This window comes from Mesoplodon mirus (genome assembly GCF_964341445.2).
Source record: "Mesoplodon mirus genome assembly, chromosome: X".
NCBI lineage: Eukaryota > Metazoa > Chordata > Mammalia > Artiodactyla > Ziphiidae > Mesoplodon > Mesoplodon mirus.
In genome coordinates, this window is record NC_138981.1 from 65296941 (window position 1) to 65369029 (window position 72089).

A 72089-nucleotide genomic window follows, 5' to 3' on the forward strand; every position below is an offset into this window, starting at 1 on the left:
ATTTGCATTTCTCTAATGATTAATGGTGTTGAGAATTCTTTCATGTGTTTGTTGGCAGTCTGTATATCTTCTCTGGAGAAATGTCTATTTAGGTCTGCTGCCCATATTGGATTGGGTTGTTTGTTTTTTTGTTATTGAGCTGCATGAGCTGCTTGTAAATTTTGGAGATTAATCCTTTGTCAGTTGCTTCATTTGCAAATATTTTCTCCCATTCTGAGGGTTGTCTTTTGGTCTTTTTTTTTCTGTTTTTTTTTTATTAGTTTCTGCTTTATAACAAAGTGAATCAATCATACATATACATCTGTTCCCACATCCCTTCCCTCATGCATCTCCCTCCCTCCCACCCCCCCCATCCCACCCCTCCAGGCGGTCACAAAGCACCGAGCTGATCTCCCTGTGCTCTGCGGCTGCTTCCCACTATCTATCTACCTTACTTTTGGTAGTGTATGTATGTACATGCCTCTCTTTCGCTTTGTCACAGCTTACCCTTCCCCCTCCCCATATCCTCAAGTCCATTCTCAAGTAGGTCTGTGTCTTTATTCCCATTTTACCCCTAGGTTCTTCATGATATTTTTTTTTAAATTCCGTATATATGTGTTAGCGTACGGTATTTGTCTTTCTCTTTCTGACTTACTTCGCTCTGTATGACAGACTCTAGGTCTATCCACCTCATTACAAATAGCTCAGTTTCGTTTCTTTTTATGGCTGAGTAATATTCCATTGTATATATGTGCCACATCTTCTTTATCCATTCATCCGATGATGGACACTTAGGTTGTTTCCAGCTCCGGGCTATTGTGAATAGAGCTGCAATGAACATTTTGGTACATGTCTCTTTTTGAATTATGGTTTTCTCAGGGTATATGCCTAGTAGTGGGATTGCTGGGTCATATGGTAGTTCTATTTGTAGTTTCTTAAGGAACCTCCATACTGTTCTCCATAGTGGCTGTACCAATTCACATTCCCACCAGCACTGCAAGAGTGTTCCCTTTTCTCCACACCCTCTCCAGCATTTATTGTTTCTAGATTTCTTGATGATAGCCATTCTGACTGGTGTGAGAGGATATCTCATTGTAGTTTTGATTTGCATTTCTCTAATGATTAATGATGTTGAGCATTCTTTCATGTGTTTGTTGGCAGTCTGTATATCTTCTTTGGAGAAATGCCTATTTAAGTCTTCTGCCCATTTTTGGATTGGGTTGTTTGTTTTTTTGCTATTGAGCTGCATGAGCTGTTTATAAATTTTGGAGATTAATCCTTTGTCAGTTGCTTCATTTGCAAATATTTTCTCCCATTCTGAGGGTTGTCTTTTGGTCTTGTTTATGGTTTCCTTGGCTGTGCAAAAGCTTTGAAGTTTCATTGGGTCCCATTTGTTTATCTTTGTTTTTATTTCTATTTCTCTAGGAGGTGGGTCAAAAAGGATCTTGCTGTGATTTATGTCATAGAGTGTTCTACCTATGTTTTCCTCTAAGAGTTTGATAGTTTCTGGCCTTACATTTAAGTCTTTAATCCATTTTGAGCTTATTTTTGTGTATGGTGTTAGGGAGAGATATAATCTCATACTTTTACATGTCCCTGTCCAGTTTTCCCAGCACCACTTATTGAAGAGGCTGTCCTTTCTCCACTGTACATTCCTGCCTTCCTTATCAAAGATAAGGTGACCATATGTGCATGGGTTTATCTCTGGCCTTTCTATCCTGTTCCATTGATCTATATTTCTGTTTTTGTACCAGTAGCATACTGTCTTGATTACTGTAGCTTTGTAGTATAGTCTGAAGTCAGGGAGCCTGATTCCTCCAGCTCCATTTTTCGTTCTCAAGATTGCTTTGGCTATTCGGGGTCTTTTGTGTTTCCATACAAATTGTGAAATTTTTTGTTCTAGTTCTGTGAAAAATGCCAGTGGTAGCTTGATAGGGATTGCATTGAATCTGTAGATTGCGTTAAGTAGTAGAGTCATTTTTACAATGTCGATTCTTCCAATCCAAGAACATGGTATATCTCTCCATCTGTTTGTATCATCTTTAATTTCTTTCATCAGTGTCTTATAATTTTTTGCATACAGGTCTTTTGTCTCCTTAGGTAGGTTTATTCCTAGATATTTTATTCTTTTTGTTGCAATGGTAAATGGGAGTGTTTTCTTGATTTCACTTTCAGATTTTTCATCATTAGTGTATTGGAATGTCAGAGATTTCTGTGCATTAATTTTGTATCCTGCTACTTTACCAAATTCATTGTTTAGCCCTAGTAGTTTTTTGGTAACATTTTTAGGATTCTCTATGCATAGTATCATGTCATCTGCAAACAGTGACAGCTTTACTTCTTCTTTTCCAATTTGGATTCCTTTTATTTCCTTTACTTCTCTGATAGCTATATCTAAAACTTCCAAATCTATGTTGAATAATAATGCTGAGTGGGCACCCTTGTCTTGTTCCTGATCTTAGTGGAAATACTTTCAGTTTTTCACCATTAAGAACGATGTTGGCTGTGCATTTGTCATATATGGACATTATTATGTTGAGGAAGGTTCCCTGTATGCCTACTTTCTGCAGGGTTTTTATCATAAATTGGTGTTGATTTTTGTCGAAAGCTATCTCTGCATCAATTGAGATGATCATATGGTTTTTCTCCTTCAATTTGTTAATATGGTGCATCACGTTGATTGATTTGCATATATTGAAGAATCCTTGCATTCCTGGAATAAATCTCACGTGATCATTGTGTATGATCCTTTTAATGTGTTGTTGGATTCTGTTTGCTAGTAGTTTGCTGAGGATTTTTGCATATATGTTCATCAGTGATATTGGCCTGTAGTTTTCTTTGTTTGTGACATCCTTGTGTTGTTTTGGTATCAGTGTGATGGTGGCCTCGTAGAATGAGTTTGGGAGTGTTCCTTCCTCTGCTATATTATGGAAGATTTTGAGAAGGATGGGTGTTAGCTCTTCTCTAAATGTTTGATAGAATTCACCTGTGAAGCCATCTGGTCCTGGGCTTTTGTTTGTTGGAAGATTTTTAATCAGAGTTTCAAGTTCAGTGCTTGTGATTGGTCTGTTCATATTTTCTATATCTTCCTGATTCAGTCTTGGCAGGTTGTGCATTTCTAAGAATTTGTCCATTTCTTCCAGGTTGTCCATTTTATTGGCATAGAGTTGCTTGTAGTAATCTCTCATGATCTATTGTATTTCTTCAGTGTCTGTTGTTACTTCTCCTTTTCCATTTCTAATTCTATTGATTTGAGTCTTGTCCCTTTTTTTCTTGATGAGTCTGGCTAATGGTTTATCAATTCTGTTTATCTTCTCAATGAATCAGCTTACAGTTTTATTGATCTTTGCTATCGTTTCCTTCATTTCTTTGTGATCTGATCTTTATGATTTCTTTCCTTCTGCTAACTTTGGGGATTTTTTTTTCTTCTTTCTCTAATTGCTTTAGGTGCAAGGTTAGGTTGTTTATTGGAAATGTTTCCTGTTTCTTAAGGTAGGATTGTATTGCTATAAACTTCCCTCTTAGAACTGCTTTTGCTGCATTCCATAGGTTTTGGTTTGGCGTGTCTCCATTGTCATTTGTTTCTAGGTATTTGTTGATTTCCTCTTTGAATTCTTCAGTGATCACTTCGTTATTAACTAGTGTATTGTTTAGCCTCCATGTGTTTGTATTTTTTACAGATCTTTTCCTGTAATTGATATCTAGTCTCATCACATTGTGGTCAGAAAGGATACTTGATACAATTTCAGTTTTCTAAGTTTACCAAGGCTTCATTTGTAACCCAAAATATGATCTATCCTGGAGAATGTTCCATGAGCACTTGAGAAAAATGTGTATTCTGTTGTTTTTATGGAATATCTTATAAATATAAATTAAGTTCAACTTGTTTAATGTATCAGTTAAAGCTTGTGTTTCCTTAGTTATTTTCATTTTGGATGATGTGTCCATTGGTGAAAGTGGGGTGTTAAAGTCCCCTACTATGAATGTGTTACTGTCGATTTCCCTTTTTATGGCTGTTAGTATTTGCCTTATGTATTGAGGTGCTCCTATGTTGGGTGCATAAATATTTACAATTGTTATATCTTCTTCTTGGATCGATCCCTTGATTCTTATGTAGTGTCCTTCTTTGTCTCTTCTAATAGTCTTTATTTTAAAGTCTATTTTGTCTGATATGAGAATTGCTACTCCAGCTTTCTTTTGGTTTCCATTTGCATTGAATATATTTTACTATCCCCTTACTTTCAGTCTGTATGTGTCTCTAGGTTTGAATTGGTCTCTTGTAGACAGCATATATATGGGTTCTGTTTTTTTATGCATTCATCCAGTCTGTGTCATTTGGTGGGAGCATTTAATCCATTTACATTTAAGGTAATTATCGATATGTTTGTTCCTCTTACCATTTTCTTAATTGTTTTGGGTTTGTTATTGTAGGTCTTTTCCTTCTGTTGTGTTTCTTGCCTAGAGAACTTCCTTTAGCATTTGTTGTAAAGCTGGTTTGGTCGAGCTGAACTCTCCCAGCTTTTGCTTGTCTGTAAAGATTTTAATTTCTCCATCCAATCTGAATGAGATCCGTGCTGGTAGAGTAATCTTGGTTGCAGGTTTTTCTCCTTCATCACTTTAAATATGTCCTGCCAGTCCCTTCTGGCTTGCAGAATTTCTGCTGAAAGGTCAGCTGTCAACCTTATGGGGATTCCCTTTTGTGTTATTTGTTGTTCTTCTCTTGTTGCTTTTAATATGTTTTCTCTGTATTTAATTTTTGACAGTTTGATTAATATATGTCTTGGTGTGTTTCTCCTTGGAGTTACCCTGTATGGGACTCTCTGTGCTTCCTGGACTTGATTAACTATTTCCTTTCCCATATTAGGGAAATTTTCAACTATAATCTCTTCAAATATTTTCTCAGTCTTTTTCTTTTACTCTTCTTTTTCTGGAACCCCTATAATTTGAATGTTGGTGCATTTAATGTTGTTCCACAGACCTCTGAGACTGTCTTCAGTTCTTTTCATTCTTTTTTCTTTATTCTGCTCTGCAGTAGTTATTTCCACTATTTTATCTTCCGGGTCACTTATCCTTTCTTCTGCCTCAGTTATTCTGCTATTGATCCCATCTAGAGTATTTTTAATTTCATTTATTGTGTTGTTCATTGTTGCTTGTTTCATCTTTAGTTCATCTAGGTCCTTGTTGAATGTTTTTGGCATTTTCTCTCTTCTATTTCCACGATAGTGGATCATTTTTACTATCATTATTCTGAATTGTTTTTCAGGTAGACAGCTATTTCATCTTTATTTGTTAGGTCTGGTGGTTTTTTTATCTTGCCCCTTCATCTGCTCTATGTTTTTCTGTCTTCTCATTTTTCTTATCTTACTGTGTTTGGGGTCTCCTTTTTGCAGGCTTCAGGTTCATACTTTCCGTTGTTTTTGGTGTCTGCCCCCAGTGGCTAAAGTTTGTTCAGTGGGTTGTGTAGGCTTCCTGGTGGAAGGGACTAGTGCCTGTGTTCTGGTGGATGAGGCTGGGTATTGTCTTTCTGGTGGGCAGGTCCACATCTGGTGGTGTGTTTTGAGGTGTCTGTGGACTATTATGATTTTTGGCAACCTCTGTGCTAATGGGTGAGTTTGTGTTCCTGTCTTGCTCGTTGTTTGGCATAGGGTGTCCAGCACTGTAGCTTGCTGGTCGTTGAGTGAAGCTGGGTGCTGGTGTTGAGATGGAGATCTCTGGGAGATTTTTGCCGTTTGATATTATGTGGAGCTGGGAGGTCTTTTGTAGACCAGTGTCCTGAAGTTGGCTCTCCCACCTCAGAAGCACAGCACTGACTCCTGGCTGTAGCAACAAGAGCCTTTCCTCCACATGGCTCAGAATAAAAGGGAGAAAATTAGAAAGAAAGAAAGAAAGGAAGGAAGACAGGAAGGAATGAAGGAGGAAAGATGATAAAATATAATAAAATAAAGAAGATAAAATAAAATTATTCAAATAAAAAATAATTATCAAGAAAAAAAATTTTAAAAATGGATGGATAGAACCCTAGGGAAAATAGTGAAAACAAATCTATACAGACAAAATGTGACACAGAAGCATACAGATAGACACTAACAAAAAGAGGAAAAGGGGAAAAAATCATAAATCTTGCTCTCAATGTGCACCTCCTCAATTTGGGATGATTCGTTGTGTATTCATGTATCCTACAGATGCAGGGTACATCAAGATGATTGTGGAGCTTCAATCCGCTGCTTCTGAGGCTGCTGGGAGAGATTTCCCTTTCTCTTCTTTGTTCACACAGCTCCCGGGGCTCAGCTTTGGATTTGGTCCCACCTCTGCGTGTAGTTCACCAGAGGGCGTCTGTTCTTCACTCAGACAGGAAGGGGTTAAAAGAGCAGCTGATTTGGAGGCTCTGGCTCATTCAGGCCAGGTGGAGGGAGGCGTATGGATGTGGGGTGAGCCTCCGGCAGCAGATGTCGGCGGGACGTTGCACCAGCTTGAGGCGTGCTGTGCTTTCTCCCAGGGAAGTTGTCCCTGGATCCTGGGACCCTGGCAGTGGTGGCCTGCAAAGTCTCCCCGGAAGGGAGGTGTGGATAGTGACCTGTGTTCGCACACAGGCTTCTTGGTGGTGGCAGCAACAGCCTTAGCGTCTCATGCCCGTCTCTGGTGTCCACACTGTTAGCTGCGGCTTGTGCCCATCTCTGGAGCTCCTTTAAGCAGTGCCCTTAATCCCCTCTCCTCGTGCACCAGGAAATAAAGAGGGAAGAAAAAGTCCCTTGCCTCTTCGGTGGGTGCAGACTTTTCCCCGACTCCCTCCTGGCTAGCCATGGTGCACTAACCCCCTGCAGGCTGTGTTCACGCCACCAACCCCAGTCCTCTCCCTGCGCTCTGACAGAAGCCTGAGCCTCAGCTCCAACAAGGAATATTTGAGGAATTTGTTAATAGGTTAGCATGATCAAATGAAGGGACTTTGTGGATACATCGCAAAAATTAACACTGGAAATCTAGGCAGGACCAGATCACACTGAGCTTTCAAGTTTCTTCACCTTTTGTGTATGTATGTATCAAACTGTGGATTCCAGAATTGAACACAGAATTCCAGTTATGCAAACTATTCTAAATGCACACTAAGGTCCCACTCATTTTTTGACAGATCCTGTTGAATCATATTGATTTTACAACTACTAAGATAAATATTGCTACTAAGCCAAGCCTTCCTTGATCTTACTCTTGTAGAGTCGGCTCTTTGTACACATGTGTAGGATTTTAAATTTATCCTGATTACATTCTCTCATGTTAGATTTTACTCAGTGTTCCTGTCTGTCAAGATCATTTTTATCCTGTTTCTCTCATAGAATGTATTTATTATTTCTCCCTGCTTCATGTTATTTGCTTTGCTTCCTTTACACTATAATGAATTTAATTTTATTGGTGTCAAAATTTCTTTTTTTTTTCAAATTCCACTAGAAGGTTTCAAATAAATAAGCTGATATTTTCTCAATAATTATACCATTTCTGCCCAAGTATTTGGATGAAGGTGATTTGGGAATATAACCTCTAATTCCCATTCTAATAATAGTCTATGTGCCTTGTTAAAACTAAATCTCATTGACTGTGGCATCATTTCACTTTTAATTAGTATATTTGACAAAGTACACATCACAAACAAATGATAGTTGAATTGTTCTCATTCATCTATGAGTTTTAGTGATTGGGCAAAATGAAGGATTGCTTTGGAAGTGCTGAAATCTGGGGCCTTGTGACCTCTCTCCATGTCAGTAGAGTTAGCCATGAAGACATGATGTACCAATACAAAGCACAAAGGGACATTGTAAAGGATGATGGCCAGTTGTTACTTTCTTAAACTCCACCATATGTCTTAAATAGCTTGGACAGACACTTCATAGGACACAACTATCCATTACCTTAGAATGAAAACTTTTGGAGCTCAAAGAGCCTCTGGAGAGTATCTAATCCAACCCCTCAATGTTTACAGTACAGTCCAGTGCCCCAAATGGGGAAATGACTTGGTTGAAGTTGCAGTTTCTTAGGGCAAGCAGTTCTCTGAAACAAAAATTGTCCTATTTGGTGAACTTTGGATTTAGAACATAGAAAGAGATTTTACAATTCCTACCTGGAAATGACTCTGGTCAGGCAATCCTATATTTAAGAGATATTAAGGATATCTCTGCCATTTGCAACAATGTGGATGAACCAATAGGGTATTATGCATAGTAAAATGTTACAAAGAGAAAGAAAAATACTGTATGCTATTACTTTTTGTGGACTCTAAAAAATAAGACAAAGGATTGAATATAATAAAACAGAAAGAGAATCACTGATGTAGAAAACAAACTAGTGGTCACCAGTGGGGAGAATAAAAGGGGGAGGGACACAATAGGGGTAAGGGATTAAGAGATACAAACTACTATGCATAAAATAGATAAGGAACAAGGATATATTTTACAGCACAGGGGAATATTATTGTGGTAATAACTTTAAATGGAGTGTAGTCTATAAAAATATTGAATAACTATTAAGGAAACAAAACCATTTACCATTGCATCAAAAAGAATAAAATACTGAGGAATAAACCTACCTAAGGGGGCAAAAGACCTGAACTCAGAAAACAATAAGACACTGATGAAAGAAATCAAAGATGACACAAACAGATGGAGAGACATACCATGCTCTTGGATTGGAGGAATCAATATTGTCAAAATGACTATACTACCCAAAGCAAGCTACAAAGTCAATGCAATCTCTATCAAATTACCAACAGCATTTCACAGAATTAGAACAAAATATTTTACAATTTGTATGGAAACACAAAAGACCCCAAATAGCCAAAGCAATCATTTTTTTTTCTTTAACATCTTTATTGGAGTATAATTCCTTTACAGTGGTGTGTTAGTTTCTGCTTTATAGCAAAGTGAATCAGTTATACATATACATATACCCTGATATCTCTTCCCTCTTGCATCTCCCTCCCACCCACCCTCCCTATCCCACCCCTCTAGGGGGTCACAAAGCACCGAACTGATCTCCCTGTGCAGCTGCTTCCCACTAGCTATCTACTTTACATTTGGTAGTGTATATATGTCCATGCCACTTTCTCACTTTGTCCCAGCTTACCCTTCAATCTCCCCATAACCTCAAGTCCATTCTCTAGTAGGTCTGTGTCTTTATTCCCATCTTGCCCCTAGGTTCTTCATGACCAGTTTTTTCCTTAAATTCCATATATATGTGTTTGTATATGGTATTTGTCTTTCTCTTTCTGACATACTTCGCTCTGTATGATAGACTCTAGGTCCATCCACCTCACTACAAATAACTCAGTTTCGTTTCTTTTCATGCTGAGTAATATTCCATTGTATATATGCTCCACATCTTCTTTATCCATTCATCCAATGATGGACACTTAGCTTGCTTCCATGTCCTGGCTATTATAAATAGAGTTGCAATGAACATTGTGGTACCTGACACTTTTTGAATTATGGTTTTCTCAGGGTATATGCCCAGTAGTGGGATTGCTGGGTCATATGGTAGTTCTATTTGTAGTTTTTTAAGGAACCTCCATACTGTTCTCCACAGTGGCTGTATCAGTTTACATTATCGCCAACAGTGCAAGAGGGTTCCCTTTTCTCCAAAACATCTTCAGCATTTATTGTTTGTAGATATTTTGATGTTGGCCATTCTGACTGGTGTGAGGTGATACCTCATTGTAGTTTTGATTTGCATTTCTCTAGTGATTAATGATGATGAGCATCCTTTCATGTGTTTGTTGGCAATCTGTATATCTTCTTTGGAGAAATGTCTATTTAGCTCTTCTGCCCATTTTTGGATTCGGTTGTTTGTTTTTTTGATATTGAGTTGCATAGGCTGCTTGTAAATTTTGGAGATTAATCCTTTGTCAATTGCTTCATTTGCAAATATTTTCTTGCATTCTGAGTGTCGTCTTTTGGTCTTGTTTATGGTTTCCTTTGCTGTGCAAAAGCTTTGAAGTTTCATTAGGTCCCATTTGTTTATTTTTGTTTTTATTTCCATTTCTCTAGGAGGTGGTTCAAAAAGGATCTTGCTGTGATTTATGTCATAGAGTATTCTGCATATGTTTTCCTCTAAGAGTTTAGAGTGTCTCACCTTTCATTTAGGTCTTTAATCCATTTTGAGTTTATTTTTGTGTATAGTGTTAGGGAGTGTTCTAATTTCATTCTTTTTCATGTACCTGTCCAGTTTTCCCAGTACCTCTTATTGAAGAGGCTGTCTTTTTTCCACTGTTTATTCTTGCCTCCTTTATCAAAGATAAGGTGACCATATGTGCGTGGGTTTATCTCTGGGCTTTCTCTCCTTTTATATTGATCTATATTTCTGTTTTTGTGCCAGTAGCATACTGTCTTGATTACTGTAGCTTCGTAGTATAGTCTGAAGTCAGGCAGCATGATTCCTCCAGCTCCATTTTTCTTTCTCTGAAGCAATCTTGAGAAAAGATAATGGAGCTAGAGGAATCAGGCTCACTGACTTCATTATATACTACAAAGCTACAGTAATCATAATAGTATGGTACTGGCACAAAAAGAGAAATATAGATCAATGGAACAGGATAGAAAGTCCAGATTTAAATCCATGCACCTATGGTCACCTAATCTATGGCAAAGGAAGCAACAGTATACAATGGAGAAAAGACAGTCTCTTCAATAAGTGGTGCTGGGAATACTGGAGAGCTACTGTAAAAAAATGAAATAAGAACATTAACACCATACACAAAAATAAACTCAAAATTGATTAAGACCTAAATGGAACACTGGATACTATAAACTCTTAGATAAAAACATATACAGAACACTCTATGACAAAAATCACAGCAAGATCTTTTCTGATCCACCTCTGAGAGTAATGAAAATTTTAAAAAATAAACAAATGGGACCTAATTAAGCTTAAAAACTGGAGACCTTCAAGGTGGTGGAGGAATAAGATGTGGAGATCACCTTCCTCTCCACAGATACATCACAAATACATCTACATGTGGAACAAATGCTACAGAACACCTACTGAACGCTGGCAGAAGACCTCAGACTTCCCAAAAGGTGCTGGACACCCTCTGCCAAACAACTAGCAAGACAGGAAAACAACCCCACTCATTAGCAGAGAGGCTCCCTAAAACCATAATAAGATCACAAACACCCCAAAACACAACACCGGATGCGGCCTTGCCCACCAGAAATGCAAGACCCAGGCTCATTCACCAGAACACAGGCACCAGTCCCATCCAACATGAAGCCTACACAACCCACTGAGCCAACCTTAGCCACTGGGCACACACACGAAATACAATGGGAACTATGAACTTGCACCTGTGAAAAGGAGACCCCAAACACAGTAAGTTAAGCAAAATGTAAATGCAGAGAAACACACAGAAAAAGAAGGAGCAAGGCAAAAACCCACCAGACCAAACAAATGAAGAGGAAATAGGCAGTTTACCTGAAAAATATTTCAGAGTAATGATAATAAACATGATACAAAATCTTGAAAATAGAGTGGAGAAAATACAAGAAACGTTTAACAAGGACCTAGAAGAACTAAAGAGCAAACAAACGATGAGCAACACAATAAATGAAATTAAAAATTCTCTAGAAGGATCAATAGCAGAATAACTGAGGCAGAAGAACGAATAGGTGACCTAGAAGATGAAATAGTGGAAATAACTACCACAGAGCAGAATAAAGAAAAAAGAATGGAAAGAATTGCGGACAGTCTCAAAGACTCTGGTACAACACTGAATGCATGAACATTAGGATTATAGGGGACCCAGAAGAAGAAGAGTAAAAGAAAGGGATTGAGAAGATATTTGAAGAGATTATAGATGAAAACTTCCCTAATATGGGAAAGGAAATGGTCAAGTAGAGGAAGTGTAGAGAGTCCATTACAGTATAAATCAAAGGAGAAAAATGCCAAGTGACATATTAATCAAACTTTCAAAAAGTAAATACAAAGAAACAGCATTAAAACCAGCAAGGGAAAAACAACAAATAACATACAAGGGAATCCCCATAAGGTTAACAGCTGAACTTTCAGCAGAAACTCTGCAAGCCAGAAGGGAGTGGCAGGACATATTTAAAGTGATGAACGGGAAAAGCCTACAACCAAGATTATTCTACCAAGCAAGGATCTCATTCAGATTCGATGGAGAATTTAAAACATTTACAGACAAGTAAAAGCTAAGAGAATTCAACACCTCCAAGCCAGTTTTACAACAAATGCTAAAGGAACTTCTCTAGGCAGGAAACACAAAAGAGGAAAAGACCTACAATAACAAACCCAAAATAATTACAAAAATGGTAATAGAAACATACATATTGAAATCTACCTTAAATATAAATGGATTAAATGCTCCAACCAAAAGAAATAGACTGGCTGAATGGATAAAAAAACAAGACCCCTATATATGCTGTCTACAAGAGACCCACTTCAGACCTAGGGGCACAGACTGAAAGTTAGGAGATAGTAAAAGGTATTCCATGCAAATGGAAATCAAAAGAAAGCTGGAGCAACATTTCTCATATCAGACAAAGTAGGCTTTAAAATAAAGACTATTACAAAAGACAAAGAAGGAAACTACCTAATGATCAAGGGAAGAATCCAAGAAGAAGACACAATTGTAAATATTTATGCACCCAACAGAGGAGCACCTCAATACATAAGGCAAATGCTACCAGCCATAAAAGGAAAATTGACAGTAACACAATCATAGTAGGGGACTTTAACAACCCACTTTCACCAATGGACAGATCATCCAAAATGAAAATAAATAAGGAAACACAAGCTTAAATGGTACATTAAACAGGATGGGCTTAATTGATATTTATAGGACATTCCATCCCAAAACAACAGAATAAACTTTCTTCTCAAGTGCTCATGGAACATTCTCCAGGATAGATCATAACTTGGGTCACAAATAAAGCCTTGGCAAATTTAAGAGAATTGAAATTGTATCCAGTATCTTTTCTGACAATGATGCTATGAGACTAGATATCAATTAGAGGAAAAAATCTGTAAATAATACAAACACGTGGAAGCTAAAAAATACAGTACTGAATAACCAAGAGAGCACTAAACTAATCAAAGAGGAAATCAAAACATACCTAGAAAAAAATGACAATGAAAACACGATGACCCAAAAACTATGGGATGCAGCAAAAGCAGTTCTACAAGGGAAGTTTCTAGCAATACAATCCGACGTTAAGAAAAAAGAAACATTTCAAATAAATAAACTAACCTTACACTTAGAGCAATTAGAGAAAGAAGACCAAAAACCCCCAAAAGTTAGCAGAAGGAAAAAAATCATAAAGATCAGATCAGAAATAAATGAAAAAGAAATGAAGGAAATAATCACAAAGATCAATCACACTAAAAGCTGGTTCTTTGAGAAGATAAACAAAATTGATAAAACAATAGACAGACTCATCAAAAAAAGGGAGAAGACTCAAATCAATAGAATTAGAAATGAAAATGGAGAAGTAAAAACTGACACTGCAGAAATACAATGGATCTTGAGAGATTACTACAAGGAACTATATGCCAATAAAATGGACAACCTGGAAGAAATGGACAAATTCCTAGAAAAGCACAATCTTCGGGGATATATAGAAAGGAAGATATAGAAAATGTGAACAGATCACATCAAAAGCACTGAAATTGAGACTGTGATTAAAAATCTTCCAACAAACAAAAGCCCAGGACCAGATGGCTTCACAAGCGAATTCTGTCAATTAGAGAAGAGTTAACACCTATTCTTCTCAAACTGTTACAAAATATAGCAGAGGCAGGAACTCTCCCAAACTCATTCTATGAGGCCACAATCACTCTGATACCAAAACCACAAAAAGATGTCACGAAGAAAGAAAACCACATGCAATATCACTGATGAACATAGATGCAAAAATCCTCAACAAAATAATAGCAAACAGAATCAAACAGCACATCAAAAGGATAATACACCATGATCAAGTAGGGTTAATCCCAGCAATGCAAGGATTCTTCAATATACAGAAATCAATCAATGTGATAAACCATATTAACAAATTGCAGAAAAACCATATGATCATCTCAATAGATGTAGAAAAATCTTTTGACAAAATTCAACACTCATTTATGATAAAACCCCTCCAGAAACTAGACATAGAGGGAACTTACCTCAACATATTAAAGGCCATATATGACAAAACCACAGCCAACATCATTCTCAATGGTGAAAAATAGAAACCATTTCCTCTAAGATCAGGAACAAGACAAGGTTGTCCACTCTCAGCACTATTATTCAACATAGTTTTGGATGTTTTTGGCGCAGCAATCAGAGAATAAAAAGAAATAAAAGGAATCTAAATCAGAAAAGAAGAAGTAAAACTCACTCTTTGTTGATGACATGATACTATAATTAGAGAATGTTAAAGATATTACCAGAAAACAATTAGAGCTAATCAATGAATTTGGTAACGTAGCAGGATACAAAATTAATGCACAGAAATCACTAGCACTCCTATATACTAATGATGAAAAATCTGAAAGAGAAATCAAGGAAACATTCCCATTTACCATTGCAACAAATTAATAAAATACCTAGGAATAAACTTACCTAAGGAGACAAAAGACATGTATGCAGAAAATTGTAAGACACTGATGAAAGAAATTAAAGATGATACAAATAGATGGAGAGATATACCACGTTCCTGAATTGGAAGAATTGACATTGTGATAATGAATATACTACCCAAAGCAATCTACAGATTCAGTGCAATCCCTATCAAGCTACCAATGGCATTTTTCACAGAACTAGAACAAAAAATTTGACAATTTGTATGAAAAAAAACAAAGACACCGAACAGTCAAAGGAAACTTGAGAACGAAAAACAGAGCTGGAGGAATCAGGCTCCCTGATTACGGACTATACTACAAAGCTACAATAATGAAGACACTATGGGACTGGCACAAAAACAGAAATATAGATCAGTGGAACAGGATACAAATCCCAGAAATAAACCCATGCATATATTGTCACCATATCTTTGATAAAGGAGTCATGAATATACAGTGGAGAAAAGACAGCCTCTTCAGTAATTGGAGCTGGGAAAACTGGACAGCTACATGTAAAGGAATGAAATTAGAACACTCTCCAACACCATACACAAAAATAAACTCAAAATGGATTAAAGACCTAAATCTAAGGCCAGATTAGAGGTAACCATAGGCAGAATGCTCTATGACATAAATCACAGCAAGATCCTTTTTGACCCACCTCCTAGAGAAATGGAAATAAAAACAAAAAGAAACAAATGGGACTTAATGAAACTTAAAACCTTTTGCACAGCAAAGGAAACCATAAGCAAGATGAAAAGGCAACCCACAGAATGGGAGAAAATATTTGCAAGTGAAGCAACTGACAAAGGATAATCTCCAAAATTTACAAGCAGCTCATGCAGTTCAATATCACAAATCAAACAACCCAATCCAAAAATGGGCAGAAGACCTAAGTAGACACTTCTCCAAAGAAGATATACAGATTGCCAGCCAACACATGAAAGGATGCTCAACATCACTAATCATTAGAGAAATGCAAATCAAAAGTACAATGAGGTATCACCTCACACCAGAGAGAATGGCCATCATCAAAAATTTTGCAGATAGTAAATGCTGGAGTGGGTGTGGAGAAAAAGGAATGCTTTTGCACTGTTGGTCAAATGTAAATTGATACAGCCACTGTGGAGAACAGTATGGAGGTTCCTTAAAAAACTACAAATAGAACTACCATACGACCCAGCAATCCCACTACTGGGCATATACCCTGAGAAAACCATAATTCAAAAATAGTCAGGTACCACAATATTCATTGCAGCTTTATTTACAATAGGTAGCACATGGAAGCAGCTTAATTGTCCATCAACAGATAAATGGACACAGAAGATGTGGCACATATATACAATGGAATATTGCTCAGCCATAAAAAGAAACGAAATTGAGTTATTTGTAGTGAGGTGGATGGACCTAGAGTCTGTCATACAGAGTGAAGAAAGTCAGAAAGAGAAAAACAAATACCATATGCTAACAGATATATGTGGAATCTAAAGAAAATGTGGTTCTGAAGAACCTAGGGGCAGGAAAGGAATAAAGATGCAGATGTAGGGAATGGACTTGAAGACATGGGGAGGGGGAAGGGTATGCTGGGATGAAGTAAGAGAGTGGCATGACAGGGAAATCAGCTCAGTGCTTTGTGACCACCTAGAGGGGTGGGATAGGGAGGGTGGGAGGGAGGGTGATGCAAGAGGGAAGAGATATGGGAACATATGTATATGTATAACTGATTCACTTTGTTATAAAGCAGAAACTAACACACCATTGTAAAGCAATTATACTCCAATAAAGATGTAAAAAAAATAAAAAATAAAAATGAAAACGTGAGGAATCCAGCAGGAACCACCTCACACCAGATGGCCCACATCACAAAGGGGATAGGAACCCAGCAAGATCCACCTCAAACCAGAGAGCCCACATCACAAAGGGGATGGGAACCAGGCAGGAGTGACCTCACACCAGAGGGCCCACATAACAAAGGGGATGGGAACAAGGCAACAGTGACCTCACCCCAGAGGGCCCACATCACAAAGGGGATGGGAACCAGGCAGAAGTGACAAAAAAAAAAAAAGGAAAAGAGAGTTGTATGGACACATATACACTACTAAATGTAAAATAGATAGCTAGTGGGAAGAAGCCACAAAGCACAGGGAGATCAGCTCGGTACTCTCTGACCGCCTAGAGGGGTGGGATAGGAAGGGTGGGTGGATACACAAGAGGGAGGAGTAATGGGTATATATGTATATGTATAGTTGATTAACTTTGATATAAAGCAGAAACTTACACACCATATTAAAGCAATTATACTCCAATTAATATGTTAAGAAATTTAAAAATATAAAATCTTTTGCACAGAAAAGGAAACCATAAACAAAATGAAAAGAAAACCCACAGAAAGGGAGAAAATATTTGCAAGCAAAGCAACTGACAAGGGATTAATCTCCAAAATATACAAAAAGCTCATGTAGCTCAATAAAAAAACAAAAAACAAAAAAACCAAAATAAAAATATCCCCAGAGAATCCATTCAAAAATGTGGGTGGAAGATCTAAATAGACATTTCTCCAAAGAAGACATACATATGGCCAAAATGCACATTAAAAGATGCTCAGTGGGCCTCCCTGGTGGCGCAGTGGTTGAGAGTCCGCCTGCCGATGCAGGGGATACGGGTTCGTGCCCCGGTCTGGGAGGATCCCATATGCCGCGGAGCGGCTGGGCCCGTGAGCCATGGCCACTGGGCCTGCGCATCCGGAGCCTGTGCTCCGCAACGGGGGAGGCCACAACAGTGAGAGGCCCGCATACCGCAAAAAAAAAAAAAAAAGAAAAAAAAAAAAAGATGCTCAGTATCACTAATTATTAGAGAAATGCAAATCAAAACTACATTGAGGTATTACCTCACACTGGTCAGAGTGACCATCATCAAAAAATAGACAAACAATAAATTCTGGAGAGGGTGTCGAGAAAAGGGAACCCTCCTACTCTGTCAGTGGGAATGTAGATTCGAACAACCACTCTGAGGAATGGTATGGAGGTTCCTTAAATAACTAAAAATAAAGCTACCATATGATCCAGCAATCACACTCCTGGCTATATTTCTGGAGAAAACCATAATTTGAAAGGATACATGCACCCCAATATTCAATGCAGCACTATTTACAATAGCCAGGACATGGAAGCAAGTTAAATGTTCAACAACAGAGGAATGCATAAAGAAATATGGTACATACATACAATGGAATATTACTCAGCTATAAAAAAGAACAAAATAATGCCATTTGCAGTGACACGGATGCACCTAGAGATTGTCATACTGAGTGAAGTAAGTCAGACAGAGAAAAGCAAAGATCATATGATATCACTCATATTTCAATTTAAAAAAAAAGGGTATAAATGAACCTATTTATAAAACAGAAATAGAGTCACAGATGTAGAAAACAATTTTTTTGTTTCTGAGGGGGAATGAGGTGGGAGGGATAAATTGTGAGATTGGGATTGACACTTACACACTACTATATATAAAAGAGATAACTAATAAGAACCTACTGTATCACACAGGGAATTCTACTCAGTACTCTATAATGACCTATATGGGAAAAGAATCAAAAAAAGGGTGGATATATGTATATGTATAACTGACTCACTTTGCTGTACACTGGATAATAACACAACATTTAAATCAACTATACTCCAATACAAATTAAAAAAATAACCTTTTTAGCACCTTGATGGGAAGAGGTGAACAGTTAGTTCTAGGTGTGGCCTGGGTAAAATAGGTAGAAAGAAAGTCAAGTAAGTTTTGGGCTCCATGTCAGGGTAAGTCTTCTTCTATTTTTTTTGTTAGTTTCTGCTTTATAAAAAAATGAATTAGTTATACATATACATATGTTCCCATATCCCCTCCCTCTTGCGTCTCCCTCCCACCCTCCCTATCCCACCCCTACAGGAGGTCAGAAAGCACCGAGCTGATCTCCCTGTGCTATGTGGCTGCTTCCCACTAGCTATCTACCTTACGTTTGGTAGTGTATATATGTCCATGCCTCTCTTTCGCTTTGTCACAGCTTACCCTTCCCCCTCCCCATATCCTCAAGTCCATTCTCTAGTAGGTCTGTGTCTTTATTCCTGTCTTACCCCTAGGTTCTTCATGACATTTTTTTCTGCTTAAATTCCATATACATGTGTTAACATATGGTATTTGTCTTTCTCTTTCTGACTTACTTCACTCTGTATGACAGACTCTAGGTCTATCCACCTCATTACAAATAGCTCAATTTCATTTCTTTTTATGGCTGAGTAATATTCCATTGTATATATGTGCCACATCTTCTTTATCCATTCATCTGATGATGGACACTTAGGTTGTTTCCATCTCTGGGCTATTGTAAATAGGGCTGCTATGAATATTGTGGTACCTGACTATTTTTGAATTATGGTTTTCTCAGGGTATATGCCCAGTAGTGGGATTGCTGGGTCATATGGTAGTTCTATTTGTAGTTTCTTAAGGAACCTCCATACTGTTTTCCATAGTGGCTGTACGAATTCACATTTCCACCAGCAGTGCAAGAGTGTTCTCTTTTTTCCACACCCTCTCCAGCATTTATTGTTTCTAGACTTTTGGATGATGGCCATTCTGACTGGTGTGAGATGATATCTCATTGTAGTTTTGATTTGCATTTCTCTAATGATTAAAGATGTTGAGCATTCTTTCATGTGTTTGTTGGCAGTCTGTATATCTTCTTTGGAGAAATGTCTATTTAGGTCTTCTGCCCATTTTTGGATTGGGTTGTTTGTTTTTTTGTTATTGAGCTGCATGAGCTGCTTATAAATTTTGGAGATTAATCTTTTGTCAGTTGCTTCATTTGCAAATATTTTCTCCCATTCTGAGGGTTGTCTTTTGGTCTTGTTTATGGTTTCCTTGGCTGTGCAAAAGCTCTTGAGTTTCATTAGGTCCCATTTGTTTATTTTTGTTTTTATTTCCAATTCTCTAGGAGGTGGGTCCAAAAGGATCTTGCTGTGATTTATGTCATAGAGTGTTCTGCCTATGTTTTCCTCTAAGAGTTTGATAGTTCCTGGCCTTACATTTAGGTCTTTAATCCATTTTGAGCTTATTTTTGTGTATGGTGTTAGGGAGTATCTAATCTCATACTTTTACATGTACCTGTCAAGTTTTCCCAGTACCACTTATTGAAGAGGCTGTTCTTTCTCCACTGTACATTCCTGCCTCCTTTATCAAAGATAAGTTGACCAGATGTGCGTGGGTTTATCTCTGGCCTTTCTATCCTGTTCCATTGATCTATATTTCTGTTTTTGTGCCAGTACCATAATGTCTTGATTACTGTAACTTTGTAGTATAGTCTGAAGTTACGGAGCCTGATTCCTCCAGCTCCATTTTTCGTTCTCAAGATTGCTTTGGCTAATCGGGGAATTTTGTGTTTCCATACAAATTGTGAAATTTTTTGTTCTAGTTCTGTGAAAAATGCCAGTGGTAGCTTGATAGGGATTGCATTGAATCTTTAGATTGCTTTGTGTAGTAGAGTCATTTTCACAATGTTGATTCTTCCAATCCAAGAACATGGTATATCTCTCCATCTATTTGTATCATCTTTAATTTCTTTCATCAGTGTCTTATAATTTTCTGCATACAAGTCTTTTGTCTCCTTAGGTAGGTTTATTCCTAGATATTTTATTCTTTTTGTTGCAATGGTAAATGGGAGTGTTTTCTTGATTACAATTTCAGATTTTTCATCATTAGTATATAGGAATGCCAGAGATTTCTGTACATTAATTTTGTATCCTGCTACTTTACCAAATTCATTGATTAGCTCTAGTAGTTTTCTGGTAACACCTTTAGGATTCTCTATGTAGAGTTTAATGTCATCTGCAAACAGTGACAGATTTACTTCTTCTTTTCTTATTTGGACTCCTTTTATTTCCTTTTCTTCTCTGATTGCTGTGGCTAAAACTTCCAAAGCTATGTTGAATAAGAGTGCTGAGAGTGGGCAGCCTTGTCTTGTTCCTGATCTTAGTGGAAATGGTTTCAGTTTTTCACCATTGAGGACGATGTTGGCTGTGGGTTTGTCATTTATGGCCTTTACTATGTTGAGGTAAGTTCCCTCTATGCCTACTTTCTGCAGGGTTTTTATCATAAATGGGTGCTGAATTTTGTCAAAAGCTTTCTCTGCATCTATTGAGAAGATCATATGGTTTTTCTCCTTCAATTTGTTAATATGGTGTATCACGTTGATTGATTTACGTATAGTGAAGAATCCTTGCATGCCTGGAAATAAACCCCACTTGATCATGGTGTATGATCCTTTTAATGTGCTGTTGGATTCTGTTTGCTAGTATTTTGTTGAGGATATTTGCATCTATGTTGATCAGTGATATTCGCCTGTAGTTTTCTTTCTTTGTGACATACTTGTCTGGTTTTGGTATCAAGGTGATGGTTGCCTCGTAGAATGAGTTTGGGAGTGTTCCTCCCTCTGCTATATTTTGGAAGAGTTTGAGAAGGATGGGTGTTAGCTCTTCTCTAAATGTTTGATAGAATTCGCCTGTGAAGCCATCTGGTCCTGGGCTTTTGTTTGTTGGAAGATTTTTAATCACAGTTTCAAGTTCAGTGCTTGTGATTGGTCTATTCATATTTTCTATTTCTTCCTGATTCAGTCTTGGCAGGTTGTGCATTTCTAAGAATTTGTCCATTTCTTCCAGGTTGTCCATTTTATTGGCATAGAGTTGCTTGTAGTAATCTCTCATGATCTATTGTATTTCTCCAGTGTCAGTTGTTACTTCTCCTTTTTCATTTCTAATTCTATTGATTTGAGTCTTCTCCCTTTTTTTCTTGATGAGTCTGGTTAATGGTTTATCAATTTTGTTTATCTTCTCAAAGAACCAGCTTTTAGTTTTATTGATCTTTGCTATCGTTTCCTTCATTTCTTTTTCATTTATTTGTGATCTGATCTTTATGATTTCTTTCCTTCTGCTAACTTTGGGGGATTTTTGTTCTTCTTTCTCTAATTGCTTTAGGTGCATGTTTAGGTTGTTTATTCGAGATGTTTCTTGTTTCTTAAGGTGGGATTGTATTGCTGTAAACTTCCCCCTTAGAACTTCTTTTGCTGCATCCCATAGGATTTGCGTCGTCGTGTCTCCATTGTCATTTGTTTCTATGTATTTTTTATATCCTCTTTGAATTCATAAGTGATCAGTTCGTTATTAAGTAGTGTATTGTTTAGCCTCCATGTGTTTATATTTTTTACAGATCTTTTCCTGTAATTGATATCTAGTCTCAGAGCGTTGTGGTCAGAAAAGATACTTGATAAAATTTCAATTTTCTTAAATATACCAAGGCTTGGTTTGTGACCCAAGATATGATCTATCCTGGAGAATGTTCCATGAGCACTTGAGAAAAGTGTGTATTCTGTTATTTTTGGATGGAATGTGCTATAAACATCAATTAAGTCCATCTTGCTTAATGTATCATTTAAAGCTTGTGTTACCTTATTTATTTTCATTTTGGATGATATGTCCATTGGTGAAAGTAGGGTGTTAATATCCCCTACTATGAATGTGTTACTGTCAATTTCCCCTTTTATGGCTGTTTGTATTTGCCTTATGTATTGAGGTGCTCCTATGTTGGGTGCATAAATATTTACAATTGTTATATCTTCTTCTTGGATCGATCCCTTGATCCTTATGTAGTGTCTTTCTTTGTCTCTTCTAGTAGTCTTTATTTTAAAGTCTATTTTGTCTGATATGAGAATTGCTACTCTAGCTCTCTTTTGGTTTCCATTTGCATGGAGTATCTTTTTCCGTCCCCTTACTTTCAGTCTGTATGTGTCTCTAGGTCTGAAGTTGGTCTCTTGTAGACAGCATATATATGGGTCTTGTTTTTGTATCCATTCATCCAATCTGTGTCTTTTGGTGGGAGCATTTAGTCCATTTATATTTAAGGTAATTATTGATATGTATGTTCCTATTCCCATTTTCTTAATTGTTTTGGGTTCATTAGTGCAGGTATCTTCTTTCTGTTGTGTTTATTGCCTAGAGAAGTTCCTTTAGCATTTGTTGTAAAGCTGCTTTGGTGGTGCTGGACTCTCTCAGGTTTTACTTGTCTGTAAAGATTTTAATTTCTGCATCAAATCTGAATGAGATCCTTGCTGGGTAGAGTAATCTTGGTTGCAGGTTTTTCTCCTTCATCACTTTAAATATGTGCTGCCAGTCCCTTATGGCTTGCAGAGTTTCTCCTGAAAGATCAGCTGTTAACCTTATGGGGATTCCCTTGTTTGTTATTTGTTGTTTTTCCCTTGCTGCTTTTAATATGTTTTCTTTGTATTTAATTTTTGACAGTTTTATTAATATGTGTCTTGGCGTATTTCTCCTTGTATTTATCCTATGTGGAGGTCTCTGTGCCTCCTGGACTTGATTAACTATTCCCTTTCCCATATTAGGGATGTTTTCAACTATAATCTCTTCAAATATTTTCTCAGTCCTTTTGTTTTTCTCTTTTTCTTCTGGAACCCCTATAATTCAAATGTTGGTGCGTTTATTGTTGTCCCAGAGGTCTCTGAGAATGTCCTCAGTTCTTTTTATTGTTTTTTCTTTCTTCTGCTCTGCAGTAATTATTTCCACTCTTTTATCTTCCACATCACTTATCCGTTCTTCTGCCTCAGTTATTCTGCTACTGATCCCATCTAGTGTATTTTTAATTTCATTTGTTGTGCTGCTCATTGTTGCTTGTTTCCTCTTTAGTTCTTCTAGGTCCTTTTTAACTGTTTCTTGCATTTTGTCTATTCTATTTCCAAGATTTTGGATCCCCTTTACTATCATTATTCTGAATTCTTTTTCAGGTAGACTGCCTATTTCCTCTGCATTTGTTATGTCTGTTGGGTTTTTATTTTGCTCCTTCTCCTGCTGTGTGTTTTTCTGGCTTCTCATTTTGCTTATCTTACTGTGTTTGGGGTCTCCTTTTTGCAGGGTGCAGGTTCATTGTTCCCATTGTTTTTGGTGTCTGTCCCCAGTGTTTAAGGTTTGTTCAGTGCATTGTGTAGGCTTCCTGGTGGAGGGGACTAGTGCCTGTGTTCTTTTGGATGAGGCTGGATCTTGTCTTTCTGGTTGACAGGTCCACATCTGGTTTTGTGTTTTGGGGTGTCTGTGCACTTTTTTATGATTTTAGGCAGCCTCTCTCTTAATGGGTGTCATTGTTTTCCTCTCTTGTTAGTTGTTTGTCATAGTGTGTCCAGCACTGTAACTTGCTGGTCGTTGAGTGAAGCTGGGTGCTGGTGTTGAGATGGAGATCTCTGGAAGATTTTTGCCATTTGGTATTAAGTGGAGCTGGGAGGTCTCTTGTGGACCAGTGTCCTGAAGTTGGCTCTCTCACCTCAGAGGCATGGTACTGACTCCTGGAACCTTTCATCCACATGGGTCAGAATAAAAAGGAGAAGAAGTAGAAAGAAAAAATTAGTAGAAGTATAAATAAATAAATAAATAAATAAATAAATAAAGGAGGGCGGGAGGAAGGAAGGAAAAAAGGAAAGAAGGTAAAGTAAAGTAAAATTAAGTATGATAAAATATAATAAAGTTATTAAAATAAAAAATAATTATTAAGAAAAAAATGGACGGATAGAACCCTGGGATAAATGGTGGAAGCAAAGCTATGCAGACAAGATCTCACACAGAAGCATACACATATGCACTCAGAAAAAGAGGAAAAGGGGAAAAAATCATAAGTCTTGCTCTCAAAGTCCACCTCCTCAATTTGGGATGATTTGTTGTCTAAAGGAGGGAAGGAAGGAAAGAAAGAAAGAAAGAAAGAAGATAAAGTAAAACAAAATAAAGTAAGATAGAATAAAATAAAGTTATTAAAGTAAAAAATAATTATTAAGAAAAAAATTAAAAAACAAACAAACAAACAAAAAAAAATGACAGACAGATCTGCAGGACAAGTGGTGGAAGCAAAGCTTTACAGACAAAATCTCACACAGAAGCATACACATACACACAAAAAGAGGAAAAGGGGAAAAAATCATAAATCTTGCTCTCAAAGCCCACCTCCTCCATTTGGGATGATTCTTTGTCTATTCATGTATTCCACAGTTGCAGGGTACATCAAGTTGATTGTGGAGCTTTAATCCCCTGCTTCTGAGGCTGCTGGGAGAGATTTCCCTTTCTCTTCTTTGTTCTCACAGCTCCCGGGTCTCAGCTTTGGATTTGGCCCCGCCTCTGCGTGTAGGTCACCGGAGGGCGTCTGTTCTTCCCTCAGACAGGACAGGGTTAAAGGAGCAGCCACTTCGGGGACTCTGACTCACTCAGGCCAGGGGCGAGGGAGGGGCACGGAGTGCAGGGCGAGCCTGTGGCAGCAGAGGACAACGTGATGTTGCACCAGCCCGAGGTGCACCGTGCGGTCTCCCAGGGAAGCCGTCCCTGGATCCCGGCACCCCGGCAATGACGGGCTGCACAGGCTCCTCGGAAGGGGGGCGTGGAGAGTGGCCTGCGCTCGCATACAGGCCTCTTGGCATCAGCAGCAGCAGCTCCAACGTCCCACGCCCGTCTCTGGGGTCCGCGCTTTCAGCCGCGGCTCACGCCCGTCTCTGGAGCTCCTTTAAGCGGTGCTCTTAATCCCCTCTCCTCACGCACCAGGAAACAAAGAGGGAAGAAAAAGTCTCTTGCCTCTTCAGCAGGTACAGACTTTTTCCCAGACTCGCTCCCGGCTAGCTGTCCAGGGTAACTCTTCTAACAGGTTTTGTGCACTGAACTACCTCGGGAGCTGGTGAGTTCTTTGTCACCTGAACTGTACAAGCAGAAATGTGGACAGTGTAATGGACTCTGGCATTTATGGGAACTTGGAAGTGATGGGAAACCCTACAGATTGGGGGCTAAATAATAATAATTGCTAACACTAAAAAAATATAAATACCGAATCTCTAATAAATAAATATATCTCTTGACTTGGGACTAAGATAGTAGGGACTGATTATAAAGAGTGATCCAAAATTTCTTGTGTGCATCTGTGCTCCAGATAGGTTAAGATTGGTGAACAGAGACTCTTTTGCACCATGCTTCAATTTGTGCTTTTTTCCATCCTCTTTAGTTTTGTAAAGCAACTGGGAATTCACCACACATTATTGAATCCCAAGAGAATAGGCCTTTTATTCCCAGGATTTTCTTTTCTCTTTAGTGGAGAGAAAACTTAATTTGTTTGTGGAGAAGTCTGTCTCAATTTGAAAAAGCAAACCCTCTTCTGTATACTGGAGCTGAGTATAGTCTGGAGTGTGGAGTTAAGGACTGGCAATCCATGACTTGTTTTACCAACTATAATATGGGGGCTGATTTAATAGTGGCCTCTGTTTTCCTTGCCTTCTGGTGAAGCCTTACCTCAACTGTGTTTCCATTTTCCCATTCAGCAGAATTGATTATATTTTCCATTGCACTGGCTTGTAGGAATTGACAGTTACACAACTCTTTCATCTTCTTCCTATCAGAAAAATAGTGACAGGTTATCAACACCTAGTATAATTATGACAAATATGCAATGATATTTTAGGGTAGCAAATATAAGTACGTTTTGCTCAGATTTATTATATCTGAGGCACTATATATGCATTGTCTCATTTTTTTCCCTCACACTAGCCCTATGAGGTACTAGTTTTGCTCCCCTTTAGTATATAAGGAAACTGAGACTCTGAGAAAGTAACTTATCCAAGGATATATAGCTTATTAGTGGTGAAGCTGGTATTCAAACCCAGGTGTGTCTGATTTCAGCATTTGCACTCTTGAGTACAACCATGCTATCTCCAAATTGGAAAAATTTACAAAATTTGGTGCTCTGTCTACATAAACTGTATTTGAGTAGTAGCTTGGGGAACAGAAATAAGAGCCTTATGAGTCTGTCAGGAGACATAGCAGATGTAGTAGAAAGAGCACAGTCTTAAGACTCTAAGAGAACTTGGTTTGAATCCCAGCTCTGCCAGTCGCTAGCTGTATGACCTTAAGTAAGTCACGTAAGCTCTCTGGGACTTAGTTTCTTTATCTGTTAATTGGAAATAAAAATACTTACCTCATAGGGTTGTAATAAGTATTAAACAAGATGATGAATGTTAAGTGCTTGGAAAATAAAAGATATCAAACTTGCGGTATCTGCTAGAATTATATTTGTTGATAGTATCGTTGTTATTTTAAGAATTTTATCAGATTGGGAGAAAGGAATTGTGTCAGGATGAGGAGTCTACTTCCAGATTTTATTGCTTTGGGTTTCTTACCCCTGTGTAATGTTAAATCTGAATGGAAGTGGCCTTCACAGAAGTTTTACAGAATACCAAACATGATTTTCTACTCTGAGCAAAGTGTTCATTTGTATATAGAAATTTAGAGACTTTTCAACAGTTTCAAGAAATATTATATTTCTACTTTGTGTATGGCATTGTGAGTGATACAAAGAGGCATATAATCTAGAAAAAGATAATAGTCTTTGAGCAATTTATCTGTTACCCCATTTCATCCTGTTCATTCACTTAACATATAGCATGCAAGGCACTGTGCTAGTACAGGCTGTGGCTGAGGTAGAAAATAAATAAATCATATATATAAGCTCTTGGCCCCTGTTTCATGGAGCCTTGTATTCTAGGTTGAAAGTGAAAAGTGCCTTAAGAAAGGTTAATATACGGGGTAATAAGAAATCAGAAAAGGAAGTGATGGCTCTTGCAGAGACTGAGGGAATGCAACTGTTATCATTTCAGTTGAATCATCCAGTTGATTTGGAGATAAGAGAGGGAAGGTAGTGGATGATTTTTACCCTATTCTTTTAAACTCTGGTACAATTTATTTTTCTATTTTGAAACACAGTGTAGTGTAACAATTTCAAGTGCAGGCTCTGGAGCCCAATAGTCTAGGTTCAAATCCTGGTTCAGCCACTTACTTATCTGTTCTGTGAGTTGGTTTCTTCATCTGACAAATGGGATAACAAAAGAACAATCTTCATAGAGTTTTTGTATAATTAAATGAGATAAATGCAAATACAACATTTGTTACAGTGCCTGGAACATGTCAAATGCACAATAAATGTGAGCTGCCTCTGTTATTATTACTAAGTCTTTGATACCAATACAGCTGACTTGTTTAATCTTTCAGTCCCCTGTAAGTGAAATATTCATCAATCACTATACTTTAAGGAAGAATAGGGAAAATGTAATAGGTGGGGTACAAAGATATGTGCTCAGACAAGAGAAGTGTTTTGTTGTTCCCTCAATAAAGGTATAGCGAGACATTGGCAAAAGACCCAAGTATGGAACTTGCTTTGCATCCTTGTTTGAAACTCAGTTTAATTCCACACTTGACACCCAGTCTGTGCTCAATAACTTCTTGCTGAATGATTTCATGAACAAATACATTTTACATTCTATTTTACCATTTCCTGTTGAAGGGGGAAGGTGTTTAAAATTCCCCAACCTGCTGTGATCAGAGCTCTGCTTCTCTGAAGTGATTCTTCTGGTCTGCAGAATAAAATTAACAATCATTCCACATTCTTTCAGTAATTATACCTTAGCAAACTTTTGAACAGAGCCTGAAAAATTATAAAATGAAAATGTTTAATTTTACCTCTCTGCCTTTTCATCTTTAATGAGACGTGCAAAGAATAGAACATGTAAATTTGACGTTTTATGGTTCCCTTTTCTACACGGATTCAAGTGAAGCATTGAAATCATACCAGAATACCAGATTTTAGAGACAAATGCAAGGAAATGTGATTATCATTGACTATAAGCTCCTTAAGGTAGAATTCAGGTATGGATTATTTCACTGTCCCCAGCACCTGGCACTGGCTTTTTCTCCTTGAAGGCACTGATGACCAACTGCTGAATGAAAAAAACCACTTTATTTTTCCTTCCTTTTTTTTGCGGTATGCAGGCCTCTCACTGCTGTGGCCTCTCCCATTGCGGAGCACAGGCTCCGGATGCACCAGCTCAGCGGCCATGGCTCACGGGCCCAGCTGCTCCGCGGCATGTGGGATCCTCCCGGACCGGGGCACCAACCCACGTCCCCTGCATCGGCAGGTGGACCCCCAATCACTGCACCACCAGGGAAGCCCGAAAAAAACACTTTTAACATGGAGTGCTTCACAGGAATAAGTCTCAGCCCTGGTTGGTTAAGGGAAGTGAAAATGGGGGACAATGAAAAGGAACCCATAAAGGTAAACTTGAGAGGCTGATATAAAACTTCGCTGACTTCTTCAATCTAGCAGAGGGCTTGTCCTGGATAGAGTAATTACACTGGTGATGTATGTGAGCATCTGAGCAGTAGAGAAGGCAGCAATGAAGTGAAAGATCCAATGACATATATACTATCCAAACAAAACCAAACTTTTAGGCTAATTCAAAACCCAATAGCCTTTTTATCATCCATTTACAGCAAGTTACCTATGGATCTGATGCGGTTTTCTTCTTGGTTCTATTTTCAATGTGGTCCAGCAGTGACTGCCCTTGTTATAACACTTCAACATTTTTTTTCTTTCTCATTTCCTCTTATCATAAGTCACTTTAATTCTAAGCAGTATTTAAGACTCCAATTTTCATGTGTCACAACAAACTGAAAATTCTTTTCTCCGTGGCTTATGGAAAATTTTTGACTTAGACAACACTAATGTCTTCCAGCTGTAGTGACTATTCATGTGTTGAACTGAGGATGTTGATACAAATGAGGCTAAGGTATCCTTTCAGCAAAACTGTAAGCCTGGATTTTGGGGAACACGCAAATGACTACCCAGCCTGGATTTTCCCCCATTTTTCCACATTCATACCTATATTTTCTTTTGCTAGGAAAAAGATAAAGAATAAATTAATGCAGAAAACATTTCCCTATAACGCTTGCAATCTGGTTACACATATTGCCATTACTTCCCTCTCTTTTTATAACTATGGTTTTATTTCCCTTCCTCCTGGGTTTTGGGACAGCTGTAGGTGAGACTTTGTACCTCCTGCTATAAAGACAATTAACCTAACATATGTCTGAATCTCTGTCAACATACCTCATTAGCTTCATATTATTTTATTCTTTGCCAAAACTTTCTGCCTTCACAAAGATTGATGTTCACAGCTGAACTGTAATGCACCAGATTCTCTCTCTTCATTTTTTCCAGGGTATGTCCTTAGTTCAGCCTTCACTTTCAGGTCCACAGTGATCTCTTACTCTTCTCATTCTCTTGTTCCACTATCACATGGATTTTTTGTAAGTAAACTAATATGTGGATGTGCACTGAGATGTACTAACTGGAAAATCTTGCTGGGTTATCTCTTTTAAGATGGATTTACAGTTTATCAAAGGTTCAAGTTTTAACCCAGAAGAAGGACTTACCAATGATACAATTTCTTTGAGAAGGTTTTTCCCCCTATGGGCATTGGCAGTATGTTTAATCTGTGTACACAAAAGACTGTTTCCAACAGCTGAGTTCTCTACTCTTTCTATTTGCGTTCAACCTATTTTCTGATTTTTAGTCCCAACTTGTTAGTCTTTGGCCTTTCTCAGTGTGTCCCTTTCAGCAAGTGTAGGAGAGATGAGCATGGAGGAGAAACTCTGCAGTAAGACTGCCTATGTTGGAATCTTGGTTCCACCATTTACTTACTATGTGGCATTGGACAAATTATTTAGCTTCTCTGTATCTGTGTTTATTCATCTGTAAAATAGAGATAATAATAATCCCTACCTCATAGGGCTGTTCTGAGGATAAAGTGTGAAAATATATAAAAAATACTTACAGTCCATGACAAATAGTATGCATTATATTAGTGATAGCGATTATTTTTATCATGTTACAACCTTCCATTTCACCTGTTTATGAGGCACTAGAGGAAAGTAAGGATAAAGGGGAGCAACGTTGTAGCTCAGAAGTCCCTTAGAAGGAACTGTAAATACTCCTATATCCTGTTCTCTTCTCCCACTACCCAATACCAGTTGCATTCCTATTTCTTCTATCCTTTTTCTCTTCAGAAATTTCAAGGCCCTCACCTATTTTCATGCTTTTCTTTGTCCTGAATTCCAACAACTTTTTACCAGCTAAATTTTCCCCTCTTCATATGCTCCTCTGTTCACTTGACTTATCTAACATTGTTATTGTTCACTACTCTTCAGGATAGTAGAACACCATTGGGACATTTCTGCCTTTTGCATTGGGAGTCCTTGGGTCAGCCTATTAATAATATTTGTGCTTAAAATATGAGAGTAGGGGCTTCCCTGGTGGAGCAGTGGTTGAGAGTCTGCCTGCCGATGCAGGGGACACGGGATCATGCTGCGGTCCGGGAAGATCCCACATGCCATGGAGCGGCTGGGCCCGTGAGCCATGGCCACTGAGCCTGCGAGCCCGGAGCCTGTGCTCCACAGTGGGAGAGGCCACAACAGTGAGAGGCCCGTGTACAGCAAAAAAAACCAAACAAGCATGAGAGTAGTTGTCCTATTTCTGTCATAAATTATTAATTGGCCTAGGCAATTGAATTAGATTTATGTATTACATCATTGTTTTATTAGAAATGATACCAGTCTTCTAATTAATCCTGGGGAGGGATTTTTTAGAAAGGCTGTAATGTAGATGGTGAGTGGAAACTTTTACCCCAATAAACTGGTCTTGAGGCTGATTATAAGACTACTCTGGAGCTGAGGCTCGAGCTTCGGTCAGAACGCAGGGAGAGGACTGGGGTTGGTGGCGAGAACACAGCCTGAAGGGGGTGAGTGCACCACGGCTAGCCAGGAGGGAGTCTGGGAAGCAGTCTGGACCTGCCAAAGAGTCAAGAGACTTTTCCTTCCCTCTTTGTTTCCTGGTGTGCGAGGAGAGGGGATTAAGAGCGCTTCTTAAAGGAGCTCCAGAGATAGGTGCGAACCGCGGCTAACAGTGTGGACCTCAGAGACAGGCCTAAGACGCTAAGGCTGCTGCTGCCACCACCAAGAAGCCTGTGTGCGAACACAGGTCACTATCCACACCTTCCTTCCGGGGACCCTGTGCAGCACACCACTGCCAGGGTCCCAGGATCCAGGGACAACTTCCCTGGGAGAAAGCACAGCACGCCTCAAGCTGGTGCAACGTCCCACCGACATCTGCCGCCGGAGGCTCACCCCACACCCATACCCCTCCCTCCACCTGGCCTGAGTGAGCCAGAGCCTCCAAATCAGCTGCTCTTTTAACCTCTTCCTGTCTGAGCGAAGAACAGACGCCCTCCAGTGAACTACACGCAGAGGCGGGACCAAACCCAAAGCTGAGCCCTGGGAGCTGTGCAAACAAAGAAGAGAAAGGGAAATCTCCCCCAGCAGCCTCAGAAGCAGGGGATTAAAGCTCCACAATCATCTTGATGTACCCTGCATCTGTGGAATACATGAATACACAATTAATCATCCCAAATTAAGGAGGTGGACTTTGAGAGCAAGATTTATGATTTTTTCCCCTTTTCCTCTTTTTGTGAGTGTCTATGTGTATGCTTCTGTGTGAGATTCCTTCTGTATAGCTTTGCTTTCACCATTTGTCCTAGGGTTCTATCCATCCATTTATGTTTTCTTTAAAAAAATTCTTTTTTCTTAATAATTAATTTTTATATTAATAACTTTATTTTATTTTACCTTACTTTATTTTATTTATTATATCCTCTTTCTTCCTTCCTTCCAGCCTGCCTTCAATTCTTTCTTTCTTTCTTTCTACTTTTTCTCCCTTTTATTCTGAGCCGTGTGGATGAAAGGCTCTTGGTTCTGCAGACAGGAGTCACTGCTGTGCCTCTGAGGTGGGAGAGCCAACTTCAGGACACTGGTCTGCAAGAGACCTCCCAGCTCCACATAATATCAAATGGCAAAAATCTCCCAGAGATCTCCATCTCAACACCAGCGCCCAGCTTCACTCAATGACCAGCAAGCTACAATGCTGGACACCCTATGCCAAACAATGAGCAAGACAGGAAGACAAACCTACCCATTAGCAGAGAGGCTGCCGAAAATCATAGTAAGTCCACAGACACCCAAAAACACACCACCAGATGTGGACCTGCCCACCAGAAAGACAAGATCCAGCTCATCCAACAGAACACAGGCACTAGACTCCTCCACCAGGAAGCCTACACAACCCACTGAACCAGCTTTAGCCACTGGGGACAGACACCAAAAACTATGGAAACTACGAACCTGAAGCCTGAAAAAAGGAGACCCCAAACACAGTAAGATAAGCAAAATGAGAAGACAGAAAAACACACAGCAGATGAAGGAGCAAGACAAAAACTGACCAGACCTAACAAATGAAGAGGAAATAGGCAGTCTACCTGAAAAAGAATTCAGAATAATGAGAGTAAAGATGATCCAAAATCTTGGAAATAGAATAGACAAAATGCAAGAAACATTTAACAAGGACCTAGAAGAATTAAGATGAAGCAAACAACGATGGACAACACAATAAATGAAATTAAAAATACTCTAGATGAGATCAATAGCAGAATAACTGAGGCAGAAGAACAGATAAGTGACCTGGAAGACAAAATAGTGGAAATAAGTACTGCAGAGCAGAATAAAGAACAAAAGAATGAAAAGAACTGAGGACACACTCAGAGACTTCTGTGACAACATAAAATGCACCAATATGCGAATTATAGGGGTCTCAGAAAAAGGAGAGAAAAAGAAAGGCACTGAGAAAATATTTGAAGAGATTACAGTGGAAAATTTCCCTAATATGGGAAAGGAAAAGTTAATCAAGTCCAGGAAGCACATAGACTCCCATACAGGATAAATCCAAGGAGAAACACACCAAGACACATATTATCAAACTGTCAAAAATTAAATACAAAGTTAACATATTAAAAGCAGCAAGAGAAAAAGAACAAATAACACAAAAGGGAATCCCCATAAGGTTGACAGCTGACCTTTCAGCAGAAACTCTGCAAGCCAGAAGGGACTGGCAGGACATATTTAAAGTGATGAAGGAGAAAACCTGCAACCGAGATTACTCTACCCAGCAAGGATCTCATTCAGATTTGATGGAGAAATTAAAACCTTTACAGTCAAGCAAAACCTGAGAGAGTTCAGCATGACAAAACCAGCTTTACAACAAATGCTAAAAGAACTTCTCTAGGCAAGAAACACAAGAGAAGGAAAAGACCTACAATAACAAACCCAAAACAATTAAGAAAATGGGAATAGGAACATACATATCGATAATTACCTAAATGTAAATGGACTAAATGCTCCCACCAAAAGACACAGACTGGCTGAATGGATACAAAAACAATAACCATATATATGCTGTCTAAAAGAAACCCACATCAAACCTAGAGTCATATACAGACTGAAAATAAGGGGGTGGAAAAAGATATTCCATGCAAATGGAAACAAAAAGAAAGCTGGAGTAGCAATTCTCATATCAGACAAAATAGACTTTAAGATAAAGACTATTAGAAGAGAAAAAGAAGGACCCTGCATAATGATCAAGGAATTGATCCAAGAAGAAGACATAACAATTGTAAATATTTATGCTCCCAGCATAGGAGCACCTCAATACATAAGGCAAATACTAACAGCCATAAAAAGGGAAATCGACAGTAACACATTCATAGTAGGGGACTTAAACACCCCACTTTCACCAATAGACCAATCATCCAAAATGAAAATAAATAAGGGAACACAAGCTTTAAATGATACATTAAAGAAGATGGACTTAATTGATATTTATAGGACATTCCATCCAAAAATAATAGAATACACACTTTTCTCAAGTGCTCATGGAACATTCTCCAGGATAGATAATATCTTGGGTCACAAATCAAGCCTTGATAAATTTAAGAAAATGGAAATTGTATCAAGTATCCTTTCCGAACATAATGCTATGAGACTACATATCAGTTACAGGAAAAGATCTGTAAAAAATATAAACACATGGAGGCTAAACAATACCCTACTTAATAACGAACTGATCACTGAAGCAATCAAAGAGGAAATCAAAAAATACTCAGAAATAAAAGACAATGGAGACACGAAGAACCAAAACCTATGGGATGCAGCAAAAGCAGTTCTAAGAGGGAAGTTTATAGCAATACAATCCTACCTTAAGAATCAGGAAACATCTTGTATAAAAAACCTAACCTTGCATCTAAAGCAATTAGAGAAAGAAGAACAAAACACCCCAAAGTTTGCAGTAGGAAAGAAATCATAAAGATCAGATCACAAATAAATGAAAAATAAAGGAAAGAAATGATAGCAAAGATCAATAAAACTAAAAGCTGGTTCTTTGAGAAGATAAACAGAATTGATAAACCATTAGCCAGACTCATCAAGAAAAAAAGGGAGATGACTCAAATTAATAGAATTAGAAATGAAAAAGAGAAGTAACAACTGACACTGGAGAAACACAAAATATCATGAGAGATTACTACAAGCAACTCTATGCCAATAAAATGGACAACCTGGAAGAAATGGACAAATTCTTACAAATGCACAACCTGCCAAGACTGAATCAGGAAGAAATAGAAAATATGAACAGACCAATCACAAGCACTGAAATTGAAACTGTGATAAAAAATCTTCCAACAAACAAAAGCCCAGGACCAGATGGCTTCACAGGCGAATTCTATCAAGCATTTACAGAAGAGTTAACACCTATCCTTCTCAAACTCTTCCAAAATGTAGCAGAGGGAGGAACATTCCAAACTCATTCTATGAGGCCACCATCACCCTGATGCAGAAGCCAGACAAGGATATCACAAAGAAAGAAAACTACAGGCCAATATCACTGATGAACGTAGCTGCAAAAATCATCAACAAAATACTAGCAAACAGAATCCAACAGCACATTAAAAGGATCATACACCATGATCAAGTGGGGTTTATTCCAGGAATGCAAGAATTCTTAAATTTACACAAATCAATCAATGTAATACACCATATTAACAAATTGAAAGAGAAAAACCATATGATCATCTCAATAGATGCGGAGAAAGCTTTCGAAAAAAATCAACACCAATTTATGATAAACACCCTGTGGAAAGTAGGCATAGAGGGAACTTTCCTCAACATAAAAATGGCCATATATGACAAACCCACAGCCAACATCGTCCTCAATGGTGAAAAAATGAAACCATTTCCACTAAGATCAGGAACAAGACAAGGGTGCTCAGTCTCACCACTCTTATTCAACATAGTTTTGGAAGTTTTAGCCACAGCTATCAGAGAAGAAAAGGAAATAAAAGGAATCCAAATCAAAAAAGAAGAAGTAAAGCTGTCACTGTTTGCAGATGACATGATACTGTACATAGAGAATCCTAAAGATACTACCAGAAAGCTACTAGAGCTAATCAATGAATTTGGTAAAGTAGCAGGATACAAAATTAATGAAGAGAAATCTCTTGCATTCCTATACACTAATGATGAAAAAACTGAAAGTGAAATCAAGAAAACACTCCCATTTACCATTGCAACAAAAAGAATAAAATATCTAGGAATAAACCTACCTAAGGAGACAAAAGACCTGTATGCAGAAAATTATAAGACACTGATGAAAGAAATTAAAGATGATACAAATAGATGGAGAAATATACCATGTTCTTGGATTGGAAGTATCAACATTGTGAAAATGAATCTACTACCCAAAGTAATATACAGATTCAATGCAATCCCTGTCAAACTACCACTGGCATTTTTCACAGAACTAGAACTAAAAATTTCACAATTTGTATGGAAACACAAAAGACCCCGAATAGCCAAAGCAATGTTGGGAACAAAAAATGGAGCTGGAGGAATCAGGCTCCCTGACTTCAGACTATACTACAAAGCTACAGTAATCAAGACAGTATGGTACTGGCACAAAAACTGACATATTGATCAATGGAACAGGATAGAAAGCCCAGAGATAAACCCATGCACATATGGTCACCTTATCTTTCATAAAGTGAGCGGGAATGTACAATGGAGAAAGGACAGTCTCTTCAATAAGTGGTGCTCGGAAAACTGGACAGGTACATGTAAAAGTATGAGATTAGAACACTCCCTAACACCATACACAAAAATAAGCTCAAAATGGATTAAAGACCTAAATGTAAAGCCAGAAACTATCAAACTCTTAGAGGAAAACATAGGCAGAACACTCTATGACATAAATCACAGCAAGATCCTTTTTGACCCACCTCCTAGACAAATGGAAATAAAAACAAAAATAAACAAATGGGACCTAATGAAACTTCAAAGCTTTTGCACAGCAAAGGAAACCATAAACAAGACCAAAAGACAACCCTCAGAATGGGAGAAAATATTTGCAAATGAAGCAACTAACAAAGCAAACATCTCCAAAAACAAAGCAACATCTCCAAAACTTACAAGCAGCTCATGTAGGTAAATAACAAAAAAACAAACAACCGAATCCAAAAATGGGCAGAAGACCTAAAAAGATATTTCTCCAAAGAAGATATACAGACTGCCAACAAACACATGAAAGAATGCTCAACATCATTAATCATTAGAGAAATGCAAATCAAAACTACAATGAGATATCATCTCACACCAGTCAGAATGGCCATCATCAAAATATCTAGAACCAGTAAATGCTGGAGAGGGTGTGGAGAAAAGGGAACGCTCTTGCACTGCTGGTGGGTATGTGAATTGGTACAGCCACTATGGAGAACAGTATGGAGGTTCCTTAAAAAACTACAAATAGAACTACCATATGACCCAGCAATCCCACTACTGGGCATATACCCTGAGAAAACCATAGTTCAAAAATAGTCATGTACCAAAATGTTACTTGCAGCTCTATTTACAATAGCCCGGAGATGGAAGCAACCTAAGTTTCCATCATTGGATGAATGGGTAAAGAAGATGTGGCACATATATACAATGGAATGTGACTCTGCCATAAATAGAAACGAAATTGAGTTATTTGTAGTGAGGTGGATGGACCTATATTTTGTCATACAGAGTGAAGTAAGTCAGAAAGAGAAAGACAAATACAGCCTGCTCTCACATATATGTGGAATCTAAGAAAAAATGTCATTAAGAACCTAGCGGTAAGATGGGAATAAAGACACAGACCTACTAGAGAATGGAGTTGAGGATATGGGGAAGGGTAAGGGTAAGCTGTGACAATATGTGAGAGTGGCATGTACGTATATACACTACCAGACTTAAAATAGATTGCTACTGGGAAGCAGGTGCATAGCACAGGGAAATCAGATTAGTGCTTTGTGCCCACTTGGATGGGTGGGCTAGGGAGTGTGGGTGGGAAGGAGAATCAAGAGGGAGGAGATATGGGAACATATGTATATGTATAACTGATTCACTTTGTTATAAATCAGAAACTAACACATCATTGTAAAGCAATTATACTCCCATAAAGATGTAAAAAAAATTGTGTTGTTTTAAGACAAGAGAGTTATGATAATTTGTTACAGCAACAATAGAAAACTATTTAAATTGGAGATAAAAAAAGTAAAGACTACTCTATCAGAGCCCCTTTCTTTGTTAAACCTTTTAATGATTCTTATATGAATCACATCATGGTCAAATATTTCTGATATTTTCATGAGGAGCAATTACTTTAGATTTCATTGAAGATATGAGCTATTGGAATGAGGGAATTAGGCACTCACATGGAAACTGGGGTACTGCTAACTAGAAATCTCCCTAGTAAAGAAACTGTGTATGTGTGTGTGTGTGTGTATTTGTGTACTTTCCTTGACATGGTAATTCCCAGCAAATATCCCAAAGTGTTACATGGCAGAATTAACCTGCTTATAGTTCTAGTAGTATATCTATGGGCTGGGGGTACATGTCCCAAGGGCTGCTGGTATGTCATTTGTAACTCTGTAACTGTGATGGAATAATCTATGAGGTGACAGAATTAACTTCTCACCCCATTACTACATCAATGGACAGAATGTCTACTTAAATCAGAGATAATTTCTTCGTTGCCAAAAATGGAACCACCACTAAAAGGTAGAAACCAGCAGCTGGAAAATCTATACATGGAAATACAAATGACTGTGGGAAGCAGAAATTAGTTACTTTGGCAAATACTAGACATGTCCCATACACATTCAAGTTATATTTAACATGAAACTCCAGCTTTTCCTAAGCAAAGCCTTATGTTCATTATAAAAGACAAGGAAAGTTAAACAACATTTTGAGGGTTAGGGCTGTTGCTTGTAATCAAGAATAGACATAAAACTTTTTCTGAATATGAATAACAGTTGAATGAAAAGATATGTGATATATATAGAAAAGATTAATGGGGAAAAGTAAAGAAACTCAGACACTTTGCGTTTTTAACATACTTATCGCATACATTTGTCACAAAGGCATCAAAAAGCGGTCCCTCAAAAGTAGGCTTAGCCTTTCCTTGAACACCCAAAATATGAACCAATGCCTCCTTCCTCCATAACACGTATCTTAACCATAGCTTTATTAAAGAATGTATCTAACTAAAAAAAAGTAGGCTTAGTTTAGTTCACTACAAAATATATCCTGTGAAAACACATTTTATTTTCTCTGAAGCTTGTAATATTCTATTTACATAATTTTTGAAGCAATTAAACTACACGAGATTAAATTGTCAAAGTTGCCATCTATTTATTTATTTATTTATTTAATTACCTATATTGAGTTATAATGATATACAACATTAAATTAGTTTCAGGAACAACATAATGTTTTGATATTTGTATATATTATGAAACGATCAGCATACTAAGTCTAGTTAACATCCAACACCACACATAGTTACAGAATTTTTCTTTTCTTATGATGAGAACTTTTAAGATCTACTGTCTTAGCAACTTTCAAATATACAATACAGCAGCGCTCCCCAACCTTTTTGGCACCAGGGACCGGTTTCATGGAAGACAATTTTTCCGTGGATGGTGGGGGTGGGGGATAGCTCATGTGGTAATGTGAGTGATGGTTCAGGCGGTAATGCAAGTGATGGGGAGCGACAGATGAAGCTTTGCTTGATCACCTGCCACTCACCTCCTGCTGTGCAGCCCAGTTCCTAACGGGCCGCAGACGTGTACCGGTCTGAGGCCCAGGGGTTGGGGACAACTGCAATATAGTATTATTAACTATAGTCAATATATTTTATCTTACATCCCCATGACTTAATTACGTCTGTATGTTTTGACCCCCTTCACCCATTTCACCCAGCCCCAGCCTCTGGCTACCACCAATCTGTTCTCTGTATCTATGAGCTTTCTTTTTTTTAATTCCACATATAATTGAGATCACAAGGCATTGGTTTTTCTCTGACTTATTTCACTTAGCATAATGCCCTCAAGGTCTGTCCATGTTGTATCAAATGGCAAGATTACAAAGGCTAAAAAATATTCCATTATATATATATATATATATATATATATATATATATATATATATATCACATTTTCTTTATCCATTCATCCATGGATGAATATTTAGGTTGTTTCACTCTCCTGGCTATTATAAATAATGCTGAAATGAACATGGGTTTGCATATATCTTTTACAGTTAGTGTTTTCATTATTTTTCAGATAAATACACAGAAGTAGAATTAAAGGATCATATGGTAGCTCTATGTTTAATTTTCTGAGGATCCTCCATCCTGTTTCCATAGTGGCTACACTAATTTACATTCCTACCAACAGTGTACAAGAATTCCATTTGCCAGCATTTGTTATCTCTTGTCTTTTGATGAAAGCCATTTTAACAAGTGTGATATGACATCTCATTGTGGTTTTGATTTTCACCTCCCTGATGACTAGTGATGTTGAACATCTTTTCATGTGCCAGTTGGCTGTCTGTGTGTCTTCTTTGGAAAAATAATCTATTCAGATCCTCTGCTCATTTAAAAAAATATGTTGCTTATTTGTTTTTCTATTGAGTTGTATGAGTTCTTTATATATTTTGGAATTTAACCCTTTATCAGATGTATGATTTGCAGATATATTCTCCCATTCTGCAGATTGCCTTTTCTTTTTGTTGATGGTTTCCTTTGCTGTGCAGAAGCCTTTTAGTTTGATGTATTCTCACTTGTTTATTTTTGCTTTTGTTGCATTTGCTTTTGGTGTCAAGTTCACAAAATCAACATCAAGACGGAGGTCAAGGAGCTAATGCCTATGTTTTCTTGTAGGAGTTTTATGCTTTACATCTTTAGTCCATTTTGAGTTTTTATTTTGTGTATGGTGTAAGATAGTGATCCAGTTTCATTTTTTTGCATGTGGCTGTCCAGGTTTCCCAATGCCATTTATTGGAGAGACTGTCATTTTCCCATTGTTATATTCTTGGCTTTTTTGTCACAAATTATTTGGCCATATATGTGTGCATTTATTTCTGGGCTCTCTATTCAGTTCCATTGATCTGTGTTTCTGTTTTTATACTAATACCATACTGTTTTGATAACTATAGTTTGAAACCAGGAAGTGTGATGCCTCCAGCTTTGCTCTTCTTTCTCAAGATTGCTTTGGATATTCAGAGTCTTTTGTTGTTCTACACAAATTTTAGTATTATTCTGTTTCTGTGAAAAATGCCATTGGAATTTTGATAAGGATTGTACTGAATCTGTAGACTGATCTGTAGATTGAATTGTAGACTTGTGAAATATGGACATTTTGACAATTACTCTCAATCCATGTTCACAGAATATCTTTCCATTTATGTCTTCTTCAGTTTTTTTCAATCAATATTTTATTGTCTTCAATGTACAGGTCTTTAAATTCCTTGTTTAAATTTGTTCCTAGGTATTTTTGATGAAATTGTAAACAGGATTGATTTTTAATTTTTCTTTATGATAGTTCATTTTTAGGGAACTATAAATGTAAAACTTTATTTATATTTAGTATAAAAATGTAACAGATTTCTGTGTATTGATTTTGTATCCTGTAATTTTACTGAATTCATTTATTAGTTCTAACAGCTTTTTTGAGTAGAGTCTTTAGGGTTTCCTACATATAATATCATGTCTTCTGCAAATAGTGACTATTTTACTTCTTCCTTTTCAATATAGATTTCTTTTATTTCTTTTTATTGCCTAATTACTCTTGGTAGGACTTTCAATATTATGTTGAATAGAATTAGCAAGAGTGGAAATCCTTGTTTTGTTCCTTATCTTAGGAAATGCTTTTAGCTTTTCACTGTTGCGTATGATATTAGTTATGGGCTTCTCATATATGGTCTTTATTACTTTGAGCTGTGTTCCCTCGACACTTACTTTCTTCAGTTTTTAGCATAAATAGATATTGTTTTGTCAAATGTTTTTTTATATATCTATTGAGATGATCATTTGATTTTTATCTTTCATTTTGTTAATGTGTATCATTATCAATTTTGTATCACATTGATGGATTTGCAGATGTTGAACCATCTTTGCATGCCTGGAATCAATCCCACTTAATCATGGTGTATGCTCCTTTTAATGTACTCTTAAATTCGGTTATGGTAATATTTTGTTGAGATTTTTGCATCTACGTTCATCAGGGATGTTGGCCTGTAATTTTCTTTTCTTGTGGATCTCTTGTCTGATTTTGGTATCAGGGTAATTCTGGCCTCATAAAATGAGTTTGGAAGTGTTCCTTCCTCTTCTATTGTTTGGAAGAGTTTGAGAACAATTGGTATTAATTCTTCCTTAAATGTTTTGTAGAATTCACCAGTGAAGCTGCCTGATATTGGAATTTTTGGGGTGAGGTTTTGGATTACTGATTAAACCTCCCTACTAGTAATTGATATGCTTAGATTTTCTCTTTCTTCATGATTCAGTCTAAGAAGATTGTATATTTTTAGGAATTTATCCATTTCTTTTAGCTTGAGAGCAGAATGAAGGGGACAAAGAAAACAATCAGTGAACCAGAAGACAGAACCACAGAAATTACCCAAGCTGAACAACAGAGAGAGAAAAAAAACACTGAAAAAAAAGCCCTAAAAGGGCTCACAGGGACTTGTGGTATAATGACAGTAATATCCAAGAATTTAGAATAATGCAACCTTCCAAGACTGACTCATGAAAAAATAGAAAATCTGAGTTCACTGATCACTAGTAAAGAGATTGAAACGGTAATCAATAACCTCCCAAAAAACAAACGTCCAGGACCAGATGGCTTCATAGGTGAATTCTACCAAATATTCAAAGAAGATTTAATACCTATTTTTCTCAAACTCTTCTCAAAAAATTGAAGGAAGGAAACACATCCTAACTCATTTAACAAGCCCAAAATCACTCTCATACTAAAACCAGACAGGGACAACACAGAAAAGAAAATTACAGGCCAATATTTTTGATAAACATAGATAAAAAAATCCTCAATACAATATTAGCAAACCAAATTAAACAATACATCAAATGGATCATAAACCATGATCAAGTGAGGTTTATTTCAGGGATGTAATGATTCAGCATCTTCAAAACAATCAACATGGTACACTACGGTATTAAAGGTAAAAATTATGATAATTTCAACAGATCTAGGAAAAGCATTTGATGGCACTCAACACCCATTTATAAATAAAATGGGTATAGAAAGAAGAATACCTCAACATAATAAAGGCCATATATGTCAAACCCACAGCTAACATCACACTTAACAGTGAAAGGCTGAAAGCTATTCCCCTAAGATCAACAACAAGACAAAGATGTCCACTCTTGCCACTGTTATTCAACATAGTATTGGAATTCCTAGATGGAGCAATTAGGCAAGAAAAAGAAATAAAGGGCATCCAAATTAGAAAGAAAAAAGTAAAACTGTCACTATTTAATTTCTCTTTTGATTTCTTCTTTGACCAATTGGTTGTTCAGTAGCATGTTATTTAATCTCCACATATTTTTGAATTTTTCAGTTTTCTTCTTGTAATTCACTTCCAGCTTCTAAAATTGTGATTTAATTCAGAGTTTGAAACTTATAATAGGCCATGTGTAAAAATATTAAGAAATTTGTAAAATTACCAAACCTTCAAAATACTATCTTCTGTTATAAAAGTATCTCAATAAAACAAACAAAAAAAACAATGGAAAACAAAAATGTCAAATTAGAGATTTTGGTTTAGTACTTTCCCTAAGTCTCTTATGATTAAAATCAAACGTACCTCCCCAAATATGGAGTAATTGTGCTTTTTCTATTCCTCCTATAACTAAAAGTCTTGGACATAATATATAAAATAAGCATAAGGAGACTCTGAAAATTGGAGGGAGATGTCTGACCAGTGTGAGGCTTCAGGACTTGAGGAACAACACGGTGATGAGTTCCAATGTTTTCATTTGGCCTCATATCTCAGATTTGGAGAAACATGTGAACCTGGAATGCCAATAAGTACAGACAAAAAAATGTCCCAACAAAAGCTTTATCTCTCTAGTCAAAAGACCAGTGAAGGGGCAGCTTAATAAGAGGAAAACTTTTAGGCAATAATCTCTCTACTCCTGTCAAACACTACAGAGTAACTATTGCTCCACCCACACCATGCAAGGCTAAGTGGAGATCCTAAATTTATACCATTGTGAGCCTGTAATGAGGTGCTGCAACATGTCCATGAGGATGATGTCAGAGAAAGCCAAGGTGTTAGATGTAGGGAGCCAAGTCTTTTATCTCCACTGGCCAGTAAATCCCACTACAATATAAGTGGAGACTGCTTGAGGAGTCTGGATTTCCACCCTCACCTGACAGAACAAGATCTTCCTCTACCTCCTTGCTGAGATGATGTCAGCTGAGGCCTAGTGGATGGTCAGGACTTTCAACATTGTCACAGTAATAATGTCGCCTCCACTTGGTGTCAGTGGAGACTACATTCAGAACCAGAACTCCCACCCTCACATAACAGTAGAGAGGATCTCTCCCTCCCCACACATCAGTTGCCAAAGGAGATCAAGTGGGAAACTTAGGCTTTTACTTCCACCTGGCAATAATGAGGTGTTCCCCTTCCCCTGCCAGGTGGAGGCAGATAAAGCCACCTAAAACAGAAGATTTTATTAAAAATCCAAAAACTCATAATGAAATTAGAAAATATCTGGTTCTCAATAGAAAATCACTCATTGTACCAAAGGCCAGATGACTTCACACTGAATGAAAAAGTGGAATCAATAGATGTCAACGTTGAGATAACAGAGTTGCTAAAAATGATCTGATAAAGATTTTAAAGTAGCTATGATAAAAATATTTCAATGAGCAAGTACAAACACTTGAAGCAAATAAAATGATCAAATTTCAGTAAAGGAAAGAGGATATAAAGGAGAGCCGAATGGAAGTTTTAGAATTGAAAAGTATAGTAACTGAAAAAAAAAAAGACCTCAGTGAATGAGCTTGAGAGGAGAATGGAGAGGACAGAGGGAAGAATCAGTAAACTAGGAGACAGAATATAGGAATTATCCAACCTGAAAATTAAAGAGAAAATACACTGAAAAAATGGTAACAGCTCACAGGGGACTGTGGAATAATAACAATATCCCACATTGCTATCATTGGAGTAACAGAGGTAGGGGAGGGAGGGGGGTGGAGAGAGAGAGGATGCAAAAGGGAGAAAGACATAAATTCTTCCTGACTATGTACTCAGGAAGTTGAGTGAATCTCAAAACAAGATAAACACAAAGAAATCTATTCCAAGATGCATCATAATTAAGTTTCTTCCTTTAATTAGTTTGTAAGAAGTTAGGTCAAGTTAGGAGATGTGTAGCAAGCAAGAGAGGGGGGTTAAATGTAACATTTCCTGCATATTGGCTGCATGAAAACTCTTCCTATCTACCAGTTTTTATACAACACTTTCACATATGAAAGTACACACTTTCCTAAGTAACCAAGAACCTCAGGCATAGCAAATTCAGGAAGAGTGTTTATCAAATTCTGTTTACACGTGTTTAAATTGCCAGCTGCTGACCACAATATCTTACTGTATGGTCTTCAAATATGCCATCTTGCTTTTCAAAATAAACAATTCAAAAATACAAAGAACGATTTTATTTCCTCAGACCTTAATATAATATCAAGAGTTTGGGCATAATATCTGGATACTTTCTCAATTTCTCTAGGCAAGACTTCATGGCAACACACTGTAAGAAGCTACACATATAGGTAAAAAGCTACACACATAGATAAGAAACTACAAGATTCTGAAATCACCACCCACCTTTCTGTTTCTGTAGGTTTTTAATTTCCCTTTTGCATTTATGTCAGTCACAGTAATAAGATAACTAATGCATAGTTAGGATCTTTGTGAAATATAATCAGGGACTATGCCATAGATGTCGTCTTCATCAAGTTTTTAGTCATTGATATTCACTCTGGAACTTTATCTCATTCTTGAAGATATTTATACACTAGTAACTGGGTACTTAGGATCAATACCATGACACAAAACTTTTTCCTTAATGTGACAACATTTATCAATTCACAAGTATACGCCACAAATATTTTCCCATGAAGTGTTTGATTAATTCTCCAATTCACATTCCTGAAGTAGTGTACTTTATGTGTCCAATTTCAAAATTTGAAATATTTACTTTTTAAAAAAATTGCCTTCAGTAAAGATGTGATTTACAAGACCTATTACCTTGTATGTTTTGAATGTTGACACCGAAATCCCATTACTGTTCATAATGTCTGCACTCTCCTGTTCCTGGTGCTGGAGAGTGCTATGCATTGGCAAATACCTCCTGCTGTACATGGATCAACACTTCTGATATTGTAGAAACTCAAACATAAGCCACTGAGTACATCTTTAGTAAATAAGAGCTAGTTTCATTAAACTTGGCCTGATTACTTATATAAGTGGATCAAGAATAGTGATTTTATGTACATTCTTAAATATATGATATTCCAGTTAAAGCTTTGGTGATATTTATGGGGCTTTGTTAAACTTAGTTTCTTAAAAAATATCTGATAATAAGAAATCTTTGATTAGATTTTTAAAAACCTCGTTAGGCTGAGAAACCAAGCCAAAGACTTTCCCAATTGTGTCCTCTTACAAGGAGAACAATTTCTTATTGAACTTATGCAAACACCTACAATGTCATGAAAAATAAGAATGCTTTGAATTTCCAAACACTGGAGGGATTAAGTAGACAGGAAAATATACATATTCTATTTTTTGTTCACAAAAGTATACTTTACCAAATTGCTGTAAGTTACAGATAGCTTAAAAGTAAGGAAAAAAAGGGGTTCTTTAAATCTGTAAAACAAAACATTAAAGACTAATAATGTTTCAAAGTCATATAAATTATACTCGTCCTCATAAATTTATTTAGTCTCATGTAATTAATCATTTTCTTTTTAAAAATTAATTCTTGATTAATGCTTGATCTTGGGTTGGCAGTTTTATGAAACAATCAGTTTTTCCGTTAGAGTTCTAAACATTTTTTTTTTTACCTAGTTCAGTGGTATAATCGTAAAATTATCAGAAACGTGTACTTGTCAAGAGTCCTTTCCATGAGTTGCTTTGAAGAAGAAGCACTTTTGTAAAAGTATCAGAGTAATAAAATAACTGTCAGTAAATGTCAAAAGACTTGAAAGTGGCCATGATTAAAGATCTGACAGTTCATTATAATGCAATTGAAAAGATAATCTCATTATTTCTATGACAAACATTTTGAAATAATAACTAGAATAATAACTGATAACATTATACCAAGACATATCAGATCTTTAGGAATTCCATATAATTTCTAGAACAGTTACATCAATAACATGTATTTGTACAAATATAATCTAAAGCAGGTTTAGCATCACTTTTTATTTGACAACGCTTCTCGAGTATTTTAACATATCAAACAGGCCTAATTAGTTTAACATCTCCCTTTTATAAGGAGAGAGAGCAAATCTTTTGAGGTGTTCCCTCTGCTGGGAGGGGAAAGGATTTTTCCACTGCAGCACAAGAGGGATGCACATAGGCCAACTGTCCTGTGTTGGCTCCCAGGAGAGACCCACTGACCATGGGGGACTGATGCTTACTATGGAAGCGGATCTTACTCTGTATCTTTTTTTATGTAAGTAAAGCAGTATTTGACTGTGTTGTTTTTTTCTTTGTGACTCTGATACCAAGATGCAGTAGGCAGAAGTGTCCTCCCCTGGGATTAATAACCAGTGCATGGTACTTTTCTCCCTTGGGATAAGTACGAACAACAGGTGGGCTTGAATTGCTTCTAGAGCTGCATTTTTGTTCTTGTAAAAACTTGATTTGTAATACAAATACAGTTGGTTTTCATTCCTGAAGGAATAGGGTAGCAGCCTGAATAATATCAAGGGGCTGACCCACCCATTCAACTACATACAGTATCTTCAGTTTGCTTCTTTATATCAGGGAGAAGATTTTCAACTAAGATGAAAATCAAGATTCCTATGTTCTAGATTTAGAGCTGTGTGTCTTTGGAATGTCTAAATAAATTGTTCCAAGAGGCTTCAGAATGTTACCTCTAGGTACATAGTTTCATTTTAGCTTAGGAAAGAAAGCCTTTAAAAAGTTCCTATCAGGCTCTGAATATTAGTCTCCAATTTGGCCAACTTCTGACCACAGAGTTCTTTTTAAAGAAAAAAATTCTTTCAAATATCTTATCATTAGGTTTCAACCAGGACAAGCAGTAAATATTCCTGGCAGTATTGAACTCCTATTTTATTATTATTATTTTTAAACATTTATTTATTTGGCCGCACTGGGTCTTAGTTGTGGCACATGGGATCTTTGTTGCTGTGTGCAGGGTCTTCTTTGTGGCATGTGGGATCTTTAGTTGCATCATGCAGGATCTAGTTCCCTGACCAGGGATTGAACCCGGGCCCCCTGCATTGGGAGTGTGGAGTCTTAACCACTGGACCACCAGGGAAGTCCCTGAACTCTTTTAAATAGGCACATTTTGATTTATTCTTTCTTAGAAGCTTCTGCATGCCAAGCATAAATGCATCTCATTTTGAGAAGTTTGGGACCCCTTTTTCTCTAAGGCACCTCATAGATAAGCTTATCTAGCTTAAAGACTTCCCACTATGACCACTGTAGTTCAGAACTATCTTTGGTAAGGTTAACCCACTTGCTCAGATAACATAGATTCTGGGCCTATAATTTTTAAACATATAGTTAGCTGGAGTCCCAGATAGAGGAGTTCCACAATGTTTAGACTCAGAAGAACTCTTTTTTTTTTTATATAGTAATCTTTTATCTATTTATTTATTTTTATATTTATGTTTGGTTGTGTTGGGTCTTCGTTTCTGTGCGAGGGCTTTCTCTAGTTGTGGCAAGCGGGGGCCACTCTTCATCACAGTGCACGGGCCTCTTCACTATCGTGGCCTCTCTTGTTGCGGAGCACAGGCTCCAGACGTGCAAGCTCAGTAGTTGTGGCTCACGGGCCTACTTGCTCTGCGGCATGTGGGATCTTCCCAGACCAGGGCTCGAACCCATGTCCCCTGCATTAGCAGGCAGATTCTCAGCCACTGTGCCACCAGAGAAGCCCGAAGAACTCTTTTTTAAAACGGTTTCTCCTTTAGAAAAGCAGAGACCTCACACTGAACCCAGTCCAGTTTAAATCAGACCAAGTCTGACACTGGGCCCAGACCAAATTAACTCAGACCCAGTCCAACTCTAGACCCAGTCTGAACAAAGAAACTCTCAAATAAATTCAGAGAGCTCATAATACAAAAGCTGTGGAACGCATATATTTGAGAAGGACTTCAGGCACAGCAACAAAGCAGTAAACACAAAGGGCTCAGTGTGTACCTATGCCTGGTTGCTTGTTACTCCTGGGGGTTGTTGGGGATGGGGGGTGTGTCCCCTTTGGATCCCACTTCTGACACCAGAGCTGGTAAAATATAAACTGAGGCACCTTAACATTTTCGAGTTCAATTGTGCAAAAGTTGTTTCAAATTTGGCAACACCAAATGAAAAGTGGTTAAGAGCACTCCACAAACCAGAGCTAGGGGAGAGGTTTTTATAGAAAAGATGCAGAAAGAAAGAAAGGGCATTATTTTATTGGCTGTAACTTAAGTGGTTGCCTTTTTGAGGAAAGCCTAGTTGGCTGTTTGCAATTGATTGTCCTTAAGTTTCATTTTCTTGGATTTGAGTACATTGACAATGGCTTAGGTATAGATTTGCTTATGCAGACTACCAAGTACTAGAGCCACCTTAATATAATGGCCTTCTCATTTAATTATTTTAGCAGACTCTATAAGGTAGATATTACTATTTCTTTTCAGCGTATGTGGAATCTGAGGCTTACAGAGATTATGTACTTTATTCAAGATTACATAGCTGAAAAGTGATGAATGAGCCATCAGAACCCAGTGATGTGTCATTTCAAAGTACATGTCCTCAACCGTCAAACTATTTAAGACTAAGAAATGTCTCATTCATTTTTTTCATCCTTTGTAGTACCTAGCATTAGAAGTTTATATCTGTAAGTTCCCAGTAAATTTATAAAATGTCTATATGTTTGACTGAGTTGACAAAGTGAATCCCCAGAGAGAAGGCTTTATTCTGTAGAAAGCATCATTTGGAGGTGAAATTCATTGAACAAGTGCAAACCAGCCTCATGGGTTAACTCATCCACATTGCAAAATAGAACCTAATGCATTGGCATTAAAAAAGGCATTATTTATATCTTATAAGAGAGTAGTACTGTCTTTTTAAAATAAATAAGTGGCTTTGTTTATGGTTGACTTACCAAGAATATGCTGTATTTAGATGGATGAAAAAAATCATCACAAGGAAGCTATTCAGAAAAATGTGTTAACCTGAAGCCTAAGTTCCAGGCTAATATTAGTAAGCTGTGACTAATGAGGAGGAATATCATCTTCCTCTGATGAACAGACATTTTATAATATCCAGTGAAATTGGCCTGTAATGTGCCACAAAACAGTACTGAGTTGGAAAATTTAGCTGTAGTTGCTCTAGTGAAGCAGGTTGAAGAGGGCACAATCAACCCTACCCCACTATCCAAAGATAATAAAAGCAAAAAAAAAAAAAAGGAAGGAAGAAAGAAGGGAAGAAAGGAAGAAAAGAAAAGATGACCATATTTCCCTTAATGTAGTTCATAGCATAAAGGTCAGATAAAGCTCAGGAATGAGGGCAGGGCTGTTATGTATGGATGTTCAGGTTGTTCACTGCCCTAGGATGTTCCATCTAAGAGGCACTCTTTACATTATGGCTAGATTCTAAGTTGAGAAGTCTGAGAAGAGGGAGGAGGCATGGAAATTCTACACCTCGCAACCAAATTCTAGAGCAGAAGAGAGCATCATCCTATGTAAACCCACACTGGCACATACAGCTACTGACACATTTGAGAGAGCACACATGCACACACTCACTGGCAAAGACATGCATGAAGCTGCACCTTGTCCCTGTTGAACTTAAGATGTGTACCCTGAGGTTACTCTTCTCTCTTGCTCACCACTCTCAGTGTCTGATTCTAACCTCTCAGAAAGATTCCAAACCTGATGCAGTCACCTTAGTTGGAGTCAGGGAGAGGAAATTAAAATATGGATACTTCTTATTAAATGTGTGCCTTAACACCTATCCAAGGTATATGTGAGCTGGAGAGAGTATAGGTGCATTATTACACTCAGCCTGGGGTTTTCTTCCACATATGGCTGCCATGTATGCTTATTCAGATTGTACAATAACATACTAATTTGTTTATTTATTTACTTTTACTTGAGGAGGAAACCTCTTTTTCCAATTTATACAATGTTCCTAACTGAGGGGCAAAGTCAGGTTCAATGGAGATCTAAGGGTGGAATGGAGTGGAAGAGGATGATCAAACCATGCTTTATGCATCTATTTTTGCAAGTGGTTATCTCTTTTCTTCAGTATCATTGATTAGTAGTAACATATTTCTATGCAGTTACTATGTCTTATATACTGGAGATGCAGAAAATGTTAAGGTCCTGTCCTTGAGGAATTTATAGTTTGGGATTATAAAATATAATATAATCATGCCACCTAACATTTGTGAGAAACTTTACATAAATCAGTAAACTTTTGGCCTTGCACTCCTACATCATGCAATCATCCTTTATACCTAGTATAGCTAAGTTTACAAAATGTTAGATTTCCAATATAATCAGAATCAAGCATGATTGGCATATTATGTAAGTTTGCAGAGATGACTTAAAGAGTTGTGGAACACAGTGGCAATTCAACAGTCCTGAAAACTCATTTGTGGACCTTAGAAATGAAATAATCATGTCCTTGAAGCACTGAGTCTTTCAAGTTCTCTGGACTTGTAGAATGATTTGTTCCCTTGAATGTACATTTGTGTACAGCACATGAAACCAATGCCGCTTCTAATTCAGTATGACTGCCCTTGCTTCATTCAATGATGGGTGCAAACTATTAACTTCAGTGAGATAAACAGGATGTGAAGGGGTTGGGACCATCCCTATATTTACAGACTGCATTTAACCTTACATGAAGATAGAAACTCATTATATGACATTGTAGGAAGGAGTGAGTGGAGAAAGATATCATATGTGGGGAAAAAGGAGTGCTAGAGTGGTCAATTTTCTGGATATTATTGGAGTCAAGCCTGCTGTAGTAGGTACTACTACAGATTGTCATTATAATAGCACCATAATCTAGTCAGGCAGTGTGGTACTGGCATAAAAACAGAAAGATAGATCAATGGAACAGCATAGAAAGCCCAGACATAAACCCACACACATATGGTCAACTTATCTTTGATAAAGGAGGCAGGAATGTACAGTGGAGAAAGGACAGCCTCTTCAATAAGTGGTGCTGGGAAAACTGGACAGGGACATGTAAAAGTATGAGATTAGATCACTCCCTAACATCATACACAAAAATAAGCTCAAAATGGATTAAAGACCTAAATGTAAAGCCAGAAACTATCAAACTCTTAGAGGAAAACATAGGCAGAACACTCTATGACATAAATCACAGCAAGATCCTTTTGGACCCACCTCCTAGAGAAATGGAAATAAAAACAAAGATAAACAAATGGGACCTAATGAAACTTCCAAGCTTTTGCACAGCAAAGGAAACCATAAACAAGACCAAAAGACAGCCCTCAGAATGGGAGAAAATATTTGCAAATGAAGCAACTGACAAAGGATTAATCTCCAAAATTTATAAACAGCTCATGCAGCTCAATAGCAAAAAAACAAACAACCCAATCCAAAAATGGGCAGAAGACTTAAATAGGCATTTCTCCAAAGAAGATATACAGACTGCCAACAAACACATGAAAGAATGCTCAACATCATTAATCATTAGAGAAATGCAAATCAAAACTACAATGAGATATCATCTCACACCAGTCAGAATGGCCATCATCAAGAAATCTAGAAACCATAAATGCTGGAGAGGGTGTGGATAAAAGGGAACACTCTTGCACTGCTGGTGGGAATGTGATTTGGTACAGCCACTATGGAGAACAGTATGGAGGTTTCTTAAAAAACTACAAATAGAACTACCATATGACCCAGCAATCCCACTACTAGGCATATACCCTGAGAAAACCATAATTCAAAAAGAGACATGTACCAAAATGTTCATTGCAGCTCTATTCACAATAGCCCGGGGCTGGAAACAACCTAAGTGTCCATCATCGGATGAATGGAAAAAGAAGATGAGGTACATATATACAATGGAATATTACTCAGCCATAAAAAGAAACGAAACTGAGCTATTTGTAATGAGGTGGATAGACCTAGAGTCTGTCATACAGAGTGAAGTAAGTCAGAAAGAGAAAGACAAATACTGTATGCTAACACATATATATGGAATTAAAAAAAATGTCATGAAGAACCTAGGGGTAAAACGGGAATAAAGACACAGACCTACTTGAGAATGGACTTGAGGATATGGGGAGGGGGAAGGGTAAGCTGTGACAAAGCGAAAGAGAGGCATGGACATATATACACTACCAAACGTAAGGTAGATAGATAGTGGGAAGCAGCCGCAGAGCACAGGGAGATCAGCTCGGTGCTTTGTGACCGCCTGGAGGGGTGGGATGGGGAGGGTGGGAGGGAGGGAGATGCATGAGGGAAGGGATGTGGGAACAGATGTATATGTATGACTGATTCACATTGTTATAAAGCAGAAACTAATAAAAAAATAAAAAAATGAACTAAGGACATAATAATAAAGAGCAGTCCTAAAGTTGAATAAATTTAGTTTTATGAAAACATGAAAAAAAAATGTAGTCAGGGTATGCCATAGTGAACCTCTGTAGTGGGGATATATGTCAGGTATCAGGAATTGGGGGTAAAGGCATGAGCTTCCTTTTGATGACTGCCCTGCTTTGAGGTCAGAGCTGAGAAATGTGTGTTTCTGACAGAAGTGCAGGCAGGCAAAAGAGTTACAGACAATAAACAGGACTGTAGTATGTGTCATAGAGAAGGAGGGTGTTGTGAAAAAACACACATGTACACTCAAGGGTTTATTCTTTCATTTTAATCTCTCCATAGTATGACCGCAACTTACCCTTCAGGAAGTTTCATGGTTTTTCCTATCTTTGGAATGTACCATCCCCATCTCTTTCCATCTGAATCCTGAATATTCTTCAAGGTTCAGTTCAGGTACCTGCCATATCCTCCACATGCAATCATTCATTTACCCATTCATTCAACAAATATTTAATTTTTGGTTACTGAGTCAGCTACTGCAGATTTCTACATCTGGAATCAATCTATGTTCTTTGAACCCTATTAACAATTTGTACCTTTTTAAATGGTATTTGCCATATTTGGACTATGCTTTTTATGACAAATAACTTATTTTTCTTAAGCATCTTGAACGCAGAAACCATGCTTATATATCTTTATGTACATCACAATGACCTGAACATAGTTGGTATGTTTTTTTTTTGGATGATCCATAGAGCCGTTGATGTGCCTCAGAACTTCTGTATTTCCCTTGTTCCAAATTTATTATTTCCAAAATATGCCAGGAGAGTCACTGTGTCAAACACAGCCAGATCCTTTTGTGAATGCTTTTCACATGAGGTTCACATTTATTAGAAGGAGGCATTTGTAAATGTTTTGTTTTTCACACAAATAACACTTCCAAAACAAATTTCCAGTTTGTTGAGCAGATATGATCACACCAAAATGAGCAATAGAGTCAAGATTTCAAATAGGCCAAAGGTACTGCTGTGTTAAGTGGGAGTAAGAGATCAGGGATTGAACCATTTTTAAAGATGTGTCTTACTCAAAACATCAAATCTCTATCCTGATTAAGAGAACACTGTATATGTCTTTCCTATGCAATTTGGGCAATTAGCATACAGTACTTATCAGTTTGACTTGAGGAATACCTTTGCTGAAACCAAGCTACAGTCTCTGCTGGCAAAGGAACTAGCCACCTGCCAATGACAATTGATGAACCCAGAAATCCCTTACTGTCCTATGAGAAGAGGCCCAGGCAAATTTAAGCAGAATAAGTTGGTCAGAATAAAATTAGGTTAAAGAGCTGGAAGCATACAGGCTAAAGGAAGTAGATTAAACTGTGATGTTTTGATTTGGAACTGTGGAAATTGTTGAAAAGAAGGTGACAATGGTGAGGGGACTTCCTTTTCAATGTTGCCTAATGTTTAATGAGAAAGTACAGAAGTAAAAGAAGAGGAGAGTTTGGGCTTAGTATCAGTTAAATTTTTTTGACAGTAAAATCTTTTTAGACTAAGGCATGGCCTCCAAGGGAATATGACAGCACCACTTATGGCATTTCAACATTAACAGTGCAATATTTTTGAAAGATAATCATAGAAAGTAATCCCATACTGGCAAGAAGTCTCTAAATGTTTCCTACCTCTCCATTTTGTGTCTCACTCTTATGATCATGTGCATGCTTTTATTGTTTTGTTACAACACATATTTATTTAAAAGGCCAGCTAGGAAATAAAAGAAGAATTTGATTTGGTAAGTCTTGGGTCATCAGTAAATGAAATGTGGTAAAATGAAGCTAGAAAAAAATGTTTCATGAATTTGTTGTGTCAGATAGAGAAAACTGGCATGGAGTTTGTTAATAGGTAGCCAGTTAGTTTTAGCAATCAAAACAATGACAGAATAGAAAGAACAAGGGGGGAGAAAAAGAATTATTTCTTTGATAGAGAATGCTTTTACTTATTGAAATGGCAATCCACTTTGCTTCTTACTGTTTCCATAGTGTCTCCACAGAGGTTATTTGGGGCCCAGATGTTAAGAGTAGGACTAGGAAAAATAGTGAAATAGCCAGTTTGTTTTCAGCTGCAGCCTGGCCATACGTTTTATCATTAGGAGAGTGTTGAGTAGGACTTCAGAGATTACTTATTCTATCAATCCTATCCCCTTTTGATAGAAGGATAAATTTGAATCTAGGGAGAGAAAAGGATTTATCTAAGGTCATAAGTTATACTTTCTAGAAAAGGCAGTAGAAAACTAGGTGGTTCAGCTTCTAGACCAGTGCTCTTTCCACTACATCATGGTGTTTATGGTGTTCCTGTTCCACCTTTCCTTTTAGAGTCTGTCCAGCCCCCATGTCCTTAGAACTCAGGCTCCCCTTCCAAGTGGAAACCAAGAACAAACTCAGATGTTTCTCTTACTCATTGTTTTATTTTAGATGCAGATCCTTTGTATTTCTCCAGCACTGTCAAAACTCTGCTCTCTAATAGGAAATAAATAACAAAGACATTAATTTGTTCATAGTAATATGTATGTTACTTCTCAAGGGTAGACCTATTGTAACAGCATCTGTAACCCAAAAGGTAGACTGTCATGGTGGAAATTTTAATCAGCAAAGCAGGCTTCTGGGGATATATTTTGGGTCAGGATAGTCTTACTAGGGATCTCCAAATCATAACATGTACATGAATACCTACTTGGCCTAAACAATGAGTTAGCCTTTGTTATAATATACTGGCTTATCCATTTTTGAGGCATTAAAATGGCCTGCTACCAACTACTGACAGTTATTTTTTATTCACATTTACTCTGGTCTCATAGTTAGGGTTTGAATCCTTAATCATAAATTGCCTCTTTAAAGGAAATGTCAGTGACTTACCAGCACATTGGATATGGATAAGACATAAGTCAGACCTATTATAGATTTCTGAAGAGAAAACCCTACCAAAAGGACACTTTGCAGTTTTATTTCAGTTGTTATTTCTGCTTTTAATCATAAATTGGCCATGGTTCACTAGAGAGCAGTTTGAATCACCCAGAAAAGGATTCCAGCCTCTCTACAAAAAGGGCTGTCTTTTGGGTACTTTTTCCTATTGCAAATATTCTTGAAAACAAATTTCTTGGCTTCTTTTGCTGTAAATGTCCCTGATCCATTAGATGAAGCTGTTCTTTCTTTCTGTAAAACTAACCTATAAACATTTTGAAATATAGTAGTCTTGTAATCCCCCTAACATATTAGAATGGTTTAGTTTTTTTGAGCTGCCAAGTCAGCCTGACAAAAACTATGACATGCACATATGTATCAAAAAGTGACTGCTGTTTTTCTTTCTTTCCTCTCATAGAAATTGCAGCTGAGGAGATTCTCTGCCCCACCCCCAATCCCCAACCAAGTGTATACTCTGGTTTATGGTAAGAGAGGATTTTTTCTTTTAATAAATGCATCCTAGAATGGGCCTTTCCATGGTCAAACAGTATATATAAGATTGTTGAAAGACCTTTTCTTCATGGTATGCTGTACTTTGAGGAATGAAATCCAATAAACCAAAGGTTCTGTTATGGAAGGAGAGGCCAAGTTCACAAACATTTATCTGAAATAAGCAAGAGGATATAAGAGTCAAAAATGAAATGAAAGTTGCTGTGGATAGTTTTAGTGGGCTGAGTTCATTTAAAGTCAGAGCCAGAATATTCCAGAGGAATAGCAAAAGCACATGTTTTTCCTCCATCAAAACTGAAGGGGAACAAGTGTCTTACATTTAAGTTTCATCAAGCACAGTTTACACAATTTTAAGTTGCAAATTGAGAGTGAGGTTAGAAAATGAACACAAGTTAGAATTAGCAAAGAACTAGCCAGCAGGCTGAAGTCATGTGCGTATACCATCTTTTTCTCTAATTGAAGTATAATTGACATATAACATTATATGTTTCATGTGTGCAACATAATGCTTTGATATATGTATACATTGTGAAGTGATAATCAGAATAAGCCTAGTTACCAGTTGTTACCATACATGGTTATAATAATTTTTTTCTTGTGAAGAGTAATTTTAAGATTTACTCTCTTAAGCAACTTTAAAATATGCAATGCAGTATTATTAAATATAGTCACTATGCTCTATATTATACCCCCATGATACATTTATTTTATAACTAGAAGTTTATATCTTTTGATCCCATTCACTCATTTCCCCCACCCCCACCATCTCTCCCCTCTGGCAACCACCAATCAGTTCTCTATGTCTACGAGCTTGCTTTTTCATGTTTGTTTAGTTTTTTAGATTCCACATACAAGTCAGGTCATGAAGTATTTGTTTTTCTTTGACTTATTTCACTTAGTATAATGTCCTCAAGGTTTGTCCATGTTGTCAAAAATGGAAAGATTTCCTTCTTTTTAGGAAAAGTTTAAAAAAAAATTTATACAGTTTTTGAAGGTTACACTCCAGTTACAGTTATTACAAAATATTGTCTACATTCCCCATGTTGTACAATACATCCTTGTCACCTATCTTACACCCGATAGTTTGTACCTCTCACTCCCCCACTCCTATATTGCCCTCCTTCCCTGTCCCCACTGGTAACTACTAATTTGTTCTCTATATCTGTGAGTCTGTTTCCTTCTTGTTATAATCAATGGTTTATTGCATTTTTTAGATTCCACATATACATATTATATAGATTTGTCTTTGTCTGACTTATTTCACTAAGCATAATGCCCTCTAAGTACATCCATGTTGCTGCAAATGGCAAAATTTCATTCTTTATGGCTGAGTAGCATTCCACTGTGTATATATAACACTTTTTCTTTATCCGTTCATCTGTTGATGGTCACTTAGGTTGCTTCCACATCTTGGCAATTGTAAATAGTGAACATTGGGGTGCATGTATCTTTTCAATTAGTGTTTTAATTTTTTTCATATATATACCCAGGAGTGGAATTGCTGGATCATATGGTAGTTCTATTTTTAGTTTTCTGAGAAACCTCCATACTGTTTTCCACAGTGGTTGCACCAATTTACAATCCCACCAACAGTGTAGGAGTGTTCCCTTTTCTCTACATCCTCTCCAACATATGTTATTTGTTTTCTTTTTGATGACAGACATTCTGACAGGTGTGAAGTGATGTCTCATTTTGTTTTTGATTTGCATGTCCCTGATTGTTAGCAAAGTTGACCATCTTTTCATGTGCTTGTTAGCCATCTGTATTTCCTGTTTGGAAAAAAAATATCTGTCCAGTTCTTCTGCCCATTTCTTAATAAGGTTTTTTTTTTTTAATGTTGAGTTGTATGAGTTGTTTATATATGTTGGATATTAATTCCTTATTGGTCATATTATTTTCAGATAGTTTCTCCAATTCAGTTGGCTGTCTTTTCATTTTGTCAATGGTTTCCTTTGCTGTGCAAAAGCTTTTAAGTTTACTTAGGTGCCATTTGTTTATTTTTGCTTTTATTTCCTTTACTTTAGGAGATGGATCCTCCCAAAATACTGCTGTGATTTGTATCAAAGAGTGTTCTGCCTGTCTTTTCCTCTAGGAATTTTTTAGTCTCTGGTCTTACATTTAGGTCTTTAATCCATTTTGAGTTTATTTTTGTATGTGGTACTAGAGAATATTCTAATTTCATTCTTTTACAAGTAGCTGTCCAATTTTCCCAGCACCACTTATTGAAGAGAGTGTCTTTTCTCCATTGTATATTCTTGCCTCCTTTGTCATAGATTAACTGACCATATGTGAATGGGTTTATTTCTGGGCTTTATATCTTGTTCCATTGATCCATGTGTCTGTTTTTGTGCTAGTATAATACTGTCTTGATTACTGTAGCTTTATAGTATAGTCTGAAGTCAGGGAGCCTGATTCCTCCAGCTCTGTTCTTCTTTCTCAAGATTATTTTGGCTATTTGCGTCCTTTTGTGTTTCCATACAAATTTATATTTTTTTCTTGTTTGGTGAAAAATACCATTAGTAATTTGATAGGGATTCCATTGAATCTGCATGGTCATTTTAACAATATTGATTCTTCTAATCCAAGAACACGGTGCATCTTTCCATCTGTTTGTGTCATCTTCAATTTATTTCATCAGTGTCTTATAGTTTTTGGAGTACAGATCTTTTGCCTCCTTAGGTAGGCTTATGCTTAGGTATTTTATATGGACATTATTATGTTCAGGTAGGTTCCCTCTATGCCCACTTTCTGGAGAGTTTTTATCATAAATGCATGCTAATTTTATCAAAAGCTTTTTCTGCATCTGTTGAGATGATCATATGATTTTTATTCTTCAATTTGTTAAAGTGATGTATCACATTAATTGACTTGTGGATATTAAAAATCCTTGCATCCCTGGGATAAATCCCATTTGATCATGGTGTATGATCCGTTAATCATTCTTTTTAAAGTTTGAGTAGTATTCCATTGCATGCATATGTGTGTGTGTATGTGTATGTGTGTGTGTGTATGCACACACATACATCTTTTTTTCTTTATCCATTCATCCATCGTGGATACTTAGGTTGTTTCCATATCTTGTCTATTGTAAATAATGCCATAATGAACATTGGGGTGCCTGCATCTTTTTGAATTAGTATTTTCATTTTCTTCAGATATACACCAAGGAGTGGAATTACTGATTCTTATGTTAGTTCCATTTTTCATTTTAAGGCACTTCCATACTGTTTTACACAGTGGCCACACCACATTCCCACCAACAATAAAGGAGGGTTCCCTTTTTTTCCACGTCCTTTCTAATACTTGCTATGTCTTGTCTTTTTGATAATAGCCATTCTAGAGGTGTGAGGTGACATCCCACTGTGGTTTTGTTTTGCATTTCCCTGATGATTAATTATGTTGAGTATCTTTTCATGAGACTTGACCATGTGTGTGTCTTCTTTAGAAAATTGTCTATTCAGGCTTCCCTGGTAGCACAGTGGTTGAGAGTCCACCTACCGATGCAGGGGACATGGATTCGCGTCCCGGTCCGGGAAGATCCCACATGCCGTGGAGCGGCTGGGCCCGTGAGCCATGGCTGATGAACCTGTGCGTCCGGAGCCTGTGCTCCGCAATGGTAGAGGCCACAACAGTTAGAGGCCCATGTACCGCAAAAAAAAAAAAAAGTCTATTCAGATCCTCTGCCCATGTTTTAAATCTGTTTTTTCATATTGAGTTGTATGAATTCTTTATATATAGTACTATATACATTTTGTATATGTATATGTACAGTCTAGATTTATCTTCTGAAGGAGCATTCAGTTAGGTCTTCAAAGGGCTTTATCACTAAGTATAATTTAGCCCCCAGGTAAGCCAAATGCCTTTTTCATTTTATACAGAACTAGGTTATTTTGATTTTGTTTAAACTTATAAAACTGCAAATATTCCCACTTTTGTGCAGACCTACAGTTCTATTTCTGCTCCTTTAATTACAGACTCTTAAAAATGTCTTGCAGACCTGTGTATTCTATAAGAGCTGCGTTACTTTTACAAATTTTTCTCTGCAAAGATTTTTCTGTCAACAAAACTGATATATTGATACCAAAATTGGCTATTAATATTCCAAGGATGGAGAAGAGTTATAGTCGAAATTATGTTAGCATACCTGTTTCTTACTAACAACTATTTTACACAATTCATGAACATTTGTTCTATGAATAATTGATATTGTCTTTTCAAGGCTCTCTCATTGGATTTTATCTTCCAATTGGATAAACAGTGGTCACACTGCAATATATAGGATTAATAACAGAACTTCAGTGGAATTGAATAGCAGAAAAACATTTAGAACTTTTATGTATTTGAGCATAAAATCAGAGGACTGTTTTTTTTTCTTTTTTTTCTTTTTTTTAACACCTTTATTGGAGTATAATTGCTTTACAATAGTGTGTTAGTTTCTGCTTTATAAAAAAGTGAGTCAGTTATACATATACATATGTTCCCATATCTCTTCCCTCTTGCTTCTCCCTCCCTCCCACCCTCCTTATCCCACCCTTCTAGGTGGTCACAAACCACCGAGCTGATCTCCCTGTGCTATGCAGCTACTTCCCACTAGCTATCTATTTTATGTTTGGTAGTGTATATATGTCTATGCAACTCTCTCACTTTGTCACAGCTTACCCTTCCCCCCTCCGCATATCCTCAAGTCCATTCTCTAGTAGGTCTGTGTCTTTATTCTTGTCTTACCCCTAGGTTCTTCATGACCATTTTTTTTTTTTAGATTCCATATATATGTGTTAGCATACGGTATTTGTTGTAAGTCAGAGGACTGTTTTGAGTAGCCCCAGTAAGTTCCTGTTTTCCAAAAGTAAGTAGTGGGAGACCAAAATGATGGATTGTTAGTATGCTATAGTTTCTGTGAGCATTAGCTTTTGCCCCTGAAAATGTAAGGGGCGCTTATTAAAGGTTGTGTTGCCATACACCGGAGTTGGTAGTCTTAAAATAATTAGAAATGTTTTTCCCTTGAAAATATTGCTTAAGTAAATCAGGTAATAATGAAGAAATAGGGATATGGGACATTTTTGCATAATTGAAGGAAGGCTGAAGAAGTTACTCCTATTCAGTTTGCTAGTCAGGAGCAATTATTACTGATGCAAATAATTATGAATCCACCACAGCTTTGTGGGCAGAAATAAAAGTTTCTCCCAAAATCATGATCCAGAAGGCTGGAAGAGGACTTTATGGACTATGAATTGATAGGCCTTAAGTCCTCTGCATTCTCTGAAAGAATAACCCCTCTTCACACCCCACTTCCCCACTGCTGTAAAATTAGAGTGTGAAAATGGTGAACAGCTCTATGGGCAAGGAAATGTGCTTCCAAAGCGATGATGGAAACAACTGCCTTCTAGAAGAGGACTGAAAAGGGGATTAGCCAGGATTTCTGTTCAGGGCAGGCTGCACTTTGGGACCTTCAGATGACTGATAGATTCTAAATGTTCTTTGCTTTTCCTAAATCAAAGGGTTTCTGGGGCAGAGCCAAACCTAGAGCCATACAAAAAAGGAGATCATTAAAGATTACTTCCCCTCATTGTGCCTCAGCCGCACCCTCCCCCCAACTGAGGATGAATTAGCTAAGATGATTTAAGAGAAATACCTTAAAAACAATGGGAAAACTGGAATAAAGGTCACCACATTGAAGTAACTCATAGTAGGAAGGAGTCATTTAAATGTCATTAACACTACACTTGATGGAAAACTGACAGCTCTCCAAATAAAAGAGGTTCAGAAGTTTGGTCACAGAGGTAATAGTTGCCTGAAATTGTATGTAAAACATCGAGGAAAGGCCTTGTGATCAATCAAATTGTTCTTTATTGTGACCTCCATTCCCATCTCTCTTACATAATCCCTTTGGCTAGCAGCCACATCTTGTTATCTCCATTCCTCCCTATTCAACCCATTTCAATGGGCACTCTCACAGATATTTTCCATTCTTTGACTCATTCATCTTTCATCTCATAGCCTTGGCAATCTCTGCCCAGGTCTGTCTCAGCTCAGTGATCCACTTTGCCTGTTCTTTTTTCCAGGCTTCTGAAGACCCATCTGGAGAAAACTGAATATCCATGTTCATTGGCTCCATTATAAATGTTTGCTTTCCAACTCCATCTGGACCCTCAACTCTCATCCTTAATCCTTTCCTCATCTGTAGTTGGCTCCTTCTTCCATTTCCTACTGCAGCTGTTCCATTCCCCTTTCAAGGCCCCAGTTCTGGCCTCCTCACTTTGAGCAAATGACCTACATTTCTATTTCACAAAAAGATGCCACTAGGTGACAATACTCTCCTCTCCTGTATCATTGAACCTCATTTTAACTCTTCTTATCTTTTCTCACAGCTTACAAATGTGTTCTAGTCTCAACTGTTTTACACAGGCACCAAACCTTTTATTTCTCCTCCTTAATCCTCTAGCTACATCCACCTCTATCCTTTCATAACCAAATATTTTGAAGGTGTAGTTATTATTTGATGTTTCTAATTCTTCACCTTTGATTTACTACTCAACCTATATGTATTCAGATGTTGACCCCTAGAGTTCTACTAGGCTTGTCACAAAAGAGTTACAAAAATTAGTAGTTGCCTGTATCTCTCCCTTCCATTTCCCATTTCCCAGAGGCAATCACTTTCAATACTTCTAGGTGTCAAATTAGTTACCACCTGCTTTTCAGCTTCTGAATTATGTTGCTGTACCCTCTCTTGTTCTTTTTGTATTTGTGGGTTTATGACTCTAAAGATATCCATACTGTTGTATTAGTGGGGTTTCAGGAGGGAAAAATCTTAGATACTTAAGTTCAATCAGTGATATTTGTTTGGAACTGCCATTCTCTTTCTATGTCTTTTATTATTCTGTTTGCCCCTTAAACACATGCCTTATATGTTTCCCCTGGGTGATCATATTCACTCCCTTGTCTTCAACTATGTCCTTTATGAATATGACTCAATAATCTATGTCTTCAGCCGTGAATTTTTTCCTGAGCCCCAAACCATTCATCTATATACTAGACTTCTCCATCTAGATGCCCTATAGGCACATCAAACACAACCTGTTCAAAACCAAACTCATCCCTTTCCTTCAAACTAGTTCTCCCTCCTGACTTTCTTCTCCTAGCTAATGGTATCACTCAGTTACCTAAGCTAGAATACTCAGAGTCATGTTTATCCATCTCCCTAACAATGAATCTGTGTGCTTCTTGAAAGGAAGAGATAATGTCTCATTCACTTCTGGATCCCCTAATGAGTAGCCCAGTTCCTCAAATAATAAGAGTAGGTATTCATATAAAAGTTTATTAAATTGATGAGAACATGCTTTTAGTGTCTAAATATAATGCAAGGCTAAAGTCACATATAGACAAAAATAACAATGTGCTTAGCACATATGTAGTTAAATTGCTTACTTCATGAAATTAATACTTGACATGAGACCAAGTTATACATGGTTTACTTATGATTAAAATTATCTCCCTTGTTTTGAAAACACTCGAGTTCTTATATGGAAATAAAAACAATTGTGTATCTTTTGCCTCACTGTATGTATCTCTGTCAGTAATATTCTAGTTTGAGGATTAAAAACTCATTGTGTATTTAAATAAAGATCTTGAAAGATTCTTCAAAAAGTACCAGAAATTATTACTCTACAAAATCTAGTCAAGTATTAGCTATCGCAAATGCTTCCAATATAGATTTCTATTACCTCTCTGAGGAAGCATTTCATAGTTCTGTTTTGATAAATACAAAATAACAACAATAGTAACAATCTCTGGGACATATAGAAAAGTAGACATGATACCCCAGAAGAATAAAACGTTTTTTTCTCTTTTTCTTTTCCTTGTCTCTAAACAGAAAGGAAGAAATTTATACATAAATATCCTTGGGATATTTCTTTGGATTTCACAATGGCTAAAGATCTTCCTTATATTTTTTAATAACACTGTGGAGGATATATCTTATGAATCTTTTCCACAGATCAATTCTTCCAGATGAGCCTATTAATTTCACTCATATACAATCAATTTTAAATTGTGGTAAGAACACTTATGATGAGATCAAACTTCTTAGCACATTTTTTTGACAAATACTATAATTTATAATTTTCTTCTAATGAACGCTTACCATGGGCTGTTTTCTTTTTTTGAGCAGAGAAAGATTTTAATTTTAGATTATTTAAAACATCTTTATTGGAGTATAATTGTTTACAATGGTGTGTTAGTGTCTGCTTTATAACAAAGTGAATCAGCTATACGTATACATATATCGCCATATCTCCTGCCTCTTGCGTCTCCCTCCCAACCCCCCTATCCCAGCCCTCTAGGTGGTCACAAAGCACCGAGCTGATCTCCCTGTGTGATGCAGCTGCTACCCACTAGCTAGCTATTTTACATTTGGTAGTATAAATAACTCCATGCCTCTCTCTCACTTCGTCACAGCTAACACTTCACCCTCCCTGTGTCCTCAACTCCATTCTCTAGGTCTGCATCTTTATTGCTGGTTCATAACCATTTTTTTTTAGATTCTTCATAACCATTTTTTTTTAGATTCCATATATATGTGTTAGCATATGGTATTTGTTTTTCTCTTTCTGACTTACTTCACTCTGTATGACAAACTCTAGGTCCATCCAACTCACTACAAATAACTCAATTTCGTTTCTTTTTATGGCTGAGTAATATTGCATTGTATATATGTGCCACATCTTCTTTATCCATTCATCTGTCAGTGGACACTTAGGTTGCTTCCATGCCCTGGCTATTGTAAATAAAGCTGCAATGAACATTGTGGTACATGAGTCTTTTTGAATTATTGTTTTCTCAGGGTATATGCCCAGTAGTGGGATTGCTGGGTCCATTTTGTATGGAAGTTCTATTTTTAGTTTTTTAAGGAACCTCCATACTGTTCTCCACAGTGGCTGTATCAATTTACATTACCAACAATAGTGCAAGTGGGCTCCCTTTTCTCCACACCGTCTCCAGCATTTATTGTTTGTACATTTTTTGATAATGGCCATTCTGCCTGGTGTGAGGTGATACTTCACTGTAGTTTTGATTTGCACTTCTCTACTGATTAGTGATGTTGAGCATCCTTTCATGTGTTTGTTGGCAATCTGTATATCTTCTTTGGAGAAATGACTATTTAGGTCTTTTGCCCATTTTTGGATTGGGTTGTTTGCTTTTTTGATATTGAGCTGCATGAGCTACTTGTAAATTTTGGAGATTAGTCCTTTGTCAGTTGCTTCATTTGCAAATATTATCTCCCATTCTGAGGGTTGTCTTTTCATCTTGTTTATGGTTTCCTTTGCTGTGCAAAGGATTTTAAGATTCATTAGGTCTCATTTGTTTATTTTTGCTTTTATTTCCATTTCTCTAGGAGGGAGGTTAAAAAGGACCTTGCTGTGATTTATGTCATAGAGTGCTCTGCCTATGTTTTCCTGTAGGAGTTTTATACTGTCTAGCCTTATATTTAGGTCTTTAAACCATTTTGAGTTTAGCTTTGTATATGGTGTTAGGGAGTGTTCTACTTTCATTCTTTTACATGTAGATGTCCAGTTTTCCAAGCAACACTTATTGAAGAGGCTGTCTTTTCTTCATTGTATATTCTTGCCTCTTTTATCAAAAATATGGTGACCACATGTGCGTGAGTTTATCTCTGGGCTTTCTATCCTTTTCCATTGATCAATATTTCTGTTTTTGTGCCAGTAACATACAGTCTTGATTACTGTAGCTTTGTAGTATAGTCTGAAGACAAGGAGCCTGATTCCTCCAGCTCTGTTTTTCTTTCTCAAGATTGCTTTGGCTATTCGGGGTCTTTTCTATTTCCATACAAATTGTGAAGTTTTTTGTTCTAGTTCTGCAAAAAATGCCATTGGTATTTTGGTGGGGATTGCATTGAATCTGTAGGTTGCTTTGGGTAATATAATCATTTTCACAATGTTGATTCTTCCAATCCAAGTATATGGTATATCTCTCCATCTGTTTGTATCCAGCTTAATTTCTTTCATTGGTGTCTTATAGTTTTCTGCATACAAGTCTTTTGTCTCCTTAGGTAGGTTTATTCCTAGGTATTTTATTCTTTATCTTGTAATTGTAAATGGGAGTGTTTACTTAATTTCTCTTTCAGTTTTTCATCATTAGTGTATAGGAATGCAAGAGATTTCTCTTCATTAATTTTGTATCCTCCTACTATTCTCAATTAATTGGTTATCCCTAGTAGTTTTCTGGTAGATTCTCTATTTATAGTATCATGTCTTCTGCAAACAGTGACAGGTTTACTTCTTCTTTTCCTATTTGGATTCCTTTTATTTCATTTTCTTCTCTGATTGCTATGGCTACAACTTCCAAAATTATGTTGAATAACAGTGGTGAGACTGGGCAACCTTGCCTTGTTCCTGATCTTAGTAGAAACGTTTTCAATTGTTCTCCATTGACAACAATGTTGGCTGTGGGTTTGTCATATATGACCCTTAGTATGTTGAGGTAAGTTCCCTCTATGTCTACTTTCTGGAGGGTTTTTATCATAAATGGGTGTTGAATTTTGTCAAAAGCTTTTTCTGCATTTATTTAGATGGTCATATTGTTTTTCTCCTTCAATTTGTTAATATGGTTTATCATAGTGATTGATCTGTGTACATTGAAGAATCCTTGCATTCCTGGGATAAACCCCACTTGATCATAGTGTATGATGCTTTTTTTTTCATGCTTAAAAGTTAAATTCTTTGTAAAGCAGTGAAACAAGATTTTTAAAAAATAAATTGCAATAAAAGTTATATACATCTTCAGTAACAACATAAAATCTGCTAAGCTATAATTATTTTAGATCAATCACATGGAAGATAATTGGTAGCAGTGGAAATCAGAGAATTGATAGACAAATCAAATAAAAATTAAAGGAATCATGATTATAATATGGGTGACTTCCAATGCAGTATTTAAGTTAGAGACTTGAGATATCACATAGAAAATGTTTCTACAGTTTTAAATAGGTCACTCAAATATTTAGGAGAAACTGGGACTTATTCTTTTCCCAAAATGTAAACAAATGCAACTCTAATTGTACTTTATTGTTTCTGAGATAAATTTCTCTCTCTCTATTCTTCATATAATCCTTAGGCCTTAACATCCCGATCCCTCATTTATCTTCAGTCTTCACTAAGCATTTGTTAAACTCTGTACTGTGATCTTGATTTTTAAAATATTTTATTTATTTTTATTTTCTTCCTAGTTATATTGAGAAGTAATTGATGTACATCACTGTATAAGTTTAAGGTATGCAGCATGATGGTTTGATTTACATATATTGTGAAATGATTATCACAGTAGGTTTAGTTAACACTCATCATCTTGTATAGATACAATAAAAAGAAAAAAATAACTTATTCATATTCTAGTTTCAGGTTTGTACAATTTGATCAACATTTCCTAAATTCCCCCAACCCTCAGCCCCTGGAAACCACCATCCACCATTCTACTGTTTCTCATAGAAAAATAGATGAGATTTGTGGTTATCAGAAGTGGGGGGTTGGAGGAGGGGGAGTTGGGGGAAGGTAGTCAAAAAGTACAAACTTCCAGTTATAAGATAAAGAAGTACTAAGGATGTAGTGCAGAACATAATGACTATGGTTAATACTGCCCTATGATATACAGGATAGTTTTGAAGAGAGTAGATCCCAAGAGCTCACATCAAAAGATCATAGTGTATGATGCTTTTAACGTGATGTAGGATTCTGCTGGCTAGTATTTGTTGAGGATTTTTGCATCTATGTTCATCAGTCATATTGGTCTGTAGTTTTCTTTTTATGGGGACGTATTTGTCAGGTTTTGGTATCAGGATGATGGTGGCCTGGTAGAATGAGTTTGGGAGGGTTTCCCCTCTGTAATATTTTGGAAGAGTTTGAGAATTATAGGTGTTAGCTCTTCTCTAAATATCTGATAGAATTCAAGCGTGAAGCCATATGCCCCTGGGCTCTTGTTTGTTGGAAGATTTTTAATCACACTCTCAAACTCAGTGGTTGTGATTGGGCTGTTTATATTTTCTATTTCTTCTTGGTTCAGTCTCGGAAGGTTGTGCTTTTCTAAGAATGTGTCTATTTCTTCCAGGTTGTCCATTTTATTGGCATAGAGTTGCTTGTAATAATGTCTCATGATCCTTTGTATTTCTGCAGTGTCAGTCGTTACTTCTCCTTTTTCATTTCTAATTCTATTGATTTGAGTCTTCTCCCTTTTATTCTTGATGAGTCTGGCTAATGGTTAGTCAATTTTTTTTTCTTCTCAAAGAATCAGCTTTTAGTTTTATTGATCATTGTTATTGCTTCCTTCACTTCTTTTTCATTTATTTCTGATCTGATCTTTATGATTTCTTTTCTTCTGCTAACGTTGGGGGTTTTTGTTCATCTTTCTCTAGTAGCTTTAGGTGTAAGTTTAGATTGTTTATTTGAGATGTTTCTTTTTTCGTGAGGTAGGATTTTATAACTATAAACTTCCCTCTTAGAACTGCATTTGCTGCATCCATTAGGTTTTGGATCATCATGTTTTCTTTGTCATTTGTTTCCAGGTATTTTTTTTTTAATTTCTTCAGTGCTTTCTTGGTTATTAAGTAGTCTATTTTTTAGCCACCATGTCTTTGTATTTTATACAGGTTTTTCCTGGTAATTGATATTTCGAGTCATAGCACTGTGGTCAGAAAATAAACTTGATATAAATTCAATTTTCTTAAATTTACCAAGGCTTGATTTGTGACCCAGGATATGATCTATCCTGGAGAATGTTCTATGAGCACTTGAAAAGAAAATGTATTCTGCTGTTTTTGGATGGAATGTCCTATAAATACAAATTAAGTCCATGATTTTTTTTCAACACCTTTATTGGAGTATAATTGCTTTACAATGGCATGTTACTTTCTGCATTATAACAAAGTGAATCAGTTATACATATACATACGTCCCATATCTCTTCCCCCTTGCGTCTCCCTCCCTCCCACCCTCCTTATCCCACCCCTCTTGGTTTTCAAAAAGCACCGAGCTGATCTCCCTGTGCTATGAGGCTGCTTCCCACTAGCTATCTATTTACGTTTGGTAGTGTATATATGTCCATGCCACTCTCTCACTTGGTCACAGCTTACCCTTCCCCCTCCCCATATCCTCAAGTCCATTCTCTAGTAGGTCTGTGTATTTATTCCCGTCTTACCCCTAGGTTGTTTATGACCTAATTTTTTTCTTACAATCCATATGTATGTGTTATCATATGGTATTTGTTTTTCTCTTTCTGACTTACTTCACTCTGTATGACAGACTCTTTGTCCATCCACCTCACTACAAATAACTCAATTTCATTTCTTTTTATGGCTGAGTAATATTCCATTGTATATATGTGCCACATCTTCTTTATCCATTAATCAGATGATGGACACTTCAGTTGTTTCCATCTCCGGGCTACTGTAAATAGAGCTGCAATGAACATTTTGGTACATGACTCTTTTTGAATTATGGTTTTCCCAGGATATATGCCCAGTAGTGGGATTTCTGGGTGGTATGGTAGTTCTATTTGTAGCTTTTTAAGGAACCTCCATACTGTTCTCCATATTGGCGATATCAATTTACATTCCCACCAGCAGTGCAAACATGTTCCCTTTTCTCCACACCCTCTCCAGCATTGATTGTTTCTAGAATTTTTGATGATGGCCATTCTGACTGCTGTGAGATGATATCTCACTGTAATTTTGATTTACATTTCTCTAATGATTTATGATGTTGAGCATTCTTTCATGTGCTTGTTGGCAATCTGTATATCTTCTTTGGAGAAATGTCTATTTCAGTCTTCTTCCCATTTTTGGATTGGGTTGTTTATTTTTTATTATTGAGCTACATGAGCTGCTTGTAAATTTTGGAGATTAATCCTTTGTCAGTTGCTTCATGTGCAAATATTTTCTCCCATTCTGAGGGTTCTCTTTTGGTCTTGTTTATGGTTTCCTTTACTGTGCAGAAGGTTTTCAGTTTCATTAGGTCCCATTTGTTTATTTTTGGTTTTATTTCCATTTCTCTAGGAGGTGGGTCAAAAAGGTTCTTGTTGTGATTTATGTCACAGTGTGTTCTGCCTGTGTTTTCCTCTAAGAGTTTGATATTTTCTGGCCTTACACTTAGGTCTTTAATCCATTTTGAGCTTATTTTTGTGTACGGTGTTAGGGAGTGGGATGTTCTAATCTCATACTTTTACATGCACCTGTCTTGTTTTCCCAGCACCACTCATTGAAAAGGCTGTCTTTTCTCCACTGCATATTCTTGCCTCCTTTATAAAAGATAGGGTGATCATATGTGCATGGGTGCATCTCTAGGATTTGTATACTGTTCCATTGACCTATATTTCTGTTTTTATGTCAGTACCATACTGTTTAGATTAATGTAGCTTTGTAGTATAGTCTGAAGTCTGGGAGCCTGATTCCTCCAGCTCCGTTTCTCTTTTTCAAGATTGCTTTGGCTATTCGGGGTCTTTTCTGTTTCCATACAAATTGTTGTTTTTTTGGTTCTAGTTCTGTGAAAAATTCCAGTGGTATTTTGACAGGGATTGCATTGAATCTGTAGATTGCTTTGCGTTGTAGAGTCATTTTCACAATGTTGATTCTTACAATCCCAGAACATGGTATATCTCTCCATCTATTTGTGTCATCTTTAACTTTTTCATCAGTGTGTTATGATTTTCTGCATACAGGTCTTTTGTCTCCTTAGGTAGGTTTATTCCTAGATATTTTATTCATTTTGTTGCAGTGGTAAATGGGAGTGTTCTCTTAATTTCATATTCCAATTTTTCATCATTAGTGTACAGGAATGCCAGAGACTTCTGTGCATTAATTTTCTATCCTGCTACTTTACCAAATTCATTGATTAGCTCTAGTAGTTTTCTGGTAGCATCTTTAGGATTCTCTATGTAGAGTTTAATGTCATCTGCAAACAGTGACAGCTTTATTTCTCCTTTTCCAACTTGGATTTCCTTTATTTCTTTTTTTTTCTCTGATTGCTGTGGGTAAAACTTCCAAAACTAGGTTGAATA